Source organism: Oncorhynchus masou, chromosome 8 (assembly GCF_036934945.1).
Source record: "Oncorhynchus masou masou isolate Uvic2021 chromosome 8, UVic_Omas_1.1, whole genome shotgun sequence".
Taxonomy (NCBI): domain Eukaryota; kingdom Metazoa; phylum Chordata; class Actinopteri; order Salmoniformes; family Salmonidae; genus Oncorhynchus; species Oncorhynchus masou.
In genome coordinates this window covers 19,479,902-19,551,990 of record NC_088219.1, presented here as the reverse complement: position 1 = coordinate 19,551,990, position 72,089 = coordinate 19,479,902, and the positions used below count along the sequence as shown (strand labels likewise).

The 72,089-nt window shown below is 42.5% G+C and overlaps 3 protein-coding genes across 3 annotated transcripts; 1 reads left to right on the top strand and 2 right to left on the bottom strand.

The window, feature by feature from the left end:
- Positions 1–12,445: 12,445 nt before the first annotated feature.
- On the top strand, positions 12,446–16,159 carry gpr34l (G protein-coupled receptor 34 like). The gene is made up of 2 exons (XM_064971860.1): positions 12,446–12,490; positions 12,742–16,159. The coding sequence occupies exon 2, from the start codon at positions 12,829–12,831 to the stop codon at positions 13,825–13,827; it is 999 nt and encodes a 332-aa protein (XP_064827932.1). The 5' UTR covers positions 12,446–12,490; positions 12,742–12,828; the 3' UTR covers positions 13,828–16,159.
- Positions 16,160–17,303: 1,144 nt separating this feature from the next.
- On the bottom strand, positions 17,304–21,003 carry LOC135543774 (V-set and immunoglobulin domain-containing protein 1-like). Its single transcript, XM_064971122.1, has 6 exons — positions 20,854–21,003; positions 19,412–19,619; positions 18,320–18,478; positions 18,111–18,227; positions 17,870–18,005; positions 17,304–17,768 (listed from the first exon to the last, which is right to left on the bottom strand). Exons 1-6 carry the CDS (start codon positions 21,001–21,003, stop codon positions 17,618–17,620), a joined length of 921 nt encoding a protein of 306 aa, XP_064827194.1. The 3' UTR covers positions 17,304–17,617.
- Positions 21,004–33,954: 12,951 nt separating this feature from the next.
- Positions 33,955–56,714, bottom strand: LOC135544332 (gamma-aminobutyric acid receptor subunit beta-4). The gene is made up of 7 exons (XM_064971861.1): positions 56,652–56,714; positions 52,210–52,430; positions 45,811–45,893; positions 39,327–39,464; positions 37,924–38,076; positions 37,264–37,520; positions 33,955–36,180 (listed from the first exon to the last, which is right to left on the bottom strand). Exons 1-7 carry the CDS (start codon positions 56,697–56,699, stop codon positions 35,827–35,829), a joined length of 1,254 nt encoding a protein of 417 aa, XP_064827933.1. The 5' UTR covers positions 56,700–56,714; the 3' UTR covers positions 33,955–35,826.
- Between the last annotated feature and the right edge of the window lie 15,375 nt (positions 56,715–72,089).

Sequence of the window (72,089 nt, the reverse complement as noted above, 5' to 3'; positions counted from 1 at the left end):
TGGAGGTAGGGGACGATTATGGCCAAGAAGGTGCGTGTGCATGGATGTCGGCGGATCTGGCTGAGGAGATCGCAAGGGTGTCGGAGCCCAGAGGCCGTTTGAGGGAGGACGTTAGAGTGATGGCGGCTGAAGAGGGCATGAGTCCTTCGTCGACTGTGCTTTGCGCGGATTCTGGTGGGCGGACCGAAGGGATGACGTCGACGCTGCGGGACGAGGAATCTGGGGCTCAGGATGTAAACAAGCATGGCGGCACCCAGTTCCCGGCTGCGTCCGTATCAGTTAAAACCCCGAAGTATTCCGGTAAGGCGGAATGGGAAGCTTTTCATGCCCAGTTTGAACTGTTAGCTCATTTTCGTGGGTGGTCGGAAGAAGAAAGGGCACTGCAGTTGGCTTTATGCTTTGATGCTCTGGCCTGTTTGATATTGATTAGCCCCGAGGACAGACATGATTATTGTGCTTTAGTGGGAGCACTGAGGAGGCGCTATGGACAGTGTGTACATCCCGGGCTGCTGCACTCCGAACTGAGTAATCGACACAGGCAGCCTGGAGAGCCTCTACGGGTACTAGCTAATGACATTGAGAGTCTGTCTCGGTGGGCATATGCTCACATGCCCCCCTCCGTGCAGAGCGAGCTAGCACGGGACCAGTTCATACAGGCGCCCTCTCCTACGGAGCTGCGCATACAGATCCAGCTGGCTCATCCTGAGTCATCGCAGATAGACTTGGAGATTGCTTTGGATAGGGAGCTGGTGTGGGCTGGGGCTTCAGCTGGTGCTTTGGTGGGGGTGCAGGGAGACAGAACCTCTGTGCAGGCTGTGGGGCAGAGCAGCCCACAGCTGGAAAAGCCTGCATGGGTGGCTGAAATGACAGAACTCATTCGTGCTGTGTCACTACAGACGACACTAAACACACACCCTGGTCCCAGAGTCTGCTGGGGTTGTAGCCAGCCAGGCCATCTGCGCCGGGTTTGCCCCATGTTCCCTAGAGCTCAGGGAAACGGCTCGGGGTCCGCATAGACCAGGTAGTGCGGACCCCTGACTTTCTTTCCCAACCACCATCATCTTCAGGGGGAGCCCACCGGCACAGATGGGTAAGCAAGGCTCCACTTCGCCTAGAAGCAGACGAGGGCAAGCGGCTGGAGCCTGTTGTTGTGGTGGGCCGGACCTGTGTTGGGGACTGTCACTGTGGAGGGGGTGCCCTGCTCTGTCCTGGTGGACACTGGGTCCACAGTAGCTCTGGTGAGGCCGGATATTGTGCCAGGTTGGACTCAGTGTGAGCCCACAACTGTGCAGCTCCGCACAGTCACAGGTGAGCTAGCACCCAAGAAAGGGAAAGGAATAATGACTCTGACAGTAAGGGGCAGGACTGTGCGTCATCCTGTGTGGGTGGCGGCTGTGCAGAACCCTTGTATCCTGCGGTTGGATGTTCTTAGGAGCACAGGCTGCCAGTTAGACCTAAATGGGGGCACACTGAGCTTCCAGGGAGGGACAGCAGTCACCATGGCCCCCCCTAATGTCACATTCACTCAACCCAACAAACCCTACTCCAACAGTTAAAGCAGCAGAGACTCATGGCTGCCTCCCCCTCCCCCACATCTGTGTGACTTTTCCACAGACCCCCTGTCACCTACGGCTGTGTGTTACATTCCCCCAGCTACCTCCACGACACATCTCTCCATGAGTCCGGGCCACGCCCCCCCAGCCCAGCTACCCCAGATGGGAGAGGAGAGGACACTGTCTGCAGGGAGGGAGATATGGGGGAGGAATTGTGTTGGTCTTGACCCCGAGCAGCAGGAACGGTTGTGGCCCTGGCCGTTGCTGTTTGAGTTCAGAGACAGCTTTGCGCTGAGTGATGAAGAGGTGGGTCAGACTCATCTGGTGCAGCCTGAGATCGACACAGGTGATGCTCGACCCATAGAGATGCGTCCCCGCCGTATCCCGCTGGCACGCCAGGAGACTGCAGACAAGGCTTTGTTGGAGATGCAGCGGGCAGACTTCATTGAGCCCTCAGACAGCCCCTGGGCGGCGCCAGTCGTCATGGTTCCTAAGAAGGGGGGCAAGCTGAGGTTCTGTGCTCCGCAGTGGCTACTGGCAGGTGCCCCTCTCCACAGAGGCCAGAGCCAAAACTGCGTTCTCCACTAACAGAGGACACTGGCAGTTCAAGGTCCTGTGCTTCTTTCTGCCTGTGCCAATGCTCCAGCTACTTTTTAGCGTTTGTTGGACAGGGTGCTGGATGGCATCCCCCGACAGCAGTGTCTGGTATACCTTGATGACATCCTGGCCCATGACTGCTTCTTCCAGTCAGCCCTCATGGCATTTCGGCGTGTGCTGGAGCGGGTGGAGGCCACAGGTCTCAAGCTCCACCCCGAGAAGTGCCACTTCATGAGGAGAGAGGCCCACCCCCACCGACCACCGTTACACTATTATAGGATGTTATGTGTGCCGAATTTGCATGTGCAAGCCAAGCGCTACCACTACTATCAGTAGCACTGTCAAAGTTGTACAAAAAACCCTGTCTGCAAGCACACACCGGCCACGATCATTGGAAATACGACATTATTTGTTCGACCGCAACTTCTGGGGTAGCTAGCTAGCTTTAGCTTGGTACCTAGCTAGCGCCAATACTACCAGCCTGAAAACAATGACCATTAGAAACTGCAGTCATTTTCATTATTCTTAGCAATGATTTAGGAATCCTTGTGCGTAGTATTGGCTAGGTAGCCACTTGTTGTTCGCTTATTGACATTGAACTTCAGCTAGCAATCAACTTAACCCTGTTGCCAAAAGCTAACGTTATAAGCAGCCAGCTAGCTTCATCTGGCTAGTGAGGCACGACCGGACTGGGTAATGTGTTGTGAAGCTAGCCACAATAAGGATTAGGCACAATAGTGGAATTTGAGGTTTGCCTTCAAAATAAAAGGAATTCTTTGAAAGTGATGCAGAAGGTTAGAATTGGTGGAATCATGTCATATTTAGACTAGATAATGTTAAACAAGGTTGGAATGTGAAGCAATGAAATGGGGTATCAGTCTACTAGGTGACACCCACAGAACACAACTGTGAAGAGTTTACGCAAATATCACCTCCCCAGTCAGCCTATTGTGTGTATTGACATTCATATTGCACTGTACAGCTTTACCTAAGGATTGGGGATCAATGAAATGGGGTATCAGTCCACTCAATACCAAATATATTTTTTCTCATCGTCCTTCTCAAGAGTTATCAGACTCCAAAACATGCACTCAGTATTGTTTTTTCTCTTGAATAGTGTTCAATACACATAGTAGGTTGACAATATATGTGGCTCAATTCACAGTTGATTCAGAGTCCCGCAATAAGAGCTACAATGCTAATGTTCTCTGGGTGTCACTGAGTAGACTGATACCCCATGTCATTGATCCTTAATTCATAGGTAAGGCTGTACAGTGAAATTAGTATGCCCCCAATGCAATTCTAAAGTCAAATACATCCAGTGTGATTTCAACAGATTTTTGACAAATTAACAAATGATTGTCTTTTGTTGATTTTATATAACAACATTTCAACCTCGTTTAGCATGATCTATTCAATTATGGCATTGTCAGAGTCTAGGTGATGTGGGTAAGGCAGAGTCAGGCGCAGGACACAGAGATGAGTAATAATAGTAAATTTACTCAAAAACAATCTTCCAACAAAGAGAACGAAATTAAACGAGACAACTGACAACAATAAACACGCACAAAACCATGATGGCTCCAGAGGGTTAAATAGTGAAATAATTCATAAGTAATGGGAACTAGGTGTGTACAATACAGACAAAACAAATGGAAAAAGAAATGTAGATCGGTGGAGGCTAGAAAGCCGGAGAAGTCGACCGCTGAACGCCACCCGAACAAGGAGAGGCACCAACTTTGGTGGAAGTTGTGACAGTACCCCCCCCCCCCCCTCCCTTGACACACGGCTCCAGCAGCATGCTGACACCGGCCTCAGGGACGACCCGAAGGATGAGGCGCAGGACGATGCGGGTGGAGATGGTGAAATTCCTGCAGTAAGGAAGGGTCCAGGATGTCCTCCACCGGCACCCAGCATCTCTCCTCCAGACCGTACCTCTCCCACTCCACGAGGTACTGAAGGCCCCAGGCCCGACTCCTTGAGTCCATAATGGCTTGCACAGTGTACGCCGGGGCCCCCTCGTTGTCCACCTCCCGCACCTCAGACTGCTGGAGCGGACAAGCCTGAGGCACATGGAACGAGGGGTTAATACGGTAATCAGGAGGGAGCTGTAACCTATAACAAACCTTGTTCAGTCTCCTCAGGACTGTAAATGGCCCCACAAACCGCAGACCCAGCTTCCGGCAGACGAGTGCATACACTGGGGCCTCACTGCGGTGGCGGTCGGGGCTAGCCTTCTGCCACCTGATGGCCCATTGCAGGCGCACATGGGTACCGTCCCATTTTCTTCCGAGCGCCGAAAACATTCGTCCACTGCAGGTGCTTCAATCTGGCTCTGATGGAACGGTAACCTAGTACACATTGAAAAGGAGTGGTGGAGGGAGTTTTAGGCCATCTCTGCCCAGGGGATGAAAGCCGCCCACTCCCCCAGCTGGTCCTGGCAGAAGGACCGCAGAAACTCTCTCCACCTGGGGTAAAAAACCTGAGGTGAGGCTGACCGAGACCCCCAGGCGTTCCATAAACGCCCTCCAGACCCTAGACGTGAACTGGGGACCCCGATCAGAAACTATATCCTCAGGCACCCCGTAGTGCCAGAAGACGTGTGTAAACAGGGCCTCTGCAGTTTGTAGGGCCGTAGGGAGACCGGGCAGAGGGAGGAGATGACAGAACTTAGAGAAACAATCCACAACAACCAAGATCTTGGTGTTACCCTGTGAGGGAGGAAGATCCGTTAGAAAATAAACCGACAGGTTGTGAACAAGGCCGTTGTGGAACGGGTAAGGGATGTAGCTTAACTCTGGCCAGGTGTCTAGGAGCCTTACACTGGGCGCACAGCGAGCAGGAGGAAACATATACCCTCACGTCTCGAGCCAAGTTGGGCCACCAGTACTTCTCAGACAGACAGCGCACCGTCCGACCGATCCCCGGATGATCAGAGGAGGGTGATGTGTGGGCCCAATAGATCAACTGGTCACGGACAGCAGACGGAACTTACTGAAGTCCGACGGGACACTGGAGTGGAGCGGGTTCAGTACGCAATGCCCGCTCAACGCCTGCGTCCAGCTCCCACACGACCGGTGCTACCAGGCAGGAGGCTACCAGACTGATCCATGGGCCGCTCCTCTGTGTCATACAGCCGGGACAATGCGTCTGCCTAAACATTCTGGGAACCTGGTCTGTAGGACAGGGTAACACACAAAACGGGTAAAGAACATGGCCCAACAAACTTGACAAGGATTCAGTCTCCTAGCTACCCGGACGTACTCCAGGTTGTGGTGGTCAGTCCAGATGAGGAAAGGGTGTTTAGCCCCCTCAAGCCAATGTCTCCACGCCTTCAAAGCCTTAACCACAGCTAACAGATCCCGGTCCCCCACATCATAGTTCCGCTCCGCCGGGCTGAGCTTCTTCGAGAAAAAGGACAGGGGCGGAGCTTCGGTGGCGTGCCCGAGCGCTGAAAGAGCACGGCTTCGATCCCTGCCTCTGACGCGTCCACCTCCAATACGAATGCCAAAGAGGGATCCGGATGGGCCAGCACAAGAGCCGAGGTAAACAAACCCTAAACATCGCTGCACCTCCTTTACCGTGGTGGGAGTCGGCCAATTACGCACGGCTGCTATGCGGTCACTCTCAATCTCCACCCCTGATATGGAAATGCGATACCCTAGGAAGGAGACGGACTGCTGGAAGAACAGGCATTGATCAGCCTTGACATACAGGTCATGCTCCAACAGTCGTCCAAGTACCTTGCGCACCAAGGATACATGCTCGGTGCGTGTAGCGGAGTATATCAGAATGTCATCGATATACACCACTACACCCTGCCCATGCAGGTCCCTGAAACCTTTGTCTACAAAGGATTGGAAGACTGATAGAGCATTCATCAACCCGTACGGCATGGCAAGGTACTCATAATGCCCTGAGGTGGTACTAAACGCCGTCTTCCACTCGTCTCCCTGTTGGATACGCACCAGATTGTATGCACTCCTGAAATCCAATTTAGTGACGAAGTGCGCCCCGTGCATTGAATCAATCGTAACTGTACCTCACCGTGATTTGATTGAGACCTCTATAATCAATGCACGGGCGCAGACCTCCAACCTTCTTCTTCACAAAAAAGAAACTTGAGGAAGCAGGTGCAATGGCGGACCGAATGTACCCCTGATGCAGTGATTCGGAGACATGCGTCTCCAAAGCCACCGTCTCCACTTGCGACAGGGGATACACTTGTCTCCTGGAATGTGCAGCGTCTACCAGGAGATTTATCGCACAATCCCCATGGCGATGGGGTGGTAATTGAGTCGCCTTCTTCTTACAGAAGGCGAGAGCCAAATCAGCATTTTCTGGGGGAATGCGCACAGTGGAGACCTGGTCTGGACTTTCCACTGTGGTAGCACACCTCCCTGAGCACTCTCGCGACCACCCCTTGAGAGCCCTCTGTTGCCAGGAAATGGTGGGGTTATGACGAGCCAACCAGGGAAGGCCTAGTATCACGGGAAATGCAGGAGAGTCAATGAGAAAGAGACTGATTCTCTCATCGTGAACCCCCTGCGTCTCCATGGCCAGGGAGATGATGGCCTCTCCGATTAGCCCGGACACCAAAGGGTCGACTATCCAGAACTCAGGTAAACAAACATGTGGACAACAGAGGACTCTGGATGAGAGTGGTGCATACTCACCTAGTGTGACGTCAGAGTGCCCTGCCTGCTGCCTCGATTCCCAGAGGGACCAACCCGGCACCGACTGGCAGTGTGCCCTCTGCGGCCACAGATGGTGCATGTGAAGGCCCCTCCTCCAGCCTCTCTACTTGCAGCCCCTCCCAACTCCATGGGCTTCGGAGCAGGAGTGCTTGGAGATGGAACCGACAGAGCCCCCTCAGGACGTCCATGGATGACTAGCAGGTTATCCAACCGGATTGACATATCCACCAGTTGGTCAAAGGTGGTGGCATCCCTGCAGGCCAACTCCCGTCGGACATCCTCACGTAAGCTGCATCGATAGTGGTCGATGAGGGCCATGTCGTTCCATCATGCACCGGTGGCCAAGGTCCGGAACTCCAGCGCGAAATCCTGCCCCATCCCCTGCCTCAAATGGAAGAGACGTTCACCCGCCGCTCGACCTTCGGGCGGATGGTCAAAGACAGGTAAACTCCTCGAAGTGGTCCAACGCCACGTCTTCCTCTCCCTACACGGCGTTTGCCCACTCCAGAGCTCTCCCCGAGAGGCATAAGACGAGGGCGGATACTCTCTCCCTTCCTGAGGGAGCTGGGTGAACAGTGGCCAGGTATAGGTCCAGTTGGAACTGTGCGGCCGTCCCATCATACTCCCTGGGAAGGGAGAGACGTATTCCACTTGAGCTGGTCGAGGCGCTGGAGAGACTTCCTGTCTCTCCCAGCGGTCCATGGTCTGGACAACGCGATCCATCATGGCACCGAGATGATGTAGCATAGCCTGTTTCGTCGACTCCTCTGACCGGGGTACTTCCTGCTGACTCCATGGTTAGGTGTAGGATCCTGTTAGGAGTGTGTATCGGAGACGAAGTCAGGTGCAGGAGAGCAGAGTCTAGTGAACAGGCGCACTTTTTATTCCGGTCATTACGACAGCACAAAATAACGTAAAAATGTGCCCAAAACACGGAACATAGACAAAAAGTAACACGCGTAACAATATCCACAAAATCAAAATACACGTAACACAAACAATCACAAAAACATGATGGGGAACAGAGGAATAAATACATATGAATTGATTGGGGAATGAACCAGGTGTGCAGGGAACAAGACAAAACAAATGGATACATGAAAAATGGAGCTGCGATGGCTAGAAAGCCGCGGACCGGACCGCCGAACACCGAACGAACAAGGAAAGGAGCCGACTTCAGTGGATGTCATGACAATACTAAATGAGCCAGGGCAATTTATATGCATGCGAAGGTGTCTGAGTGTAATTATGTTGGCCATATTGTATTTACACCAAAACAGTCTATAAGGGCATGAGTGTTGTACACAATTCATCAATAAAATTCATATTTACATGTTATTTGACTTCCATCAAATGATATCATGGCAGCCATATTGCATTTTAGATGCCATATTGGATTTGAGGCAGGGTGGCCCCAAAGATAATCTGTGCTGTTCCCCTGACTAAATTACAGGAGTAGCGGCTAAAGATAGAAAACCCTTCAAGGAACCTTGGAGCCCCAAAAAGGTAATTCCGATGTCTGAGCCCACTTGTTTTCCTTAGACCCGATTACAATAGCCACAACATCAAAATACAGTGTATTTTTGTCAGGCAGGACCAAACAGCACTGAAAGATAGCAAATCTGACCTGCCTATTAATTAGCCACCAAAAAGTAAAGCTTACATTCATCATAAATATTAATGGTTGAAATTTCTGCCTATTGTATCTCTGTGTCTACAGGACTGTAATTCCAAGATGCATTAAGATATCCTGATGTTGTTTGTTTGTGTATGTAGTGCAGACAACTGACTACTTGAATTCCACATTTTATCAAGATCAGAGCTTGCAATATGGGGTTACACTTCTTTATGTGGCCCATCCCCCCTCCAGCCAGGCATTATTCTGTTTGTTTGTTTTTTAGTTTAGGGGGTGTGTCATAATATCTCTCAATTTAACCACTTTGCAGTAAAATATTTTTTACACAACCATTTATTTCATACATAGGAGACATTAGAGATGTGAAAAAACATGGTTGTGTTTTGTTTGACTTCGGGTAGGTGTATCTTAAAAAGATTAGTGGCCACTAGACTACAGTTCCCACAGAGTGACACAGGGGAGACCGGTAATAATAGTAGACAGTGTATTTATTTGGTACCACTCAAACAGTCCCAATGCCATCCTCTGTGGGTGTGTCAGTGCAGACCAAGGTGTAAACAGGTTGAATCACCAGTCACAGTCGTAGGTCTGGAGCCAGGGTCTGACTTTTAGTGAGGTATTTTTGCTTTGCATAACTTTTTTTGTTGCAGTTTTACAGCAAATTCCTTGCAATTCTACACATTTTGCCATCACTTATGTCTTGTTAATATGATATTTGAGTGAGAGTGACTAACAAAATCAATGGGGGTCCGCTGGGCACCTGCCCTGCGTGCCTAATCGGTAATTCGACCATGATTACTACAAGTTTAGATAGTTGGCTAGACTAACTAGGCTAATTTATCAATCTAAAAATGTTTCAATGTAGACTCAGAGAAATGACATTGCAACGAGCAGGACCGCAGATATTGAGATGAGTGAGATGCAAGTCGTCACTCTCACACTGTCACACACAGTATCTGTGTATGAGCAGGGGTTTGCTTCATGCTGTTCACAGCTTGGTTGCCACGGGACCAAAACAGTGGAGAAGTTGAGCCTCACGCTTTACCCACTATGTTTTGTAATTTCTGCATCTACGTAATATCGCTGAGTCTACCTTTAACTGATGGACTAATTGAGTGACTATCAGTGGCTGTTATATAACGAGGAAAACTGCTGATGCGCAACCAACCAAGTTTAGAAATTGCATTTTGTGTATTATACTATTCTAGCTTTCAACAGTTGTTGAGTTGCCGACTGAGGCCCCCCCACCGAATTGAGATACTTCCCTGACCACAGTCCATTCTATCAGAGGACAAATGATAAATGCTTCCAGATGCCTAAAGTATGCTTCCGGAATTCCAGAAGACCACTGAGAAGAGAACCTGCTGGAAACATACTGGTGTATGAAGTAGTTTCACCTCTTGGAAATACACTGAGAAGGAAAGTTGCAAGGCACCATAGATAACATAGACTTATCTGATGACTGAATTTGGCGTTCGGTGACTCGGGGAGTTTTAGCATGTGGGTGGTGAGGGTGTGTTGAAACCAGACTTAAAGATAACAAAAAGTGGGCTGTTGTTAATGTTTCGTTTTTTGTGTGCTTTTGCAGACTGCTAGGGCATGTACTTTCCTGTTTAACATGTTTGTTTTTCAATATGTGGTTTGCTAATCCAGTATAAGGTTCAAGCTGCTATACCACAAATGAAAAACCCCTGAAAACTTCCATTTAACATCCTCTTGAACAGGAAATCATCTCTGTCATGACCCGGCATGTAAAGTGATGCACCGTCAGCAGAATCAAACCCACCACAAAGGTTGTTGGCCTTCTGCCTGTATTTTTTATTTGTTTAACTAGGCAAGTCAGTTAAGAACAAATTATTTTTTACAATGATGGCCTACCCCAGCCAAACACGGCCAATTGTGCACCACCCTATGGTATTTCCAAGCACAGTCAGATGTGATACAGCCTGGATTCAAACCAGGGACTCTAGTGACACCTCTTAGCAGAGATGCAATGCCTTAGACTGCTGCACCACTCAGGTCAGTAGCCACTCTGGAGGAAGTCTGACTAATCAGCTGAAGGACAAACTGCACAGACGAGCGGTAGAGTCATTTTAAATGTCATTTTATTCAACATTTTGGCTTTTAAGGAACATTTACATGATTCTGGAGGTATTCGTTTCAGGCTGTATAAACCAATTAATTGTGTATTACAGCTGGATTGATCAGACTACACTGGAGGGATGGCAGCATGTGGACATCACCTTGGATCTTATAAGACAGTATGTTCCAACTCCAGTTCTCCAGTACCCCCAACAGCACACATTTTTGTTGTAGCCCCGGACAACAGCACCTGATTCAACATGTCAAGGGCTTGATGATTAGTTGTCAACAGGTAGAATAAGGTGTGCTTGTTCGGGGCCACAACAAAACATTTACTGTTGGGGGTAGTCATGGATCGGAGTTGGGAAACACTGCTGTAGAAATTTGAACTTTTGTCAGATTTAACATTTCGTAACAGATTAGGAGAATTTACTCAGCAGGTTAGGAAAATGAACATAGCAGGTTAGGATAATTATGTTAAGGTTAGGAAAAGTGTTTGGGTTATGGTTAGCTAAAATGCAAAAAAAAATCAGCTTTTGACGTTAATCTGACGAAAGCTGTATCCCTTCTAGCCGGATATATTTTTTATTTAACCTTTACTTAACTAGGCAACATAGGATGGTCACTGCAGGTCCTGCTATATCTTCTATCAGGTTAGTGTGGTGAAGGGTCTGAGGTTTTGTCTTGATGGGAAGTGAGACTCTATATCTAGAAAACAACATGCTGCTACATCCTGTAACAAGACACTGAAGATTCATAGTTTAGTCTCTCATGATATCTTGATGAAATGTTCATGATGTAGGAAGTCACTTGAAGCATCCAAATATTCACACAAATCTCCAACTTCCCCTTACATGATCAGATTTACTATTGAGACTGTTTTAGTATTTAATAAGCATAGGAAGTAATATTCTTGTTCCTCCTATTCATAAATAGTTGTGTGCCATTGGTCATTCATTGTTAGTGATGCTTGATAGGACATACTATTGTCTGAATAAGGCAGATATCAAGTCATCATGTCACGGTCTTTGAAAAAGCTGACACAATCTTTGAATTGTGAGGCCCAACTCAAAATCAGTCAAATAAAATTGTCCTAAATAAAGCCTTTTTTACATCAGATACCCAGCATAAAATCCCAGAGCAAGCAATGCAGATGTGGAAGCAGAGTGTCTAGGAAAAACTCCCTAGAAGGCATGAACCTAGGAAGAAACTTAGAGAAGAACCAGGCTCTGAGGGGTGGCCAGTCCTGTGGAGATTTAAATATGACATATGATAGTCCAATCATTTCTTGAGCAGAAGTTAGAACTTCCAGTATGCTCTTCTTGTGTTCCTCAACAACATACAAAATCACTGTTCTTTATGAACAAGTTACATAAGAAGAGGTAGTTGTGCTGATGGAATATGAACCATAGTGTTCTCAGCAGAGGTAAATTGATTATGGTAAATCATTGTACCTTGTCATACTTCTGTAAATGTTGTATTTCCCTTGGTGAAACATAACCTCTATTCCAATAATGTGTAATATTATTTAATAATCATATTCACATATGACAAGCAAAGGAATCTGCTGCAAAATGATTGTACTCCATAGACCCAGAAGCAGAATATCATAACCCTTTATTGTCCCCAAAACAACGATGTCAAGACAATGTTGTTTTTTCTTCAAGTATTACTCCTCCACATCTAATTGTCAAAGTCAAGACAGGGCACTCAGAGACATTTGTGTCATTTTCCCTTTGGTGACAGCTGTGCGATAGAGGAAGTCACAGAAGCTACCACGACAGGGGATATTTGATGGTTGACTCATTTCAGTATTTCCTTGATAGGACTTAGTTTTGTCGAAAGCACTGCTCATGGACAGGAAGTCATTCATTTCAGTCTGAGACTGAGAGTGGAGCGGAGCGGAGGGCAGAGCAGCTACCCAGGTAAGTTCTCACTTAAATTTCCTGTTGTAATAACATGGCTCGATAATAGTTTATTTCAGACTTCAATCAGCACAGCATATATTTGACAAATATTGCAACTTTCATCACTTTTAACATTTGATTTGATTTGATCAAATGATTTGATCAACATTTGTTTCCTTCCATTGAAAGAAAATCCACGTATGCATGGTGTTTATAAAATGCTGTCCTTGAAATGCATGGGTTTTAATTACACCTTTGCCTTTCTTTAGGTGATTGATCAGAGTGCGTCGTCCTTGTGATTCAGCTTGTGTCTCGGCCAGTGGGACTAGATTGAATACCACCCTGTTAGTGGGACGATGATGCACCTAGGAGACAACTCCAGTGGGCTTGATGTGAACGGCACCATCTGTGAGGTCCATGACAGCATCCTCTCTCCTGCCTTACCAATTCTCTACTCAATAATCTGCTTCTTCGGCCTGGTCAGCAACATCATGACCATATTTGTGTTCTTCCTGAGGAAACACTCTGACTCGTCCATGGCTGTGTACATGAACCACCTGGCCATGGCTGACTTCCTGCTGGTGATGTGTCTTCCCCTGCGGGTCTACTACCACAACAGCCCAGGCCCCTTTTACCTCTGCAAGGTACTGGGCATATTCTTCTACGTCAACATGTATGCCAGCATCCTGTTCCTCAGCCTGATCAGTCTGGATCGCTACCTGAAGATCATCAAGCCTGTGTGGGTCCTGAGAATCCACAAGGTGCGGTGGAGCCACCGGGCGTCCTTCTCCGTGTGGGCAGGTCTTGTCCTGGCCATGTCTCTTTTTTCCCTAAGGAAAGACAAGGAGCGCCCCTGTGATAGGATCTGCTTCCACTTCCACCACAAAGGACTCCTGGGGGGCATGGCCAACCTCACCGTGGTGGCCTTCTTTTATGCTATCTTCCTCCTCTTTATCAGCTTCTATGCTCGGATAACCACCAAGCTGAGAAACATGTCTTTAGGCAACCGGGACCCCAAGGCCCAGCAGAGGAAGAGAAGGGTGATCCTGAAGACCTTTGTGGTGCCGGTAATCTTCACACTCTGCTTCCTGCCATACCACCTGGTGAGAGTGCCCTACGTGCTGGCCCAAATGGACGTGATCCAGGCCCTGGGCAGTAAGCAGATTCTCCACATCCTCAACGAGCTCACTCTGCTCCTGTCTGCCCTCAACAGCTGTCTGGACCCCATCATCTACTACTTAATGTCCTGTACCTACAGGAGGACCATCCTCTTTGCCCTGCAGGGGCAGTTCAAGACCATGTACGCTGTTAACCGCAGACGCATCAGTATTAACCAATCTATTACAGAGATATAGAGCTACAGTATCTAAGGCAGGGAGTTTTAACATTTTGCACAAATTAATTTGGATAATGGCCAAGTTGGATTAATGGAAAAAGATCATGTATAATAGGCGTTAATACTGTTAATACTATTGACTCTATAAAATAAGAATAGAAGGATATTATTGAATGTACATTATGAAATATATATAAATATGAACTCTTGTTATCAAGCTCTTACTGGACTTTGTATAATTTTTGGTCCAGTAAGAATGTTTTTTTTTTAAATGAGAATTTGTGCAATCTTTTTTGTTTGAGTATGTTACTCACACTTATGGAGGGTGACCTTATGTTCTCATGGTTAAAAGGTCAATATACAACATGACCTTTTAAATGTCTTACGCACAAGGATTCCCCAAGATGAGTATGCTGTTTCATTTCGTGTAAATGACCTACATTCTCACCCTATGATTTTCCGACCCTATGCTGTCGGAAAATGTATTCATTAAATGAAGTACACTGACAAAGGCTTGTGTCAGTCTTGTGCGCTTTTAAAAATTATGTTTTTTTTTCTGACATGGGATCCGTACATTTATATTTTCACACGATAGAGAGCCGTGAAGGTATTTGTCTTTTACAATTGCATTAGTGAAGTTCACCAACATTGCTTTCATTTGAAGAGTTTCTTTCCAAAACTCTATATCCACCAATTTCTCACGTTTGTGTTTTTCATCAGAGGGATTGCTTAGGTGTACCTTCATGTCTGTGTAAAATATTATCCTTCTCAAATGTATTTTTGTATGTATGAAAACTTTCTTTTTCTTCTTCTCCCAAAACAATATAAATCCATTGTTTAGCTGTAATGGAATGTCTGAATCATGTATATTTGATTGTGATATGTGGTTGTCTCATCTAGCTATCTTAAGATGAATGCATTCATTGTAAGTCGCTCTGGATAAGGGCATCTACTAAATGACTAACATGTCATTTACATTCTAGTAATTTAGCAGATGCTCTTCTCCAAAGCGACTTACAATGAATGCATTTATCTTAAGACAGCTAGGTGAGACAACAACACATCACATTCGTATCAAGTACATTTTCCCTCAACAAATATTTATCATCAAAGTCAGTGCTAGTGGGAAAAGAGAAGGAAAAATAAACGTTTTACATACAGATCTCATAGTATTGTATTTAATCATTTTAATGTTGATGGCACAAACATATAATTTGTATATTTCTTTAAAAAAAGTTAATATTTGTTACTGTGTCAAACCTAGCAGTACTACTTATTTCTCTGACAGTGAGGTGGACATATAGCATTTTTCTATTATGATTAGTTGTCTCACTGAAATGGAACCATCAAGTGACAGATTTAAAACAAAAACATATCTGTCATTGAACAACCCCATGTCATGACTGTATAGGGAAAAAACACACGAATCTCTTTCAGAATGTCTTTAAACAATAAAGCTAATTTACCAACAGTCCTGAAAATGGCTATATACAGTGGGGAGAACAAGTATTTGATACACTGCTGATTTTGCAGATTAAAATGCAAATTAATTACTTAAAAATCATACAATGTTATTTTCTGGATTTTTGTTATAGATTCCATATCTCACAGTTGAAGTGTACCTATGATAAAAATTACAGACCTCTACATGCTTTGTAAGTAGGAAAACCTGCAAAATCAGCAGTGTATCAAATACTTGTTCTCCCCACTGTAGTGTTTTGGAATTAAACTTAATTTGATGTTCATGATGGATTATCTCCTCAGAAAACACTTTGAGATTCTGTAATTATTATGGAATCATTGTTCTCTTGCTTTCAAAACATTTATATTAAAGTACATTGATATTAAATGATAAGAGAGTACTGATCAATTTAAGTAAGTATGTGAGTAGTCTGTATAGTAGAGGCCATACATTATCTACGTTTTAAGTCGTTTTATCCAATCACTGTTAGGATTCACTCTGTTATTCACTGATTTATCAAGTCAATTATGGCTTGAATTAGTTTGTTTTATTACCTACTGCTCAAAAAGCTTGGCTTCGACTGACAGCATAGATTGATCACAGAGACTTACCAGTTGAAATGGAGGAGCAGAGGAAAGAGTGATATACCCGCTGTTCAAAGCCAGACATTCACATGGATGATTTCTCTGCCAGATGATCAGCAGCTTTTCATTACAGAGAACAAAGACATTTCAAATCTTGGATAAATACTGATTGGTGCATATTTAGGATATTTGCATTTCGGATGAGTTGACAATGGAGTACAATCTTATTTTCTGTCATTTGTATATAATATAACCGATGAATTAAAACCCATTCTTATCTTCTGTTAAATCAGTCACAGCACTAATCTTGGTTGTTTCTTGTGTTTTTGTTAACAGTAACACCAGTTCTGGACTTTCAGCTCCCCCTACTGGTCATTCATACGGTCTTTGAATCAGCATGTGGCATAATATTTTACCATCATTTTTTTCATTACTGTTCAGACCAATTCTCTGGAGTATTAATCTGTCCACACCAGAGACATAGGTCCACTAACCTTCTCTGTTTTCATGCTCATCTGAATCGTTCTTTGGGATCAGATGGACTCTGCACTCACACAGCTCTCTCCATCTCTCTAAAATAAAAAAAAAGGGTTAACCCAACATTAACAAAGAGCACTATTCTAGTCTTATATTCCATTCTATTTCTTAGAAATGTATTTATTGGAGACAGCAGCGATGCGTTAAGGTCAAATGGCGGAGTCCACCTCTGATTGCACAACTCAGGGTGCCTGGAAGGGAGTCATCACAGTCCTTACAGCCCAAACATACAGTATAGAGCTCTCCTCAGGGTGCCTGGAAGAGAGTCATCACAGTCCTTACAGCCCAAACATACAGTATAGAGCTCTGCTCAGGGTGCCTGGAAGGGAGTCATCACAGTCCTTACAGCCCAAACATACAGTATAGAGCTCTCCTCAGGGTGCCTGGAAGGGAGTCATCACAGTCCTTACAGCCCAAACATACAGTATAGAGCTCTCCTCAGGGTGCCTGGAAGGGAGTCATCACAGTCCTTACAGCCCAAACATACAGTATAGAGCTCTGCTCAGGGTGCCTGGAAGGGTGCCTTGGGAGTCATCACAGTCCTTACAGCCCAAACATACAGTATAGAGCTCTCCTCAGGGTGCCTGGAAGAGAGTCATCACAGTCCTTACAGCCCAAACATACAGTATAGAGCTCTCCTCAGGGTGCCTGGAAGGAGTCATCACAGTCCTTACAGCCCAAACATACAGTATAGAGCTCTCCTCAGGGTGCCTGGAAGGGAGTCATCACAGTCCTTACAGCCCAAACATACAGTATAGAGCTCTCCTCAGGGTCAGGATTTACCCCAAGTCATTCCAAAAAAGCATGTGAATATCCACATTAGTAATGAAACAGTTTATGCAAAATTCTTTATTGTTTAGAATGTCACAATGAATATGCAATTGTCATTAGATCATGAAATCTAGTCAGGGAATGGATGGATTACCACATATTAGAATTAATCAGGCTGTAGAGTGATTAGTATTTTTTGCGTGTGAAAGAAAGATATTCGGAATACAATAACTTTAACTTTCTTAAAATGACAAAACAAATACAAAGCATTATTTAAATGTGTCAATAAAACACACATTATACAAAAACACAAACTCAGAAACAAACTAAAAAATGCTATGGAATCACTCTCCAAACACACAGGCATTGGTAACCTTCAGTGCAGCAGTGTTTTTCAGATCAGTGATGTCACCCCAGACAGTGATGTCACCCCAGACGTGTGTGTCAGGCTTCTCCTAAGCCTCGGCCTCTTCTCCATCAGCGTCAGCATGGGCATGGCTATGTGTTGCCATGGGAACCCCCTCGGAGGTTACAAAGGCCTGGTGGCTACTCCCCATGGTAGGGACGCCTTCATACGCCACCGTGGTCGAACTCTTAGGTTTGGCCCTGGAGGGGGAGAGGAATTATAGGTGAAACACTGCACCACACATTTGTATTATTATTATTGTCAATGAGTTTATAGTGCAGCCCAAATCATAACCACTCACTGCATCTCTGTTTCCTTGATATCCTTGTATTTCTGCTTCTTCATGGAGTGGGTCATGTACAAGACAATAAGGATGATTAGGAGAGCTCCAAGAAGTGCTCCAATGACTGCACCAGCAATGGCCCCATCACCTAGCTCTGTTAAAAGGCGGGTTATTGGTAAGATTAGTTACACCAGTGTGTCTACAGCAGTGTGCAGATCATATAAACAAGGAAAAACAACATCACATATGTTACCCGTACCATGATTGAGCTCCACAGTGCAAGTGGCAGATCCCACATCATTAGAGGCACTGCACTGGTACTCTCCAAACTCAAACTGGGATATGTTTCTAATATACAAGGATCCTAATTTCGGATCTGAAAAGAAAAAGAAAGAATAAAAAGTTGAGCAAAAATGAATCAGAGCGCAAAGGAGTGATGGAGAACGGAGGAACAGTATGACAACCCACCGGTGTACCCCAGCACAGGTTTATTGGTCTTGTTCTGGTCCAGTCTTGTCCAGGTATAGGAGGGGGTGGGGCTTCCCTGCTCACTGTGGCAGGTGAGGGTAACCAGGTGACCAGACTCCACATCACCATGGACAGCACAGAACGGCACAGAGGGCATCTCTTACAGACCATGTGATAGAGAGAGAGCATGTGTTAACTTTATGTAATATGCTGCAATCTGGACCCAGTTGATCCAACTACCGGTAATCAGAGAAAGTTTCCAAAGAGTACAGCCAAGTTAGACATAAAAAAATCAACACTTGCCCTGGACCAGTAGCTAGCTATTTGGTCTAGTAGTAGGTATGTTTGACGTTGAAATGCAGAACACTGAATGCCAGTGCTTGATACCAGTCATTACAGTGATATATTCAATCAAACATGAGCAGTCGAGCAAAGATAATGTCATCCCTCTGAGTGTCTCTAATGCTTTGCTATGGTTACAATGGTGATGTTGTACATCATGGTACTTGCAGTGTTTACGGTGACTAAAATGACACATTTATACAACAGACATGACCAATTGTAGGCAAGTATATTATTTGTAAGATGAGCAGCCATTGTGGATTGGTACAATTAAATGTATAAACAATAAAAAATAAAAGACCATGTCCATGTTAGGACAGAATACAGTGTACTGCCTTCCTCATAATGCTTCACTACAACCCATCTGCTTTATCAAACTGGGAATCATTAATTAAATCGAAAATAGAGTCATGTGTTTCTCCATTCTATTCCTGAGGAGTACGAGACATGTCGGAAGGTGGTCTTGTACTCCGGTGTTTCTGTTCTAATTTCTGACACTGAAGATACTAGTCTGCTCCAGTTCCCATGGAAACTACTGTGGATACTGAGGCCAGCAAGGTTGTCCTGGTAACTCTGTGAATGAATGGAATCACAGACGGCATGTAATTCAATGATCACAAAACTCAGATCAGGAAAAACAGGATCACTGCTTCATAGGTCTGGTTGTGTGTTGTGTTTACACTAACATAGGAAGAAGGATATACGTTACTATTTCATTATTATATGTGACTTACCTAAAACAGAACTTACCAAGAATGCTGACAGTGATAGTTGCCTCAGTCTTCCCACTGACATCAGGGAAGTTGTGGACTTCGCAGGTGTAGACCCCTGCATCGGACACTTTCATGTTGCTTATTGTTATTGAGGCATTGTTGGTAGAAGCTGGAGAGCTGGATGGCTTCAACCTGCCTTCATATGGTTTGGAAATCACACCCTCTCCTGACTGAGAGTAATACACCTAAAAGGTAACAGCAGAATGTCTTAGAGCCTACATAAATCCACTGGAAAACCACTTCTTACCAAAAACACAATTTGTACACGGATTAACAGATTTCGTGTTGATATTTCAGAGACGGCTTCTGCACACAAAAAAAAGAGGTTTCCTCAAGGGTTCTTTGGGAAGGGTGATGGTTCTATGTGGAACCATACTGACCATACTTTGAGCCCTTCAATGGTTCTTTGCAGTTCAAAAAAGGGCTCTTTCCTCTTTATGTGATAATTAAAATGTAGGGCTGTGGCTCATTAGAATATTTTGGGGCGTGGTTTGAGCACAGCTCTTTTTGTGCAACCAGTTCATCTAATCTGCTGTGTTACGCTGCTTGTGACTATGGTCAGTAACAGTGTCTATTAAAAGACTCATGTATGGTCATGTGGGAATTGAGAATGGTAGATTAAGTCAGTAGTTCTACATTTTCTACTCAGGGATCTCCAGCTGTTCCAGAGCTCGCACACCTGATTCAATTAGTTAATGAACACAATAATAAAACCTATTTAACAATATAATATGGCTTTTTAACCACAACTAAAACCCCTGTATGGTTCTACAAAGAACATTTGAGATTGAGAAAAGTTCTTTATAGAACAATTCTCCGTAAAGGTTCTATAAAGAACCTTAAAAAAGGGTTCTATATAGCCTCAAAAATGGTTGTAACCATAGCAGAAGCCTTTTTTGGGGATATATAGAACTTTGTAAAGGTTCTTTGTAAAACCTTAGGAAATAGTTATTTATAGCACCATACATGTTCCATTTAAAAACTTATAAGCATGGTTCTTTATAGAACCTTCCAAAAAATATTCCATATACCACCAAAAATGGTTCTGCTATGGTTACAAGCCAAAGAACCCTTATTTGACATCATATCGAATAATTCACTTGTAGTGTGTGTTTGGAGGGCAGGGAGCCACTGGTGCTCTGGTGACTGGACTCTTTGTTGTCTTAACAGGGTGTTTCATAAAATGGGAACTCAAGAGCTGCCGTCATATTGAACTAGTAGCCTACCTGCCTTTTATTAAAATACCGAAGCACCAATTCTTCCCTCTTAGAAAAAAAGGTTATATCTATAATCTTAAAGGTTTCTTTGGCTGTCCCCATAGGAAAACACTTTGAAGAACCCACACTCCCCAGGTAGTGTGACAATGTGGCAACATAATACAGAGCGAAGAAAACTACAAAGTAACATCAGTCTACGTACCTGCTGTGGCACCATGGAGGTTTTGGAAACAAAATTCCACTGGATGATGAGGTCACTGGTTTTCTGCTCAGTGGTAACAAAGTTGCACTGGAGAAGAGCACTTTCACCCTTTGTCACGTTCTCAAACTTCTGGGGAACCGTGACTGTCATTAAATGCCCACAACCTAAAAAAGGGTTAATAAATATATTTCTGTACTTTTATTCGGTTTGAATGTTATTCTTTAATATCAGATTACTGAAACATCATTATTATTATTTATTTCATAATACATGAACATGCAACTCACCCATCATGCCGAGCAGCAGGACCATTTTCAGTGTGGAGTACATTTGAAAGGAAATGTTGGTGCGTATTTCTGTAAGCCAGTCAGGAGTGGTATTGCTCACACTACCTCAAAATCCCTCACCTTTTCAAGTTCTTACCTATCAACTAAGTTGTAACGCCTAGGTAGCGCGTACTGTACAAGCTTGTGGGGACTCTGTGTACAGGCTAATTTTGTGCCTGTAGAAATCATGGGGGTGTTCAAGGTGTGTGCACAACCTTGTTTGCCGTGTCATCTAGACTGGGCGGGAATATTCTCCGACTTTTATTTTTCAAAATGTGCATTTGCATTTCCAAATTAGCGCCATTTGTTCCTACTTCAATCTCTAGACTTACAGGGAGGCCATGATGTCTGTGCTAAAGAATATAGGACACAATTAAGTGTATATTTGTGCACTTTACACTATCAGTTGTACTCTACACAGTACAGTACAGTATATATTTGTTCTGTTTTCTCTTTTTAGTCTGTTAACCTTATTGCAGTGGCCCACTAGTTATTGACAGTGACATTGACAATTATTCAGTACTTGGGCTGATGCTCATCTCTCCCTCTTATATGCTCTAAATGTACCTTGTAAGTCATTCTGGGTCAGGGCTTCTGACAAAGGAATTAATGTAATGTAATCTCCACCTGGCCTTTATCTCCTGCCCTGAGAGGGAGTGAGCCAGAGCACTACAATACGCTGCTTATCTCTGGGGAGTTTACTCCCCGCCGTTGGCACTGAGTTATTAATGCCAGTTTCGCCCGTCACTCTGCTCATGCTAAGAGCTCGACATGGCTCTTACACTCTTAGAAAAAAAGGTGCTATCTAAAACCTAAAAGGGTTATTCAGCTGTCCCCATATGAGAACCCTTTTTGGTTCTAGGTAGAACCCTTTTGGGATCCATAAAGAACCCTTCATACAGAGGGTTCTACATGGAACCCCAAAAGGGTTAATTGTGAATAATTCTAATAAAGTGACATAAGAAATGAACGATGTGGAAAATGTTGATCAGCAGTGAAAAAGGGTAAGGGGGATGCAGAGGGTGATGTGAATAATGGATGTGGATGTAGAGGGAGTGGGAGGGAATCAGCTCATTAGGCACAGAGCTCATATACGTCTGCCAAGGTGTCATACCATGACCATCATCAGGATGTATGAAAATGACCATCATAAACAGCACCAGAAATGTTAGAGCAAAGTGTGTCCATGTTACAGTTACCATGTTACTATGTTACTATGTTACAGTTACCATGTTACTATGTCACAGTTACCATGTTACCCTGTTACAGTTACCATTTTACTATGTTACCAGGTTACTATGTTACAGTTACCATGTCACTATGTTACAGTTACCATGTTACTATGTTACAGTTACCATGTTACTATGTTACAGTTACCATGTTACTATGTTACAGTTACCATATTACCATGTTACTATGTTACAGTTACCATGTTACTATGTTACAGTTACCATGTTACTATGTTACAGTTACCATATTACCATGTTACTATGTTACAGTTACCATGTCACTATGTTACAGTTACCATGTTACTATGTTGCAGTTACCATATTACCATGTTACTATGTTACAGTTACCATGTTACTATGTTACAGTTACTATGTTACTATGTTACAGTTACCATATTACCATGTTACTATGTTACAGTTACCATGTTACTGTGTTACAGTTACCACGTAACTATGTTACAGTTACCATGTTACTATGTTACAGTTACCATATTACCATGTTACTATGTTACAGTTACCATGTCACTATGTTACAGTTACCATGTTACTATGTTACAGTTACCATATTACCATGTTACTATGTTACAGTTACCATATTACCATGTTACTATGTTACAGTTACCATGTTATTATGTTACAGTTTAATCTAGAAGAAAAAGAAACGCACACCTATTAAGACGAGGTGCTGGCTAGCGGAGTAGAAACTTGAAAATAAAAGAGAGCCGCACACTCTAGGAGCTCAGATGCAAAAATGTAATACCAACGTTTCGACAGCCAAGCTGTCTTCATCAGGGTATAATCACAAACACTGCAGGATGACTCGTTTATATAGTGTCAAAGGACACAGGTGTCTGTAATCATGGCCAGGAGTGGCCTAATATCATTGGTTAATAATCAAATATTAAAATGTCATACAAAGAACAGCATACAAACAAATGAATAGCATACGATCATAGATTCATTTGACTATACAAGTTTACAAACAATTACAATGGCAAAGTCACAATAATCACAAGAATGGCTTCAGATCAAAGTCTACGTTGAGACCGAAGGGCGCAAGGGTCTTTAAATTAAAGATCCAGGCAGCCTCTCGTTTTAACAATAAATTATCAAGGTCACCCCCTCTCCTAGGGAGGGTGACATGTTCGATACCAATATAACGCAGAGACGAAATCGAGTGGCCTGCCTCCAAGAAGTGGGCCGCAACTGGATAAGTAAAGTTTTTACACCTAATGGTGCTACGATGCTCTGAGATACGTACTTTTAATTCGCGCTTTGTTTTACCTACATAATTTTTACCACAAGGACAGGTTATAAGATAAATAACTACCTTAGTGGAGCACGTAATAACACCTTTGATTGGGATCGATTTCCCTATTTGTGGGTGTTTGAAGGATCTACATTTATAAGTGCCATTGCATTGAGCACAGCCATTACATTTGTAATTTCCATCCAGTGAGGGAGCAAATAGACGTTGTTCAGGAATATCTTGGGGTGGTAAATCAGAGTTTACCAATTGGTCTCTGAGATTTCTGCCCCGCGAGAATACGACCAAGGGAAGGTCCGAAAACACATTACCGAGACTTTCTCAATGGCAATATTAATCTGATCATTCTTGTAGCCCCTCTCCTTGAACTTTCTTTGCATCTCAGCCATATTTCTGTTGAAAATGTATTTTCAACTATGTTACAGTTACCATGTTACTGTGTTACAGTTACCATGTTACCATGTTACTATGTTACAGTTACCATGTCACTATGTTACAGTTACCATATTACCATGTTACTATGTTACAGTTACCATGTTACTATGTTACAGTCACCATGTTACTGTGTTACAGTTACCACGTTACTATGTTACAGTTACCATGTTACTATGTTACAGTTACCATGTTACTATGTCACAGTTACCATGTTACTGTGTTACAGTTACCAAGTTACTATGTTACAGTTACCATGTTACTATGTCACAGTTACCATGTTACTGTGTTACAGTTACCACGTTACTATGTTACAGTTACCATGTTACTATGTCACAGTTAACATGTTACTATGTCACAGTTACCATGTTACTGTGTTACAGTTACCAAGTTACTATGTTACAGTTACCATGTTCCCATGTTACTATGTTACAGTTACCATGTTACTATGTTACCATGTGACAGTTCTGCTGGGTTGTATGAAAATGGATTCTGACCATCGTGAATTAAACCTTATCAAACGGCATGACTAAACACACAGTAGGTACGCCGAACGAAAACCAAACAGAAAGGTTAGTCATTGACATCTCAAGGGTCTTACTGGTGTGGCCCTGCTAGCTCCTCCTCTCGTCTATGACAACTGAAACTCAGGAGTATGCATACACAGTGCTTTGCACTAAATGTGCCATACAGTATGATTACCTGCAAAGGCACGGAGAGAGTGAGGAATTGTTGTTGGTTTTCAATGTTCTTGTTGGAGGTAACTTTTTAATGCCCAACAAAGACTGGATCCCTGTTATAATTACAATAACTGTTTGTCAACAATAAAATCAAAGAACTCAGAGCTGCATCCTTCAAAAATGTTTTGCCCCATCTGTTGTCTGACTTCTCTATTCTTATCATCTTTCTTTTTCTTTTCAGACCATGGTCAGTGTAATCCAATGTAATCTGAGAGAATCCCAAATTCTCAAATGCAAGGAATTTGGATACTCTGAGTTGGTATTCACAATTTCCCCACAGAGGTTGCAGGGCCTTACCAGCTAGAGACTGCAGGCCCCTCTCAGCTAGAAACTTCTGGGGCCTCCCAGACAGAGACTACTGGGCCCAGTTACCATGTTACCTGCAGGGCCCTCCCAGCCCTTCCAGGGAATCAAGAACCTCTCCTATGCATTTGTGCCTGGGTATAAGGTGATTGACAGGTCATCAATCAAAAGACGCCACGGTTAGTATGATAATGAAGAGGAAACATTCCAAAGATAACAGCCTCACATGAAAACTACTCACAGATACTTAGTTGAGCCTTACATCTGACAGAGCTTAATGTAAATGACATGGGCATTCATACCAAATAGGGTATAGCAGATCAAACTAGCTATGTGTTTCAGTCAACTAATCCTGAAGAGAGCCCGGGGCCTTGCCCAATCAGTGATGGAAGCGGAGAAAGACTGTGGTAAAATTTACGACTTGGTGACCAGTCTGAGTGGTTACAGTGGCAGTCCTACGGTCATGCCGAGCCTGGCTGTGAAGATGTCCTTACCAGTGGTACCAGCCAATGTGGATCCAGAGGAAGACCCCTGCACACTGATCCTACACCCCAAGAAATGCTGGGAGAGGCCCTGTTTGGCTAGTTCAATAAAGCTATCTATTAAAACTCTGCTTGTGACCTCTCCTAACTCTCTCTGTCCATTAATCACGCCATAAAAAGAGGCCCTTAACTCTTTCAGGAGTCGTGACGGTGTCTTAAATTCCAACGTGGCCCTTGTTCATATTTGAAACTGCTCTCTTGCACTCATTGATTTTTATGGTCTCTTAAAATGATCCCAATCAACTAAGTGTCAATGTTTAGTGATATGATAAACTATGCTGGCTCCCTGAAATGCAGAGAGCAGAAGTGCCTGACTCTTACTGTGCTTTGATGAGAATAGTAGCCTGGAGGACACAGTGTGCAGGTCTGCCCGTAATTACTTATAATCATCTCATATTAGATTTGATTAGGTAACAAAGACGTTGATTTTGGCTGCTGTTGTTGTTCATCCAGAGCGGCTGGTAAGAGATTTGATTTAGCGGCGTTGTAGTTAGATAATCTACCAGCAGAGAGCAGTGTTAGCTGCTGAATGATGAGTGAGAGGGAAGGCCATTTGGGAGATGGAGGTGCGGGGAGCTTGAAGCGAGCGATGACAACAGAGACAAGAGTGCCTCTCTGTCCTCAACATGGCTCACTCCTTGCCCCTCCTCCCATCTTCCCAGCAGCCTGGGGAAAACAGGCCAGACATTTAGCATGACTTCACACTGTCCCTACAGCCACTAAAAATACCATCTACACAAAATACAGACAGGACACATTGCAAATTCACATTTGTGACAACACACAACTACACACAACCATGTACAAACTCTCACTAGATTGTTAAAAATAAACCTTCAGGATCCCCCCCCCCCACTGAAAGCCAAATGCAATGCCACGGAAATATCGTCCTGCATTGCTGTCAACTGCAGGGTGCAATACTGTTCTACTGGGATTGTTGTAGTTATTTAGTTTGAAGCAAGATAAAATAAGAGGAACATAAACAGAGACAGAGTCAGCCTTTCTTGTCTTTTTCCCATCTCTGCTATTCCAAGTGTATTTGTTGAGGTCTCTTTATATATGCTGAATAAATAAGGAAGAGAGCATGAGAAAAGGAGAGAGATATAGAGAAATAGAGAGAGAGGAAGAGAGAGAGAGAGCTAGGGAAATGGGAAGAGAAACACATAGATCCAACAGTGCAGCGATGGTCACATTGTATTGGATAAAAGAGCTGTGTCTTAATATTTTATTTGACACATTCCGTCTCCACACCCCCTCCTTTCTCCACTCTCTCTGCTCAACCCCAAAACAGGAACTCCAAAGGCAAAATATTTCAAAATGAATGGACATCCCTGAGTGGAGTGACCTCTCCCTCTGAGAGACAAGATACACCACGGCCAGAATCAGAACATTGATTCTCTAAAGGAAAAAGCAACAAGGACATGTATTCATAAAGTAACAAGTTAGAAAATAGGTTTTTACTGAGAACATTTTGATCTCTAATTTGATACGAAGGTTATTTGAAAAACCATAGTTACCAACGTGTGTTATCAATAATTGGGAGTTGGGGATACGACTGTAGATATGAAGTCGTCATTTTCTCTCCCACTACTATAGCACATTCCAGAGAAGCATGATGAGTCCTTTGGAAGTCTTGAATATTTCTGGCCTCTAACAAGATATGTCTTCCCTGGAGCAGTTTTCCAAGTCTATTTATAAGTCAAAGGACAGCAAAGATCTGTCTCCATGAGATATTTGAATAGATGATGCTCGGTGGCTATTTCAAGCAAATTGTGATTTGTGCTTTACAACAATGCAGGTGTGCTTTACATCAGGGGTAGACTGGGACCAAAACTCGGCCCTGGCATTTCTAACACACCGGACCATTTTTTTGTTGAAGCCTCGACACCTCAACACTCCTCAAATCCCACATCATCAGCCAGATAATTATAATTTTGCGGGGAAGAAAATGACATTTGACAGGCCCACTGGGCTAAACACAGACCAGCCCATTTGGCATTGTCCAAAATGCCAGATGCCCAGTCTGCCCGAGCTTTACATTTTAAGCAAACAGCTCCATTCATCACATATGATCGCATGATAGTGTCAGGCCAATGATGAGCACAGTTTCTAATTCAATGTCATGATACTGTCATCATGTATACAAACATACACTGAGTATACCAAACATTAGGAACATCGTCGAGTTGCATTCGTCAGGGCGTGGACTCGATAAGGTGTTGAAAGCATTCCACAGGGATGCTGGTCCATGTCAATTCCAATGCTACCAACAGTAGTGTCAAGTTGGCTGGATGTCCTTTGGGTGGTGGACCATTCTTTATACACATGAGAAACTGTTGAGCGTGAAAACCCCAGCAGCGTTGCACTTCTTGACACAAACCGGTGCGCCTGGCACCTACTACCATACCCCATTCAAATGCACTTACATTTTTTGTCTTGCCCATTTACCCTCTGAATGGCACACATACACAATCCATGTCACAATTGTCTCAAGGCTTAAAAATCTGTCTTTAACCCATTCATCTACATTGATTGAAGTGGATTTAACAAGTGACATCAACAAGGGATCATACATTTTCACCTGGATTCACCTGGTCAGTCTGTGTCATGGAAAGAACTGGTGTTCTTAATGTTTTGTCTGCTCTGTGTATGTGTGTCCACCAATGGTAGAACAATAGTTTTTTGCATATAATTTTGTAGAAATTGGATATTACCACTCAACCCCAGACCGTGCAGGGTTATGGTTAGCTTTGGTTATGACACAATAGATCAAAATGCATCACTGCAGTAGAAAGTGTAAGACATGAAGATAAAGCATCCTAAGCTTTCTGACCCTTTTCTGCGTTGTTTCCCTCAGTGGAGCAGCCATCAATTTCTGGCCCATGTTAATGCACCCTTTCAATATTTGATGTTTTTATATGGAGTGCTGACAATAGAACACGGAAATGGAGGGCACATTTTGCCGATCTAGTTCAATGGCTCTGCATCCATATTCTTAACAGAGCAATGCACTCCAATCCTCTGAGTGCTGCTCCTCTACTGGGGCCATTTTCAATGTTTAGAGGCTCTGTGGGTTTGTGAATGAGAATCTTTGTCTCATGTAAGTATCAATGTGCTAGCTTCACAAGACACTGGCCACATGCTCTTTGTCCTCAACAATCTCTCCAAATAGCTTCACCACTCCAGATACACCAACACAGGGAACAGGACTTTGCTGCTGTTTAATTACTTGTAACTTTTATTTTATATTACATATTTTTTATACTTTCCTTCTTAACTTCTTAAAGCATTGTTGGTTAAGGCCTTTGTAAGGAAGCATTTCACTGTTGTCTTCAGCGCATGTGACGAATAAAACTTGATTTGGAAAATGAACCAGAGAACACAAAATGAGAGAGTTAGTGCTCGGTGTCTACCTTAAAGTCTCCATCTCTCTTCACACAGAGTTTGATGTTTGGCCAACATTGGGTATGAGGGTTAAGCAGTGCTATGGCTTGAGTTGAATAAGGGGCAAACATCACACTTCTCAGTGGGAGTCACTTTATTCAGGAAATAGGCCATGAATGGAGGTATCCTCTCATTAATGTGTCATGGTTGTAATCTAATTAAAAATCTTTCTTGTCTTTTCTTTTACTTGTCCTCAAGTCTGTCTTCATATCCCAACAGCCCTTATGAGAAAGCAACACACCAACAAACAGGTGAAACCTCCCATGACAGCTTGGAAATGCAACGGTAAACTTATTACATTTTTCAATCAATTTTTTTTTGCAACTGAGTATTTTATTTACCTTTTGGGGACTAACACAATAAAATAAATTCATCAAAATGTAAATTAAACAACAGATATTAGTCCTCAAAGGGCAAACGAAAAGACATTGTCATTCTTTACTGTATAAGCCTTTATTAGTCAAAAGTCAGTTGTTTGAATGATAACCATTTTTATACCACATACTTTTAACACCTTGTATTTTGCTCAAACACCTAAAAAAGCTGATTGACACTATAACATTAATTGGCATCGACAAAAAAGGAAATACGACTTCATAGTATAGAAATGTTAGAAAAATACCCCAAATGAAATAAAACACCTCATTAGATAACTGACCAAAATAAAGAGCTCAATGAAAACAAAACAATTACAGTACAAAAACTAAATGCATTTTACTTCCAGGTCAGGTTGCAAGTAGAAATACATTTCCTTTTTATGAGAAAACCACAACTACAGTAATAATAACAATCCAAAATGCAACAAAATTACAGCCAATTACAAAAAAAAGATATAAAAAAAGAACAATAATAACACGGATTAAAACCTTTAAAATAGATAAGGGTCGTTGGCCTTTAAATTTGTTTAGACAATTTTTTCCAGAATTTTCCCCCTAGCTATCTGTTTGGCAAGTATGTTTTCCCTGGTAAAGTCTCCTTGAAAGAGGGAGGTATACTGATGTATAATTGGGACTCAGCACAACCTCCTGCAAGTATCATCATAATCAGCAGCAGACCAGAACCCCCCAGTCCAGAGGCAACTCATTTAAGAGAAACGGCTGGGAATACCCACTCGGCATGCAATCCCATGGCTTAAACTCAGATGCTACTGGTGAGCTTCCTTTACATCCTTTGTAGCTGGAGGGTGATTGATGTTAGTGCTAAAGCTAAACTTGATAAAACTACAGTTTGTACTTGGTGTATCGATTCCAAATTGTATGTGCTACACATTAAGTAAAAATGATAGATAGGTACATATTATTCATGTTGACCATGAATCATATAATGTACATTCTATTTTGTAGTTTTTCTCCAGTTTTATTGAATGTATAGTTTGCTTTACAGTGTTTTGTCAAAGCTGGCTGTGAAATAAGTGCAACTAGAGCATGTAAACACCGGGTCTTTCCTTTCCTGGCTGTGAGAATGAAACTGATGAACAGTGTGGAATAGAAAAATATGAAAATAAACCTTTCCAAACTTAGGTCATGCAAAACAAAACCTTTATATTCTCTTCTTAAAATGTACTTTTTTTAGGTTTTGTTTGCAGAAATATGCCAATGCTATAGAAGCTGTCCATGCCATTAGCAGTGAAGCTAGCTGCTTTTATGAACGTCCCTGTTTTTTTTGTTCATGCATTAAGAAATATTAAGCGAAAGATAACATATTTACAGTACAATTCACATGTAATTACACATATACACAAGAGGCAAGAACATTCCCATTGGAATGAGTTCAACAGTTTCTTTTTACCTCCACTACTCCTTGTACATTAATGTGTCAACAAAATAGTTGTGGCATAAGCAAAATATATCATCACATGGAAAATGTGTTTCCTCCAAGCTTTCAAACAACATGCACATGGTTTACAGATAGTAGGTGTGAGTTCAATGTAATGAGGATATTTACGGCAAGCATGCAAGGGTTTCCATACGGACCAATCATTAGTTATTTTCTGTCAAATTCAAACATGTTTTACTGTATGTTACAGGAAAGAATACCTGTCGTTATGTGTGAAAAAAAGAGAAATGCATGAGCGTTCTAGTGCATTTAAGTGAAATTCAGATCAAATGGACTATTTGGATTATTTCCAATCAAAAGGGCAAAATCTTCTACCTTGACTTGATATGTTCACTATGCCGTTTAAAAGCAAATGCTAAGCTGGTACATCTTCCCCTAAATTGTTTGTTGAGTTGGATAGCTTTATGTATTTTCTTCTTATTTTTCAAAGCTTTGTATAGTATGCTTTTGTAAGACTTGTTTGGCACTTTAAACAATTGAATTCATTGTATTGCCATTGAACATTTTCCCAAAATGACTTGGCCAATTGGGGGTGGGGAGGTTTATCTACACTGAACAAACATATAAACGTAACATGTGAAGTGTTTGTCCCATGTTTCATGAGCTGAAATAACACATTTCATGAACTGAAATAAAAGATCCCAGAAATGTTCCATACGCACAAAAAATGTATTTCCCTCAAATGTTGTGCACAAATTTGCTTACATCCCTTTTAGTGAGCATTTATTTTTTGCCAAGATAATCCATCAACCTGACAGGTGTAGCATTTCAAGAAGCTGATTTAACAGCATGATCATTACACAGGTGCACCTTGTGCTGGGGACAATAAAAGGCCAATGTGCAGTTTTGTTACACAACACAATGCCATAGATGCCTCAAGTTTTGAGGGAGCATGCAATTGGCATGCTGCCTGCAGGAATGTCCACCAGAGCTGTTGCCAGAGAATTTAATGTTAATTCCTCTACCATAAGCCGCCTCCAACGTTGTTTTAGAGAATTTGGCAGTAGGTCCAACTGGCCTCACAAATGCAGACCACGTGTATGGCGTTGTTTGGGCGAGCGGTTTGCTGATGTTAACATTGTGAACAGAGTGCCCCATAGTGGCGGTGGGGTTATAGTATGGGCAGGCATAAGCTATGGACAATGAACATAATTGCATTTTACAGATGGCAGTTTGAATGCACAGAGATACTGTGACGAGATCCTTTTTTTAAGGTATCTGTGTCTAACAGATGTATATCTGTATTTCCAGTAGATAGAATAGGGCTTAATGCATTTATTTCAATTGACTGATATCCTTATATGAATGTAACTCCGTAATGTTGGGTCTATATTTGTGTCCAGTATAGCATGACGTTTGATATCCAGTGGGCTCCATCCATCCAGCCCTTAACACACAATAGGTGGGAAAAATGTGTAGTGCTCGTATTGACCACTGAGAGATGAAAATCAATAGAGCTCAACATTTTATCTACAGGCTGTGGACAATAACAAAATAACAAAAACTGCAAGATGGTGCAAGATCTCGATGCTTCCTGTCTAAGATCTGTTTGGACATCTGGCTACTCTGACGATATGATCAGATCTTTCGATGTCTCCAATGAGAAATTAAGGACAAAGTGAACAATATCTTACAGTAAATGCAACATGGCACTGGGTTCATTCTGAATTCTGAAGGCTAAAGCCTATACAATGCCATCTTAACCATGACACAATCCATGTTAAAACCATTCATGGGAATCCTAACGACACTATCAAACATACATACTTATATGTGACACCACAGGGGTCGTTTGTCAAAAGGAGATGTAAGGTTACAACAACAGTTATGTCATGTTTATGAAGTATTATGTAGACTAATCTGACATAGATCAATAGGGTGCAGAAGCTCCTTCAAATCTGACGCCAGGTTCCTGAGTAACGGCGAGTGACGTCCTACAGATTAGTATCATCCACTGATTCTGCTTTAGATTAAACAGAAACTCCCCTTTTTAACCTTTAGTCCCTGTACTGCTTCATTTTCTGCTGTAGTATAATCTGGCACTGCAGGTTAGATTTAGTGCAAACTCTGGTTACTTTCTCTCAAATGTGTTGCAGAGGCTAATCGTCATCGGTGGCACGACTACCACTGTGACAGGTAGAATATTGGAGTGGCATCCAACCATATAGATCCTTTAACATTTTTTTAAATTCCTAATTCTATGCATCCAATTTACTGGGGTGAAAAGTGTCAAGATCCAAGATCTTGTATCTGCTCCATACTACAGATGTAGGATCTTAATTTGATCACTTTGTTGCATGAGAACTTTCCTGCGGTGTGTGTAGTGTATTTGAGGTTTAAAAAGACTCCTGAAGTTTGTCATTTCAATTTAGAAATTTCAGACTTGATTTTCCCTTCTGAAAAATGTATCAACCCCTACAAAAATCTCCATTAATTATAATCCACATTATAATTCACATTTCCTATTGCTGCAGGATTTTTTTCCTGCTGTAGCAAACAGACTCAAATGAAGATCCAACATCTGTACGCTCTCTCTTTTTCTGTATTTTCTGCATCTCTCACTCTCTCTCGGCCCCGTGGTGCATCCTGTCCTGTGCTAGCCTTCCATGGGGCTTGGCGCTCCCAATTAGAGGTCCGTATCCTGCCTGTCTGGTGCCAGCCCGGCCAGGGGATGGAGACGTTGGAGAGAGAAGCTCTTGGAACGTAGGGGAGCCCATCAGTGAGCTCTGAGGAGATTAGTCACTGCAATGTGCAAGGCACTAACTGTGATGCTCTCAACATTTTCTCCTCTTCTATCCTCTGGAATGTCCAAAGGACCCCCATCTCTTTTTATTGGCTACCTCTGTATCTGATCTGTGACTTCGCTTCCCTCGGTCATCTAGTGCCATTTGACTATCATGCAAACCCAGTAGGTTCTGATTCAATAATGCTCTAGATGTTTCAGTCATAACCACATTTACAATACAACTTTAATGTCCATAGTTACAGCCAACAACGGAAATGTGTCTTCTGCTCTCTTCATTTAAATCTTGGAGGAATCTTAAAGGAATTTGTCATTCCCTAGCATGAATATCAAATGCACTGCACTTCATTGCATTGTTGAATCAAGGCGATACTAGTTTGAACATGGAGATAGTCTGTAAATGCCCGTTTTAATGTATGAATGCATTTGCTCTCCGCTTCACTCCAGACATAACCAAATAATGAAAAAAAAGGTATTGTTTTTCTCCTGTAAAGTTACAGTTTGGATCAACATGGCATCAACCCTGCAGTGGACATATCATTGGTTAGTGGATCTGAGCCGATGGAAATGAGTGACTTTAAGAGCAAAATCAAAAAATTGAATGGGGATTATAGGCCTTTTTGGTTGTCTCTTTAGTTCATGGCTATTTATCACACATCTTGTCTTGCCTCTAGAAACTTAAAACACTTTCTTCAGATTCTAATGATGTTTCTGATCTTCTGGGTTTGACCCTCCGTGACATTTGAAGGGTGGGTGGGTCTGCAGTGTTACCGAGTGTGAGAGGTTGAGTTTTTTTGCTAATCCCGCCCCCCTGCTACAACTCTTAAATAAATAGAGTCAATTTGAATTTAAGACAAGCATGTTTCATAGGAACTATAATATCAGTACCCGAGATTCTAAGGGTGATTTCTTTTTTTTCCTTTTCTTTTTTTACCGAGTAGTTCAACAGGTCCCACAATGCAATGAAATGTTGATTTCAATATCAAACAAATAAACAATGGCGATATCTCTTTTTAATGCACAGTATTTTTCTCACATCTTTATAGTGGAATAACTTTAAATAATTCACTATAGTTGTCTTTCTTTCCTTCCTTACAGAACACAAATCTGGATATGAGGCAATGAATACTGTATCTACAGATGAATCAAGCACAGGAAGTTAAAGAAAGAGTACAATTATATTTTCCAACTATGTCCTTGAGGATACTGGATGACAAAATGTACTGTATATGTCTATTTCTCAAACAAAATGATTAATTCATACCTGTGAGTCTTTTTATAATAATGCGCTAACTCTAGAACAAGTGACAAAAAATTACAATAATCATCATATTTGTAACCATAATGAAAACACCCCAAAGAACTGCTCTAAAAACAAACATGAGAAGAGAAATGAAGAGAAGTTTGCACTGACTCTGGAAAGGAACACAGTGATCTAACATCCCATCCTGATGGGCCCCAATGTAGACCAGCATTGTACCAGAGCTGATGTCCCATAAAGAGAACAATGTCACTCGAAAGAATCCAAGGAACGACACATAATCCAAACAAGGTTGCTGTACAGAGTAGAAGTGGAGAATTCCTGCATGTTATCCATGGGAGATGGGGGGGGGGGGGGGTAAAGCTGGATATAAGGGACTCTGCCGGTGCCTGAACACACAATCCACCTCTGATTTGATGAGCTGCAGTAGAGGACGCTGATTACAGAGTATCAATAAAAAGCCAATGAGACTCTGAGACATCTCTTCTCTCAAGAGCTTTCGCTTTCTTTTTAGCAAAAATATCATGCAGTCTTTAGTTCCAAAATCCCCCAAAGGGATTTGATGGTTGTTAGTTAGTTAGTTAGTTCGTTTGTTTCAGGAGACATTTCAAAGGCTTGTAATGTTTCTCTTGCAATTATTCTTAAACATTCAAGTCATTGTAATAATGCTTTATACAGGAGAAAAGTCCTTCAGATTTACACACACACACGTGTATATAGAAATATAATATATAGAAATATGCATATACATATGTATCAACTTGTACATGTGTATACATATTTTCAACTGTATCAAAGCCAATTTAATGTGCTCTCAAAATATGGCCCATGATTCCTAGTGGGATGCACATCAATTCACATAGTACAACCAGTAGATTAGGTTGAAAAATCCAAACATGATGGGGAAAAGGACCCGGGACCATTTGTCAATGGTGCTGACATCTGCCAGATTAGGGATTTTCAGCTTGAGCTTGGAGGAGCGCCGTCGTAGCCGACAGTTGGCCCTGCTGCGCATGGCGCTGCGGTCCAGTGAGTGGTGGCTGAAGCCATCGCGGGGAGCCATGGGCTTCCTGAATTGGACCCCGGAGCTGTCGAATGACATCACTGAATTCCGGGAGTCACTGACACTACTTCCCACATCTGACGGCATCACCTCATTATTCATCTCCAATGTGGTGAGCAGGATGTTCCCATAAGCATCCACCTTGGAGGACAGAGGAGGGGAGAGGGAGAATGTCAAGGAGAAGCAGAACACGGTGACATTACCCCAAACTGCCCTAATAATAATAATCTACATGCACCCACCCATTTCATTTTCATTTCCAATTTTCAAGCTAAAGCAAATGTAATGATGATGTGGAAGGAAATGTAATCTTTTCATGCCTCTTTAAAGAATTCTGAATTTATGCACTTTTCCCATTTTCTCCCTTATAGCAGATGCCTTACGGTGCTTTTTTCACTGAGAGTAAATTGACACAAATTAATTGCCATCGCTCTATCAACCATTTTATCAGACCTCTATTAGGCTGCAGTCCCACAGCTCATATGATTTCTAAATGCATGTACCCCAACTTTTCTTTGCTCCTCGAGGTACAGATTTCTTCTCTGTGTATATGACCTGAGGGTGTTGGTTTGAAACGGCGTGGCAATGGAGTCCTTGCAATGGAAAAAAAAAAATATTCAACATTAAACGCCTATAAAACACTGACAATTAAGCACATCTTAAAAATACAGGATGCATAAACATAAGGATAACAAGAACAACTTTGCATAAGCATGGCATGTCATATTTCAGACACAGAGACAAGGGGCTTCATTCAGTCGGACCGTTTTAGCATTTTCCCCTGAATACTAATGTTTCTGCCTGCATACACATTCAAATTTGGCAAAAGTAGGTGAATGTTGGTAAAAATGGAACTCCAAGGACGGCACAGACTGAATCAAGTCCACAGCCAAAACAAAGACAACAACCTGAGAGGGGAATAGGAATGGAGTTAAATGAACAACTACAGTATATCTCAAAACCAAAAAAACAATGTTCATTAAAATCAAAGAGTCAGTGCTGGAGAAAAAGCAATGGAGGATGGCTGTTGTATATGTATCTGCTGGAGCTGCTGCTCAGCTTTGTGAAAGTACTGTCTTACGTCAAACCAACATAAAGGAATGCGTATTTTGCAGTCTTGTGATAGGAATGTGCTAGGGATTCTCCAAAAAACAAACAATGATTGTTTTACGCTAGGATTCTGAATCTGATACAGAGAGAAAGAAGGAAGCTGAAGATGCAAACCTGTTCCCTCAGGCGCTTCTCTTCATATCGCGGACGTTCGTTGTTGGTTTTGTTCAGCCGCTCGTGGATTTTCTTCTGTTGCTGGGGGCCCCGGCCAAAGAACACGTAGTTGACGAAGGCATATTCGAGCAGGGCCAGGAACACAAACACAAAACAGCCCATGAGGTAGACGTCGATGGCTTTCACGTACGGGATCTTTGGGAGGGTCTCCCGAAGGTGGGTGTTAATGGTTGTCATGGTGAGCACCGTTGTAACACCTGGAAATTGCAAACACAAACATAAATACATTATTATTAGATATAAATCAGTAGTCCTCACCATTAAAGTAAAATATTTGGTCCAAAGTGCAAGGTAATGATTTTGAGTGGGAAGTTTGTGCGCCTCTAAACATTGTTTGACAAGTTGCTCCTGCTGGCTAGATTTATAGCTTTCTGTTTTCAATGGAAAGTGAAAATTATGAGTGGTAGTAATGGCTACTTTTTGTAAGTGGGAGATGGTCACTAATCTGTTTATGGCGATTCAAAATTGTGCTTTGCGTAGCATTTTGTACGGCAACATGTTAGAGCAAACCTGTGAGAAACGTTGAGGACAACCTTGCCCTCTGTGTTCACTGAGAATACATTGTGTTGCTGAAACACTGCAATGGAGATGGAGTCTTACCCAGGGCCACCCGAGCTGCAGAGGCATCGTAGTTGATCCAGAAGGAGACCCAGGAGAGGATGGTGATCAGGATGGAGGGCATGTATGTCTGCAGGATGAAGTAGCCTATGTTCCTTTTAATCCTGAAACTTAACGACAGCCTGGGATAGGAACCTTTCCCAGAGAACAAGAGAGAAGGAGAGAGGATGGAGTGATGGAGTGATTGAGAGGGGCAGAGGAAACACATCAGTGCAGAAAAGGATGAACCACTGGCACAATTTATGAGTTCCAAAGTCTGCACTTTGACAATGCGCGGGGTAGTCATTTCTCCATTTGTTCAGACTGAGCACTTCATTTCCCCAAAGCAATGGATTCCTTTCCAGGGACAAGTTCGATTCCAATTAAACATGGCAGAAAGTCGCAAGCACAGCAGATTTTTCTGCAAGCCCCCCCATCTCAGCAGGCAGCTCCAGCATCCCTCTGAGAATTGTCATGGAGAGCTGCTGTGTTTTTCTCTGTTTAGCACTTTCTCTGTCCTCTAAATATCACCAAAAGGGGATTTAAAAAGGCCCATAATTGGAGAGCATGTCTTCTCACTACTTAAGTGAGGAGGAGGAACCCACATGAGACTGATGTAGCTAGTGGGGTGAACCTATGGCGCTTAACATTAATGCATGTTGCAGAGAAAAATGTCAGCTCGTTATGATGAGACATTAATTGGTTGCATCGAATCTATTGATTATTCAAACAAGCTCAACAACAAGTTGTTAATGAGAAAGATAGATTCCCCTGTGGCTTTGACTTTCCCCTACTTCAGCGAGAGAGAAATGTTTACCGCTATGAATGCATAACTAATTCCCTCAAGGGAGTTTGTATGACCACTTTATCAAAATGAGAGAAAGGGCCTAAGATAGTCATGATGGTTTTAATTTAAAAGGCAATCGACTGTGTGCTACACACAATGAAAAATGACCCTTTCATCTCCCTGGTCTGGTAAATCTTTTAATGAATCAATATCCGGGCATACATATTTTATTCCTTTCTGCTATACCTCGTGAATATAAATAAACAAAGTGCACACACAAGGGCAAGACTACTTAAAGACTAGACTACTAAATTAACTCAAGTTAACTGTCACATGGAGATTACTTTAAATATTCTGCAGGAAATGTTCTCTAAAGTGTTAAGCAGCTAGTTGGAAGTGCTACCCATTGGAATAACATTAATAACACAAACCAGTGAGTGGGACTGGACTGACAGTTTAACTAATCCTACAAGCAAGCCTACATTCTATCATTGTTAAGTTGAAAAATAACTAACATGTACATACAGGACCATTCAAATGTATTTTTGCATATTTCTTAGAATGTATTGTTATGGTATTACTACCCCTTCAGCACAGATATGAGGTGTGGAGGCCTTACCTGTGGTAAACCTGACCTCCCTGGACACCAGGCGAAGGGCTACGATGGAGAACTGAGGAAGCTCCAGCTTATCCACCCCCGTCACCGCAGTGTCACCTCCGTGCCAGTAGAAAACAATGTCGTCTGTGGTGTACCCATCTGTCTCAGGTTACAGAGAATGGGTGGAGGGGATTTGAGGAGAATGAACAGGTTCAGTACTGGTAGAATATCTCACCTTTGACATTAGGGAAGCAGAATGGACCAAAGCAGAGGAGAATAAGCCTTCAGTCCCTTGGTAACATGATCACCCACTTAGCTAAACTGTATGACAACAAATCAAAATGTATTTGTCACATGCGCCAAATAGAACAGGTATAGACTTTACTTTGAAAGGCTTACTTATGAGCCCGTTCCCAACAATGCAGAGTTGAAAAGCAAGAATAATTTGCTAAAAAGAAAAAATGAAATAGTACCACAATAAAATAACAAACACAGGGCTACATACAAGGAGCACAGGTACCGAGTCAATGTGCAGGGTTACAAGGTAGTTGAGGTAATTGAGATAATATGTACATGTAGGTAGAGGTAAAAGTGACTAGGTAATCAGGATAGATAATTTAAAAAAAAGTGTGTCTATGTGTGAGTGTGTGTGTGGCGTCAATGTGCATGTGTGTGTGTGTTTTGTGTGAGCGTATGTAGTGTATGTGTGTGTGTTGGAGTGTTAGTGTAATATGTTGTGAGTGTGTGGGTAGTCCTGTGATTGTGCATAGAGCTGGTGCAAGAGAGTCAGTGCAAATAAAAAGGGGGTCAATGCAAATAGTCAGGGTAGCCATGTGATTAACTGTTCAGCAGTCTCCGTTTCCTATATTCCACGATCAGCTCTTTCATCTCACTGACGTTGAGGAAGAGGTTGTTGTCCTGGCACCACACTCCCAGGTCTCTGACTTCCTCCCTGTAGGCGGTCTCATTGTTGTTGGTGATCAGGCCTACACACCGTCGTGTCGTCGGCACACTTAACAATGGTGATATATTCGTTTGCGGCCACACAGTCTTGGGTAAACAGGGTGTACAGGAGGGGACTAAGCACGGGCCTGCGTGTTGAGGGTTAGCGTGGCACATGTGTTGTTGCCCACCCTCACTACTTGCCTTTCAAAGCATTTTATGGCTACAGATGTGAGTGCTACGGGGCAATAGTAATTTAGACAGGTTACCTTGGCATTCTTGGGCACAGGGACTATGATGGTCTGCTTGAATCATGTAGGTATTAGAGATTGGGTCAGGGAGAGGTTGAAAATGCCTGTGAAGACACTTGCCAGCTGGTCAGCGCATGCTCAGAGTATGCGTCCTGGTAATTTGTCTGGCACTGCAGCCTTGTGAATGCTAAACCTAAAGGTCTAACTCACATTGGCTACTGAGAGCGTGATCACACAGTCATCTGGAACAGCTGGTGCTCTCATGCATGGTTCAGAGTTGCTACCCTCGAAGCGAGCATAGAAGGCATTTAGCTTGTCTGGTAACCTCATCACTGGGCAGCTTAATCCGGGTTTCCCTAATCCGTGATAGTTTGCAAACCCTGCCACATCCAATGGGCGTCAGAGCTGGCGTAGTAGGATTCAATCTTAGTCATGTATTGATGCTTTTCCTGTTTGTTGGAGGCCGTAGCGGGATTTCTTAAAATCGTCCGGATTAGTGTCCCACTCCTTGAAAGCGTCAGCTCTTTAGCACAGTGCGGATGTTGCTTGTAATCCATGGCTTCTGGTTTGGATGTGTATGTACGGTCACTGTGGGGACAACATCGTCGAAGCACATATTCATGTGGTAAACTCCTCAATACCATCGGATGAATCACAGAATATATTCCAGTTTGTGCAAGCGAAACAATCCTGTAGCTAGGCATTTGCTATCACCGCTGTAGCTCTGCCACCTTCCACCGGAAATTTGAAAGGCCGACATTTGTGGATGTGGTGGATTGAGACGCAGCCCAAAACAGATATCTCTAGCTTAAAGAGACAGACTTTGACGTGGATTTATTTGAATTATTATGCCTCGAACGGAGCATGGGGGGGGGCCTGAAGCGGAGAAGTACTTTTAACATTTTATATATACACTGCTCAAAAAACGAAAGGAACACTTAAACAACACAATGTAACTCCAAGTCAATCACTCTTCTGTGAAATCAAACTGTCCACTTAGGAAGCAACACTGATTGACAATAAATTTCACATGTGTTGTGCAAATGGAATAGACAACAGGTGGAAATTATAGGCAATTAGCAAGACACCCCCAATAAATGAGTGGTTCTGCAGGTGGTGACCACAGACCACTTCTCAGTTCCTATGCTTCCTGGCTGATGTTTTGGTCACTTTTGAATGCTAGCGGTTCTTTCACTCTAGTGGTAGCATGAGACGGAGTCGACAACCCACACAAGTGGCTCAGGTAGTGCAGCTCATCCAGGATGGCACATCATTGCGAGCTGTGGCAAGAAGGTTTGCGGTGTCTGTCAGCGTAGTGTCCAGAGCATGATGGCGCTACCAGGAGACAGGCCAGTACACCAGGAGATGTGGAGGAGGCCGTATTAGGGCAACAACCCAGCAGCAGGACCGCTACCTCCGCCTTTGTGCAAGGAGGAGCAGGAGGAGCACTGCCAGAGCCCTGCAAAATTACCTCCAGCAGGCCACAAATGTGCATGTGTCTGCTCAAATGGTCAGAAACAGACTCCATGAGGGTGGTATGAGGGCCCGACATCCACAGGTGGGGGTTGTGCTTACAGCCCAACACCGTGCAGGACGTTTGCATTTGCCAGAGAACACCAAGATTGGCAAATTCGCCACTGGCGCCCTGTGCTCTTCACAGATGAAAGCAGGTTCACACTGAGCACATGTGACAGACTTGACAGAGTCTGGAGACGCCGTGGAGAACGTTCTGCTGCCTGCAACATCCTCCAGCATATCCGGTTTGGCGGTGGTTCAGTCATGGTGTGGGGTAGCATTTCTTTGGGGAGCCGCACAGCCCTCCATGTGCTCGCCAGAGGTAGCCTGACTGCCATTAGGTACCGAAGATGAGATCCTCAGACCCCTTGTGAGACCATATGCTGGTGCGGTTGGCCCTGGGTTCCTCCTAATGCAAGACAATGCTAGACCTCATGTGGCTGGAGTGTGTCAGCAGTTCCTGCAAGAGGAAGGCATTGATGCTATGGACCGCCCGTTCCCCAGACCTGAATCCAATCGTGCACATTTGGGACATTATGTCTCGCTCCATCCACCACAGACTGTCCAGGAGTTGGCGGATGCTTTAGTCCAGGTCTGGGAGGAGATCCCTCAGGAGACCATCCGCCACCTCATCAGGAGCATGCCCAAGCTTTGTAGGGAGGTCATACAGGCACGTGGAGGCCACACACACTACTGAGCCTCCTTTTGACTTGTTTTAAGAACATTCCATCAAAGTTGGATCAGCCTGTAGTGTGGTTTTCCACTTTAATTTTGAGTGTGACTCCAAATCCAGACCTCCATGGGTTGATAAATTTGATTTCCATTGATAATTTGTGTGATTTTGTTGTCAGCACATTCAACTATGTAAAGAAAAAAGTATTTAATAAGAATATTTCATTCATTCAGATCTAGGATGTGTTATTTTAGTGTTCCCTTTATTTTTTGAGCAGTATATATATATACACACAGTATCATCAATATACACAGAATCATCAAGGGGCCCCATTAGGCCCCTTGATGATGTGAGGCTTGAGGCAATTGGCTCTACTGCCTATGGGGAGTCCACCAGTGTCTCCAGGGCTCCATCACAATGCCAGTGGAATCAAAGTGAGAAGTATGAGATTTACAGTGCATTCGGAAGTATTCAGACCCCTCAACTTTTTCCACATTTTGTTTTGTTATTCTAAAATTGATTAAATAGTTTTTTTCCACTCAATCTACACACAATACTACATAATGGAAAAGCAAAAATAGGGTTTTAGAAATGTTTGCACATTTATTACCAATAAAAAAACGGAAATACCACATTTAAATAAGAATTCAGACCCTTTACTCAGTACTTTGCTCAAGCACCTTAGGCAGCGATTACAGTATCGGGTCTTCTTGGGTATGACGCTACAAGCTTTGCACACCTGTATTTGGGGAGTTTCTCCCATTCTTCTCTGCACATCGTGTCAAGCTCTGTCAGGTTGGATGGGGAGCGTTGCTGCACAGCTATTCTCAGGTCTCTCCAGAGATGTTCGATCGGGTTCAAGTTGGGCCACTCAAGGACATTCAGAGACTTGTCCTTAAGCCACTCCTGCGTTGTCTTGGCTGTGCGCTTAGGGTCATTGTTCTGTTGGAAGGTGAACCTTCGCCCCAGTATGAGGTCCTGAGCACTCTGGAGCAGGTTTTCATCAAGGATATATCTGTACTTTTCTCCTTTCATCTTTGCCTCTATCCTGACTAGTCTCCCAGTCCCTGCCACTGAAATTTCATCCCCACAGCATGATGCTTCACCATAGGGATGGTGCCAGGTTTCCTCCAGACGTGATGCTTCAGAGAATCTTGTTTCTCATGGTCTGAGAGTCTTCGGGTGCCTTTTGACAAACTCCAAGTGGGCTGTCATGTGCCTTTTACTGAGGAGTGGCTTCTGTCTGGCCACTCTACAATAACGGTCTGATTGGTGGAGAGCTGCAGAGATGGTTGTCCTTCTGGAAGTTTATCCCATCTTCACAGAGGAACTCTAAAGCTCTGCCAGAGTGATCATCGGATTTTTGGTCACCTCCCTGTCCAAGGCCATTCTCCCCCGATTGCTCGGGCAGCCAGCTCTAGGAAGAGTCTTGGAGGATAATGTGTTCTTGGGGACCTTCAATGCTGCAGACATTTTTTGGTACCATTCCCCAGATCTATCCCTCGACACAATCCTGTCTCTGAGCTCTACGGACAATTCCTTCAACCTCGTGGCTTGGTTTTTGCTCTGACATGCACTGTCAAATGTGGTACTTTATATAAACAGGTGTGTGCCTTTCCAAATCATGTCCAATCAATTGAATGTACCACATATTTAGAAGCATACTCAAAATCATATCAACATGGCATTTATTGTGGACCCTTTACCACAGTGTAGTAAGCTATTAACAGCTGTAACGTTATCCTGAATTTTAATTGTATGCCCTCATAATTTGCGTGGATGAAATTTGGAGACCCAAGCTACAGGCCTCTGTACAATTTGTATCATATTTAATATCAGCCACTATCGGGAGTCACCGTAAGTAATACCCACATACATTTATAACTGTCACTTTAGTGTTAGTTTCCTTCAATGTTGCCAACATTTTGTATCATTCCATTCCGTTTACCTTTCTTTCCTCTGGCATGTCTGTGTTGTTGTTCCTGAGGGTCGCTAGCATTAGTAGATCATATTAGGTGTATTCTAGTGAGTTTGTTGACAAAATTCTAATTAAAAGGTACTCCGTATTTAAAGGGATGGCTTAAGATAATTGTACTGAAAACCCTATTGAATGAAAACTACACAAGAAAAGCTACATCAGAATCACCCGGGAGTCTAAGCTACATCAGAATCACCCGGGAGTCAAAGCTACATCAGAATCACCAGGGAGTCAAAGCTACATCAGAATCACCAGGGAGTCAAAGCTGCATCAGAATCACCATGGAGTCAAAGCTGCATCAGAATCACCAGGGAGTCTGAGCTACATCATAATCACCAGGGAGTCTGAGGTACATCATAATCACCAGGGAGTCTAAGCTACATCAGAATCACCAGGGAGTCTAAGCTACATCAGAATCACCAGGGAGTCTAAGCTGCATCAGAATCACCAGGGAGTCTAAGCTGCATCAGAATCACCAGGGAGTCAAAGCTGCATCAGAATCACCAGGGAGTCTAAGCTACATCAGAATCACCAGGGAGTCTAAGCTACATCAGAATCACCAGGGAGTCTAAGCTACATCAGAATCACCAGGGAGTCTGAGCTACATCATAATCACCAGGGAGTCTAAGCTAGAGGGTGAAGTTAGACTGTATGGAGAATTCTGGTCAAATTACTTGGGTTTTATCTCTCAGTAACACCTCAAGCCTGCAGGCATAACACATTATAATGCAGTTAAAATGCATTGTAAGACTTCTCGTTTCAGAAAACATGTGAATTACACATCTGCAACCTATACAGCAAAATGTTAAATTGCAAATATGTTTTGTAAATATTGACAGAAACAACATGAAGTAAACAACATGAAATTCAATAGGCTACTAGAGACATACAGTACCGTATGACAGGTCTAAAGGTTGGCTTTTATTTTAAATGTATAGAGAGACTTGAGATAAAAGAAAATGTAAACACTAACTGTCTGGGATCATGGGCTGTCCCTAGCTGTGTTATCCAGTGAAAGTGGCAGGGTGACATTCCTGCTGAGATCCCTGAGAAGCCCAGGCAGACAGTTGTGAGAGGGGGAGGGGGTGTTACTTAGCCAGAGTGGGGAGGAATGGGGGAGAAGACGTTTGTATTAAGTCCACCTACAGCTTTCGATTTCCAGGGTGCAGTTCTGTTCGTCGAGCGGGTACCTCCTCAAGTCCATCATGCAAGCTGCTGTGGTGGTTATTCTGGAAAAAAAGGAGAGCAGAGACAGAGTGTGAGAGAAAAGGGGGGTAGAGAGAACCGCTGTTACCTTGGTAACCTTTAAGAAATTGTAGCTTAGCCTTGACTGCACGATGTGAATCTTTAAATGAGTAATGTTAGGCAGTTGTCTCGTATTGAAAAAAGGAAAAAAGGAAATGCAATCATTGGCAGTCTAGTGTTGCATACAGACCTGTCCAAGGTCTATTTCTTAGGAGCGAGGGATGAGAAAAGAAGGGGGAAGGAGAGAAAGATACGTGTGGGTTCGTTTCTCATAATCTGGCCAACTGTTTGAGACCTTCCATAATAGCCGTGGTCAGCTCTTTATGAATTTTAAATGAATGAAATAGCAGAAGGCGAGGTTGTTGGGAATGTGTTCTGACTGAGGCAAGTGGATTCCAAATAGAGAGAAGTTGTAATACAAAATGAATGTGTCTCAGTGAGTAGCATTTTTGTGCTCACATAGGTCTTATGACAGCCCTAATCTATGTTGTGACAGCAACCTCATGCACTGGAGATATTAGCTTCATATATACACTTCAACCCATAGAAGAAACACCATGAATGAATTCAAACTGTTAAACCACTAACTTCAAACAAAACCATAGGTACATCCTAAGCGTTTCATGTAAACATCAAATGCATTCAAGCCCCAAAGCCAACAACCAAATGCAGAAAGTCAAATATAGCAAGCTTGTTTTATTCCCCTGGGATACATTGAATCAGCTGAGCATTTTTTTGTCAAATGTTAGCACCTGTGCATTGAGTGCTTTAATCTCACACTAAATTGTGATTGACTGCTATATATAAATATATTCATTAAATTCAATTCCAATAAATCCAGAAGCCTAGGAAAATCCCACGGGTTACAGATGATTTGTGTGTGATATATTTACCAGTGCAGCACATTTTAATAATTACATCTGCTCTGTTAAATCATACGAGCTTTCACCTGTTTTCAGGCTTCTAGTTTAAATGAAATACGGAGCTCACTGTTTTGCCTGAATGGAACTCATCACCCCTGTGTGTTAGATGGACTGCCCATTCACAGAGAGAGTTTGATAGGTACACAGTTTGTGTGTTTGTGTGTTTTAGGAGGCGAGGGAGAGTGGTGCCTATTTTACATTTGGGATCCATAATTTAAGATGCCTAAATCCATGCCGTCTTCTAGGTTGCTGGACAATTCAGCATATAGCAAGAGGTTTGTAGTGTGCAGGCTAATACAAGCCACTACAACTACTGTCAAACACAAGTGTATAGAGTGCAAAAGAACAACAATGGAGTGTTTTCTGCAGGGGCTATACAACCATGATGAAAACAGAACACAGTTCCATACAGTAAGTCACCTTTTATGATGACATACTTTTTGACTATCTTCACTTTGTTGTGTTAAGGCATGATGCCGTAGCAAAGGTATTCTGACTCTCCCCAAGGCCCAACACACCATAACCTCATCATCACTCCCCTCCGGCTATATCATAGACGAAGGGCATTTCACTCTGCACTGCATATTGTTTTCTATCTCACAGCTTTACTGTACATGACTCCTGTAAAGCAAAGTTGCAACATGTTGGGTGAAGAAACAAAGCCTGTGGCCCCTGGGGCTCTGGCGGCTGTGTTGCTTTGAAAGGGCCCCAAGATGCTCCTCTCCCCCCAGCAGCCCCCCAGTCATCTGGGTGGGTCCCTGTGAGAACCTCACTGCAGACTCACTGTCTGGGCTGGTTCATTGATGAAACTGGGACATTGTGGTGATGAGGGATTATAAGGTTTTTTGTTGCCTTTTTCTGGGGCACAGAATTCTGGATGGGAAGTGCGCCACCACCTCCTCCTCCTATCCCAGCAAAACAAAATAGCCAGGAATAAGTGGTGTGCTGTATTTGTTTGTCTCGTGCAGTACAATAGTGACTACTACATTCGTTCTGTTGCACAATAAAAACATTGTTGTGTCCCTGTGTCATGCCTGCTGAAAACAGCCCAGGCTTATACTGTAAAAGAAGCTCACAGGTCAATCAATCAAATTAACAAGAAAGTATGTTTTTTTACATCTTCCTGTGAAAGGTAAAGGGGTCATGGTCTTTACGATAAATCATAGAGGCTCACCTCACCCCAAATTTAATTCATTACATGTTCATCTCGCTTATCAAAATTAAGAGAACCAATAAATACATTTCCTCAATAACATTTTATTTTTCAAATTATCTTTCTCAAAAAGTTTGTATATTGTCCCATAAAATAATCTGTACTCTTAATACCTCCCCACCCCACCCCATTTATTTTGTTGATTTGAATTTAAAATTTGGCAATCCCCATGACCCCAGCTTTGAACAGCACTGCCCTATAGTCCCTCTGTACTCTACACAGGATTCTGTCCTCACTTTATGATTATTTCCTCAATTCATTCCTCCACCTTTTCACCAACTCCCTCTGGGCAGCAGGAGAAGCTGCTACCACTTCCACCCCTTCATCCCTCGCTCCCCTGCACCCACAGCTGATTCCACCAAGAGACATATTAAGTAAGCATTTACCAGCCCATTAGTTCCCCCTCTCACTTCCAAACATCATCAAACTCTCTCATTAATACGAAAGTCCCCACATTAAAAAAATACAGTTTTATATATATAGAATACAAACAGTACTTACTATAGAATTATGTAGTAAACTGTAGAATACTATAGTAAACACTACAGACCACAAAAACAGTACAGTAAATACTACAGAAATGTCTGCAAAATCGCTATACTCCGCAAAAACACGACAGTAAATACTACACAGATTCAACCACAAAGACCAGAGAGGTTTTCCAATGCCTTGCAAAGAACCTTTTGGTGGATGGGTAAAAAAAGCAGACATTGAATATGGTGAAGTCATTAATTCAACTTTGGATGGTGTATTCATACAATCAATACACCCAGTCACTACAAAGATACATGCGTCCTTCCTAACTTCCCGGAGAAGAATGAAACCACTCAGGGATTTCCAATGGTGACTTTAAATCAGTTACAGACTTTAATGGCTGTAATCGGAGATAACTGATGATGGATCAACAACACTGTAGTTACTCCACAATACTAGCCTGAATGACAGATTGAAAATAAGGACATATTCCACAACATGCATCCTGCTTGCAATAAGGCACTAAAGTAAAACTGCAAAAAGATATGGCAAAGAAATTAACTTTATGTCCTGAAAAGTTGATGTTCTGATTACAACACATTATGTTTGGGGCAAATCCAACACAATACATCGCTGAGCACCACTCGTCATATTTTTAAGAATGGTTATGGCTGCATCATGTTATGGGTATGCTTGTCATCGGCAAGGACTAGGGAGTTTCTGGGGGGCTAAAAAGAAACAGAATAGAGCTAAGCACAGGCACAATCCTAGAGGAAATGCCTGGTTCACTCTGCTTTCCTACAGACAAATTCAACTTTTAGCAGGACAATACCCTAAAACACAAGGCTAAATATACACTGGAGTTTCTTACCAAAATGTCATTGAATGTTCCTGAGTGGCCTAGTTGCAGTTTGACTTAAATTGGCTTGAAAATCTATGGCAGACATGAAAATGGCTGTCTAGCAATGATCAACAAATAACTTGACAGAGCATGAAGAATTTTAAAAAGAATAATGTTCCAAATATTGTACAATCCAGCGGCGTAAAGCTCTTAGAGACCTACCCAGAAATACTCACAGCTGTAATCGCTGCCAAAGGTGATTCTAACATGTATTAACTCAGGGGGTGAATACTTATGTAATCAAGATATATTAGTGTTTTTATTTAAATTTTATGTTAGAATTCTTCTTCCACTTTGGCAGTACAGAGTATTTTGTGTAGATCAGTGACAGAGAATTACTATTAAATACATTTTCATCCCACCTTGTAACACACATTTTTTGGGAATAAATCAAGGGGGTGAATACTTTCTGAAGACACTGTATATAGTACAGTATTTCATTTGAAATATCGCCCGCCCATCCCACTCCCCAAAATACCAATTTGTGCCACACATAAGTGAGAATCCTACATGCCAAGTATAGATTGTGTTTGTTACAGGTTATAGAAAAGAGCAGAAGCTCTGAACTATCCGTTCAGACCCCAGTCCTACCTACCTTCCTACCTACAGGTTATGGAAAATGAGCTCTTTTAGTATTTCTTCAGTAAGTTTCCTCAAGGAGAAAGCCTCCACTTCTATGTCAAAGATAATGTGACTAAAACACTATAGCAAATACTATAGTGATGTCTGCCAAAAGACTATACAGTAAATCCAATATTATACCTCAGTTCGCAGAAACACTACAGTAAATACTATAGTACATTCTGCATAAACACTACATTAATTACTACAATATATACTACAGTTCTTTTACTACAGTATTTATACAATAGTTTACTGTAAATACTAAACTATACTACAGTAAATACTACAGTATCCATTCGAGTGTTTTTGCTGACTTCAGTAAAGTCTGCAAAAACAAAAAGTGAATACTAGAGTATGTATACCATTGTATGCTATACTATTTGTTCATTTGGGAATGGAGACAACTGCCATATCTTACAGACACTGATCATGCTATTATTATATTTCATATCAATGGGCATGTGCAAAGTCCCCCATTCTTGAAAATAACAACATCTTTTTCCAGAGGCTTATCTAAGATATATTTAATATTCTAGACAATAAGGAAAGCACATGACAAGAGCTAAAAGCCATGTCCACTGATTGTGGAGTGGAATGAGGTAATAGCAGTGGCAAAACATAGTCATGTTGCCATTTCAGCAGCATCTGCGCATTTAGCTGTAAGCTTCCTATAATTAACATTTGCAGCTGAATTTGATTTTAGCTTTGAAACATTTCAAAATGGGACTGCCCTGTGGAACAAATCAACAAACATCAGCATTACATAACCCAAAGAGCACGGACTCTCTGTCTTATCCTCCAAGGCCTCCATTCACCAGAGACAAATGATGCACCAGAAATAGAGTTAATGGAAATTCATTGATTTAAAAACCCAAACATGTGCACCATATGTACAGCCAGGTCCATAATTATTAACACCCTTGATAAAGATGTGCCAAAAAAATACTGTAAAAAATAAAGTATACAATACTGAGCTATATTGTATGCTCAAAAAGGGGGATATTATATTATTTATACTAATACAATTGCTCAGAGAACGGGATTGTGTTTAACAAGTAATACAAAAATATCTAATAAAAGAGGAGGGGGAAAATGATTGCTACCCGTTTACAGTACTCTAGCGTTCTTCCCTTGCGAGGATAACGACACTGAGCCTTTTTCTAAAATGTGTTAGGAGATTGGAGAACACGTTGGGAGGGATCTTAGACCATTCTGCCGTACAGAATCCTTAATATCCTCCGTCTGTGCTTATGAACTGCCCTCTTCAATTCTAACCACAGGTTTTCAATGGGGTTCATGTCAGGAGAATAATATGGCCATTGAAAAATGTTGATTTTGTGTTCAATTAAACCATTTTGATTACAGCTTGGTGTTATTGTCTTGCTGGAAGATCCGCTTGCAGCCAAGTGTCTCAGGCTCCTTGCAGAGTCAACCAGGTTTTAGGCTAAAATGCCCTGGTATTTGGCAAAGTTAATGATGCCATTGACCTTAACAAGGGATCCAGCACTAGTAGAAAAAAAAACATAACATCAAAGATCCACCACCATATTTTACCGCAGGTATGAGATACTTCTGCCTATGCTTCTGTTTTCAACACCTAACCCACCACTGGTGTGTGTGGCCAAAGAGCTACATTTACATTTCGTCTGACCATTGAGCCGCTAGAGTACTGTAAACAGGTAGCAATCATTTGCCCCCTTATCTTTTTTTAGATTTTGTTATATTACTTGTTAAACACAATCCCTTTCTCTGAGCAATTGTATTAGTATAAAACAATATCCCAATTCTTTGAGCATACAATATCACTCAGTATTTGTATAATTTATTTTATACAGTATTTTTTGCTCATCTTTATGGACCAGACTGTATACAGTATGTCAGGTATTAGCATGTCATGTCATTGTCAAGGCAGGCTATAACTACTTACAATTGAATTCAGCAATAATAATTCAAGTTAGTTGTGTTTTCATCAGTGATTCTCTAGACTGTTTATTTCTCGGAAGGAAGGGAGAAAGGTTAAAAGGCAGGAGGGTCGTGGTACTATTTAAACAGAGATCTATTTCCTCCCATGCCTCACTGTTCCCAAGGTCTCTTCCAGTCCTGTCTTACAGGCCAGACTTTAACCACTTTAGGTACAGTAGAATTCCAATGAAAGTTAGCTTTACCTGAGTCCATATAACACGGTGCCATCAGGATGCAGTCGAATCATACGGTTCTTTACTGTCACACCATGCAGAAAGGACTTCTTGTCGTTAAGGAAGTAGGTGTCTGGGAGCCACAGCTGGTCCGCCACGCGGTTATCCAGAGTCAGGTTGAGGGGCAGCTCAGCGTATGCCAAACGCTTGTCTCGCCAACTTTGCTGGAAATACATTGTGATGGTATAATCCTGTGAAAAAGAAGAACTAGTTGTTATGCATGAACAAAAGCTCCAACTATGGGAAGTACAAGTTACCTCTACTGTACTTGCCCTATCCAACTCCAAGCTCCAACTATGGGAAGTACAAGTTACCTCTACTGTACTTGCCCTATCCAACTCCAAGCTCCAACTATGGGAAGTACAAGTTACCTCTACTGAACTTGCCCTATCCAACTCCAAGCTCCAACTATGGGAAGTACAAGTTACCTCTACTGTACTTGCCCTATCCAACTCCAAGCTCCAACTATGGGAAGTACAAGTTACCTCTACTGTACTTGCCCTATCCAACTCCAAGCTCCAACTATGGGAAGTACAAGTTACCTCTACTGAACTTGCCCTATCCAACTCCAACTCCAAGCTCCAACTATGGGAAGTACAAGTTACCTCTACTGTACTTGCCCTATCCAACTCAAGCTCCAACTATGGGAAGTACAAGTTACCTCTACTGAACTTGCTATCCCTATCCAACTCCAAGCTCCAACTATGGGAAGTACAAGTTACCTCTACTGTACTTGCCCTATCCAACTCCAAGCTCCAACTATGGGAAGTACAAGTTACCTCTACTGTACTTGCCCTATCCAACTCCAAGCTCCAACTATGGGAAGTACAAGTTACCTCTACTGTACTTGCCCTATCCAACTCCAAGCTCCAACTATGGGAAGTACAAGTTACCTCTACTGTACTTGCCCTATCCAACTCCAAGCTCCAACTATGGGAAGTACAAGTTACCTCTACTGTACTTGCCCTATCCAACTCCAAGCTCCAACTATGGGAAGTACAAGTTACCTCTACTGTACTTGCCCTATCCGACACCAAGCTCCAACTATGGGAAGTACAAGTTACCTCTACTGTACTTGCCCTATCCAACTCCAAGCTCCAACTATGGGAAGTACAAGTTACCTCTACTGTACTTGCCCTATCCAACTCCAAGCTCCAACTATGGGAAGTACAAGTTACCTCTATTGTACTTGCCCTATCCAACTCCAAGCTCCAACTATGGGAAGTACAAGTTACCTATACTGTACTTGCCCTATCCAACTCCAAGCTCCAACTATGGGAAGTACAAGTTACCTCTACTGTACTTGCCCTATCCGACACCAGACACATAGTACCATTACATGTATTATCATAATCATTATGTGCACAGAATATCAGAAAGCACTATCAGTGATTTTCTAGGATACAATTGAACCATAATGAAAGGAAAGACTTACAGGGAAGTGATTTAAAGGCCAAGTTAAGATGACTACGTTCTCCGATGACAGTACAGTCCTTCTGAATTTTGCATGATAAATGCTGCCAATTATTCTGGGAACCTCAGTGTCCCGAAATCTCAATATAATTGTCTTAAAATACAAGTGAACCATAATGTACGTCACATATTATAAGCGGACTGAGAGCTAATCTGAGTGGTTATTCAGCTGGACATGACCTACATTCTCTCAGTCTTACCCTAAGAAAAGGCTAGTCTATATTTTCCATAAAAATATATATATATTTGCAGCATCCTGAAAAAATATAATTAAATGAAATGTTTTTTTTTTCATGAAATATTTGTTTTTACATGTCTGATTGCAATTTTTGGGGGTGGAATTTGTTATTCTTTTGCTGTGACTATGTTGGCTTGCTGACAAAGTACACAAATGAACAGCTAAAATAGACAAGTTATGGTGTTAGACATAACACACACATTGAGATAATCAAGAGTTTTCCAAGTTGACAAATGTTTTTGATCTGTCTTTGTTCACCAGAAGTTTGTTCAACCTTTTCAGCTTTGCACTTGATGCTGCCTTCTCAAATGTCCAGGGAAACCAAAATAACATACAGCATAAGCTAAAACTCGCCGTGTCCTTCAAAACACAGGAGTACAACATGAATCTCTACAATAACATCAAGATGAATAAATCAAAGGGCCTCACTTGCATGTGCTTAAAAATAAAGAAAACAGCTAGATACATTAGCGACCACCTCTAACAAATTACAGATGATATCTGCTGTCGAAACTGGATGAAAATTCTCTAGTGACCCCAGGGGCGGCAGGGTAGCCTAGTGGTTAGAGCGTTGGACTAGTAACCGAAAGGTTGCAAGTTCAAATCCCCGAGCTGACAAGGTACAAATCTGTCGTTCTGCTGCTGAACAGGCAGTTGACACACTGTTCCTAGGCCGTCATCGAAAATAAGAATTTGTTCTTAACTGACTTGCCTAGTAAAATTAAGAAAAAAGAAAATGGCAATGTTGTAGGGATAACAAATCCACCAGAAAAGCCCTTGTGGATGGAGTGAACTTTGAGTGTGACTGTGCCACACTAAATACAACTATAATTTTTAAAAAATACAATGGAGAGGAGAGCGACAGAATGCTGTCATTGCTGAGACACCAGCCATATTGTCTTCTTTAAGGATGCACAAGACTATGCCTGATTTCTCACCGCTCTCTAATGAACACAAGTTAACGCGTAATATAATCAAGGAAAACAGATGCACAACATGTCTATGGTTATCTAATGTTGGCAAGGGCAAATATGACTGATTGAAATGGTATTGCGTTGCAAACACTCAAAGACCCTTGAACCCTTTATTGATATTACTGTAACTCGACTATAGTCTCTTGCACATTGTTAGATCATCTTTATGTGGTCAGATTATATTATTATATTATTTTGTGAACAATCAAGAAATCAAGAAAGGGTCCAAGGTTCATTAAATTAATTCAATTTGAGTGTTTGCAACTAAGTACCTGTAAGGTTCAGCTTTTCTTTTCTTAGTCAACCTTGTGTCCTGTTTCTTTGTGTTCTAGAACGTAGCCCTGTTTCTTTGTGTTCGAGAACATAGCCCTGTTTCTTTGTGTTCGAGAACGTAGCCCTGTTTCTTTGTGTTCGAGAACATATCCCTGTTTCTTTGTGTTCTAGAACATATCCCTGTTTCTTTGTGTTCTAGAACATATCCCTGTTTCTTTGTGTTCTAGAACATAGCCCTGTTTCTTTGTGTTCTAGAACATAGCCCTGTTTCTTTGTGTTCTAGAACATATCCCTGTTTCTTTGTGTTCGAGAACATAGCCCTGTTTCTTTGTGTTCAAGAACATAGCCCTGTTTCTTTGTGTTCGAGAACATAGCCCTGTTTCTTTGTGTTCGAGAACATAGCCCTGTTTCTTTGTGTTCGAGAACATAGCCCTGTTTCTTTGTGTTCTTGACGTAGTCCTGTTTCTTTGTGTTCTTGACGTAGTCCTGTTTCTTTGTGTTCTAGAACGTAGCCCTGTTTCTTTGTGTTCGAGAACATAGCCCTGTTTCTTTGTGTTCGAGAACATAGCCCTGTTTCTTTGTGTTCGAGAACATATCCCTGTTTCTTTGTGTTCTAGAACATATCCTGTTTCTTTGTGTTCTAGAACATATCCCTGTTTCTTTGTGTTCTAGAACATAGCCCTGTTTCTTTGTGTTCTAGAACATATCCCTGTTTCTTTGTGTTCTAGAACATATCCCTGTTTCTTTGTGTTCGAGAACATAGCCCTGTTTCTTTGTGTTCTAGAACGTAGCCCTGTTTCTTTGTGTTCGAGAACATAGCCCTGTTTCTTTGTGTTCGAGAACATAGCCCTGTTTCTTTGTGTTCTTGACGTAGTCCTGTTTCTTTGTGTTCTTGACGTAGTCCTGTTTCTTTGTGTTCTAGAACATAGCCCTGTTTCTTTGTGTTCTTGACGTAGTCCTGTTTCTTTGTGTTCTAGAACATAGCCCTGTTTCTTTGTGTTCTTGACGTAGTCCTGTTTCTTTGTGTTCTAGAACATAGCCCTGTTTCTTTGTGTTCTAGAACATATCCCTGTTTCTTTGTGTTCTTGACGTAGTCCTGTTTCTTTGTGTTCTAGAACATAGCCCTCTCTTTCATTTTTGTTCATTGATTTCACCTGCGTTCGTTTCTCACCTGGTCTCATCAGCTCCCTATTTAGTTCAGTTCTTTCTGTTTATATGGTTGTGAGGTATTGTTTGTTTTTGACTGCCTACCTGTGTTTGACTATTGCCTGCCTGTGACCACGATTCCTGTCTTCTGCGAAGGCTTAATAAACATCTGCCACGCTCTGCGTGTGAATCTACACCTCTTTCTCCCAGAGTATTCATTACAGTACCCTTATAAATAAGAATTGATACATTGAGTGGATGTACTGTATAGACTTTGCTACTGTAAGAGAAGGGGTTTTGTAACTCACCATGTTCACTTCTGAGATGGAGTCAATGCTAGCGATGTTGATGCTCATTCCTACGATGACTGGGGCACCTGGGGGAACACAGGAGGCCGTGCAGTCACACACAAACTCACACAGATTATTTACACTGAGCCAGAAATACACTTTTGACCTCTGTTTTAAAAATAACGTAGGAAAACAAATTCTCTTCACATGGTGGGTTATCTCATTGAATTATCACGACATTACTGCATGAACCATGATATAACTCTTTTTTGGGGGGGGGGGGGGATGCATTATGCATGAAACTAGAACTGGACATTTCTGAATTGGGAGAGAGTATCACTGAATCAAACATTCTCTGAAAACTGTGGGAACAAGCCTCATATGAGCAGGAGTAGGCCATTGATTGTAGCGAGATAGACAAGAGGAGACACAGGAGGAAAGCATGAAGGAAACAGACCAGCATTACTTGAACCCATTTACCGTTCTCATACAGTATGTGCAAAGTGACCAAAAGGGCGGCAGAATAAAGAGGCACAAAAAGACTAAAATGCAGAAGAGGCAAATTAATTGTAACATCCAATTTTTGGGCGGAAAGAGTGTCTCTTTGGGTCACTGTGTTTAAACAGCCATATAAAATCGGACTAAATCTTTCTTTAATCTTCATAAAATTTGAATCTATATGACATTCAGGTACACCATGCTAATTTCACGCTCAATATTCTCGCCCCCCCCTCAAATCATGTAATCGTATTATCTCATCCTACTGCTTTCTCCTTACAAGAAACTGAAACATTAAAGTGAAAGGGATGTCAAAGTGTGTTGATATTCAGCAATGTCAAAGAGAATAATTCAAGGAAAATGTTCCTTCAGTTTTAGTTACATTCAGATATAACTGGCCTTCAGTATAAAGTGGCCTGGATTCTATAACGGACTGTAGATCTGTGTTGAGTCGGTTAAAATAACAACTTAAAACGGCATTATGTGCGTGCACCTGTTGGCCTAGTCATAGTAAATGGGAGGTCAAAAAACAAGGCTTACAATTATCCACATATACTGTATACTCAACTACTGTGTATGACTCATTTACTCAATTTGGCCTTTGTCTTAGTAGTGAGGAGTTAGTCAGCCCTGTACAGAGCCTTGCCCCGGGGAGTGCTTTAACCTTCGTTAAAAATCAAGGATATTAGAAGAAACAGGTTGAGAGACCTTTGCTCCCATAAGAAATAGCAGTTGTCATTGTGTATTCGTCAAAGCGAATGTTGAATCTTTGGTTTTAAGAAGTGCTGTGCTGAACATGTGACTGCAGGGCGCAAGACGAGTGTGCATCTTGTGTATAATCTTGTGTTCAATAAATAATTGATTTGAAAATGTGTGCATATTTAACAAATTCACCTGTCCATATACTGTTTTATGCACCATCTAAAAGGTTCATAGGTTGTGTCAAAGAGTGATGCTGAAATAGTGGCATGGTCAATGTACCACAGGTGGCAGATAGCCTAGCAGTTAAGAGCTTTGGGCCAAAAGGTCACTGGTTCAAATCCCAGAGCTGACTAGGTGAAAAGTCTGTCAATGTATGCTTAAGCAAGGCACTTAACCCTATTTCTCTGGATAAGTGAGTCTGCTAAATGACTAAATTGTACTTTAGGAGCTCTCTGTCGAGAAGATGAGGACATGTGCAGACAACTCTTCTGGAAAACTGCAGAAACATACTGACAGTACTGACACTAAAAATATATTCTGAATGTCACTTAACTTGTGACTATCTCTGGATAGGAGCATCTGCTTAATCAATGAACATACATGAGGATACAGTTTATCTGCATACAGTAGGTGTAAGTAGGTGTTAGAAAAATCATGTATCTAAATCTGTAACCTGATATTAAAATGGATAGGCCTACACATGTAAAAAAAATATAAATAAAAAAAGCATTTTAAACGTTCTAGAAGTTGGGCTATTTCATACTGTAGGTTTTTCACGTTCATGACAACTGCCGATAATTCATGCAGCGCCAACTTCGGAGCTCAAAGCAAGGACACCCCCCTCACCCCAAATGTTCCCTCCTTGATCTGTAAAAAATCCAAAATCTCTGCACAAGGGAAATGTGTCACCCTCAAAATGAATGAATTAGCCATTTCCCAATTAGCAGACCACGGAATCATGATGATCAGGTGAAGGAGAAATGAAGTGTAAGCACAAAAATAATGACCAGATGCACACAGAAAAAAACAGTAAAAAAAGGGAGTAACATCCAACCTTTTGTTGCGGGACTTCTCCAAAGCTTTCCCTTTTTTCTAGTAGTGGCCAGGGAAGAACCATCTCAACCACTGGGTTCAATGCAAGTTATTACAACAGTATGATTTAGGTAAACTACTATTTCCTTGAGCTAAGAGTGATGTAAGTAAAATAGGCCTACAGCTAGTGTGTGTAGCTATGTACATGTCATGTACGTTGCACTTACAAATAGGCAGATAAGCTGTTACAGTAAGGACCTAAACAATCAATTGAAGCATTTTTTTTTTTACTTCAACATCTGTTTCAATGATCTTCCTTATCGTTAGAGCTTCCAAAGTAGCCAATATGGTCCAGTAAATTCATTCTTTGATCAAATAAAACATCTGCACTAATGATTTTTTTCCCACAGACCATCGCTTGGGAGAGTTGCTTGAACAGTTACCTGGGCCTTGTCTACTTCATCAAGTGTGTTTTGCTCACAGAGTCACAGATTTGTTTATGAGAAACAAGCTCCCTGCGGGCTTTTGAAATGGCTGGCTTGCCACCAACAGCAATGTTTTTTTAGTTGCATTAATATTTCAGAGGGGGTTTACACACAACAGGACAAGTGCTGCAATGTTGGGCATTGAACAAAATAATCTCTCAAACTACACCAGGCAAAGGAGACCCATCCAGCAAAAGGTGTTCCATCTTCCCTCCAGAGAAACAACACCCAGACAAAGAAACAGAGAGGACTGTGGGAAAGTTGTGCCTAAGAATATTGCTACTGTAACTGCATCTCAGAATGCCATTCAATTCATTGCCTTTCAATTTGTGCTCATTTTTCAAGGGAGTGAAATGAATCTTGAAAATAGTGATTTTCAGAGTCTGTTAAAAATCCCTTATTGTTGTTTATGTGTACTCTATTTCCTTCCTTCAAATAATCTGCAGATGACTCCCAGTCCAGCCTACTCACGAACGATCTGACAATTACCATGTTTCTCAAAATACTGGCACTGAAATATTAACCAGCATAGCACTTGACTTGGAGTGCACATCTCTCCTCTTTTTTTGTAATCCTATTTTCTTTCCCCCTCTCCTCCAACTCCAGCTGCCATGACAAGGCAGTCCACATCTCTCTTCAATGCCCTGCAGCTTTGTCATATTCCCTGACCCATCTCTTTCTGAGAAGAAAAAAAAAAAAAAAAAGAAAATCAGAAAATGTGGGGCCATTTTCCATTGCGCTTTGTGAAGGCAACCAGTAACAATTTCCCCCAGAGATGTCAAAGTACATTCGTTTGCTGGTTGTAAACAGAAAGCACCAGGATCTCTCGCTCTCTCTTACTGCATATGTTGTACCCTGCTTCAATGAAACAGAGGGATCCACTTTGCCACCGTGGCTTTCTCAAAAGAAAAGCACTTACCTGCAGATGCACTTTTGCGAGCTGTAAGGAAATATCGCTTCAGCAACAGCAGCCTGAGAGGCTCAGATATGTCTGCTTTTATCAATTCACGTGTTCTCATTGGAACACATTTCAGAAAATGTGGTATCTGAAAATAGAACAAGCAGGATATTAAATCAGATAATTATGTGTTGGTGTGTGGGTGCGCGCATCCATTTGTGCATGCTTGTGTGTCTGTGTGTGCTAATGTGTGTGTGTGAGTGAGATGGGGATATAGCAATGTCCAGAGCCAAACCCAAACTACTATTAGCAATTATCCCATCAGAGTGTGTCAGCACTTTCCACTGCTTTCCCAATAAGCTGCATCTAAGCCACTGACTGCTGTGACCTGATGCTGCTCGCCAACATCAAACTCTGACCTGATCTCCCAGAGTAGGGACTACTTCCAGCTGAGTCTCATAACTTGCCGGGTATTGTCGTGGCACATTAAAGGAATGTGGAGTATAGAAAAGAGCCTTTAAATAAAGTCAGGCTTGAATCCAACTCCGCGTCCAGCATCCAGGCACTTTATCTCCTGATCTTTGATTGTCTGCCAGTCTCCTCTCTCCCCTCTGAACTCAGCACATTCCCCCTGCCAAGGAGGGCACAGCCCTCTGAGGAACCAAACAAATTCTACCACTTGGCCATAGTCTTAATTTAAATCTTGAACGGAAGAAGAATGGATATCCCTATGGCAAGAAGCATAATAAGTGCACAGCCTGTAACTCAGTTTAAATTCGTCACCCCTGAGGTTAGTATCGATGCGAAGGCAGACACAGACAACAACATTACAATATTTACCAATCCTGTCAGCAACATTGAAAAAAAGCATATTTCTATAACACATCTGCAGTTCACTAACATGCAAAGATAAAACAGGAAGAAAATATTAGCACTAAATTCCTGTATCTGCCACCGGACAGGAATCATCTATGGACAGCACCAGTGAATGAGAAAAACCTGTTTGTTTGTCAATGGAGCTGCTGCATTGTAGACCCCTCCAAGCCATAGCACACAGATTCTTCACACCTCTCTGCCTTTCTCTGTTTGACATTTTGCCTCCACTCTCTCTACTTATGTTGTGCTCTTGGGCTTCTCTGAGCAGATCCACTGCTTCCTCAAAACTTCAGTTATTTTCCTCAATTTTTACACTCAGCAGCCTGATGGCCCCATCATCTGTGTCCATATTTAAATGCCAAAGGTGAAGCAGGTGGCATCAATGGAGTGCCTGGGCTTTATTAACCCTTTACTCTCGTGGGAATTGACCTATATGGATAGGGCTAAATTAAAATGTTTCTTATGGAAGAAATGTGCAAAACATATGCATAACCACCGGTAGCAATTGAAAGGAAAGAGTTTGGAGATAATGGGAAAAGTATTAGACTAAAGGTGAGGACACAACAGTTCACCTGACGCAAGACTCAATCCAAACATTACACTGTTGATTTTATTTGCATTTTACATGTGGGATACATTTTGCCACATTTGTCGATAACAAAATATCAGAAGACTCTGGATACATTCGGTAACTTGATGAGACTATTCCTGGAAAATATGGGGTAGGTGCCGCATAAGACAAATCAAATGGATTGTGGCCACACAGTTTCTAAGTAATTGCAATGCACTTTTATGACTAAAAGAAGAGTCTTCAACTATAAAGTGTTTTGTTGAGCAACTGTGCTGTTGAGAAACTAGAGCAAGCACACTTATAGTTGTTTAATTTGGAACACAACCCTGCATCCCCACCATCACAAAATTACTGTTGTTGTTTACGCAATCCAAAAACGGTCCATTATAAATCGCAATCTGGGTCAGGTGGGCATGATTTGAAAGCTTGTTCTATTGCCAACATGAAGAGCTAAGTCACTTTAATAACTCTACCTACTGTCACGCCCTGACTTTAGTTATCTTTGTTTTCTTTATTATTTTGGTTAGGTCAGGGTGTGATGAGGGTGGTATGTGTTTTTTCGTTTGTCTAGGGTTTTTTCCATATCTATGGGGTTTTGGTATTGTCTAGGTAAATGTAGGTCTATGGTGGCCTGAATTGGTTCCCAATCAGAGACAGCTGTTTATCGTTGTCTCTGATTGGGGATCCTATTTTTTCCTTCTTTAAAAAAAAGTAAGCATTTCACTGTACAGTTGTGTTCGGCGCATGTAACTAACAAGATTTGATTTGAAGTTATAAAATATGATCTTACAGTGTTAGTCTTTCACAAGGCAATTCAGAGCAACAGATCATAGTTTTGGTTCCCATAGAAATGAATGCATTCAGGTCCGTGTACAACGGAAAATTTGCTTCAGTCTCATTCTGTTCAGAACAACCTAGACTATGACGCCATGCCATCTTGTAACTAAACTGTACATCAACAATAGTGATCAATAATAGTTGACTCTGTATATGACATGAGTTTCATGATTTGGAAATGTGAAGTGCACATTTGGACTCACGGGAGGGATGGGGGCAACTTCTTGTCGTGCGCGGTGCTCAAGTTCAGAACAGCTGTCAGTCAAAACCAATACAGAGCTGTGAAGTGCAGAGCCAGACCTCTGACATCATGTATAGGATGATACTGTACAGCCACAACGTTCAAATTTAGGATATTATCAGTGGCCAAATCTAACATTTTCAACCTGCATATGGGTAGGAGTGTAAAGGGTTAAACAGAGGGCCCCGTCCCTGGAATACCTCAGGTGGATGGAGCCGTTTAGACTGGCTCCCTCTTCAGGGCCAACAATCCCTTCTCAGTATGTTTTTATCCCTGATGTGGCAGTGTTTTCTGTCATACAGGTAAAGGCGATAATAATGATCTCAAATTGCTTAACAGTAGGAGGATGGGGACGGAGAAGGAATCACTTTCAATAGGTACAGTATATCTGCAGGCTAGAAAAAAAAGTGATGGTTTTGCAGTAGCTCAGATAAGATTTCTGATCCTAATTATCTAAGTAGGGCTGGGGCCAGTGGTGAAGCTGGAATGCATGTTGGTGCTAGGAAATTAGAACGTCAGGACCTAAGCGCGTCAGTACAAAGCCCACACCTCCCACTACGCCCTGAATACGCTCACACCGTTAATTTGCTTTGACTCCATTTGTAGGTCGATATGTGCATTTGCGGGGCACAACAAAAAAGAAACCAAGCCAAGCCAAGCGTCAAGCAGTACTGCTCCCTAAATTCCCTTTCTCCTCTGTGTCTCACTCACTCAATTGCATTCTGACCGCTCCCTCTACAACGAGTGCACACACAAGCTCCCATTAGGCCTACAGAAATAAATGGTGATATAAACATATCTGACTGATGGGATACACAAGCTCCCATTAGGCCTACAGAAATAAATGGTGATATAAACATATCTGACTGATGGGATACACAAGCTCCCATTAGGCCTACAGAAATAAATGGTGATATAAACATATCTGACTGATGGGATACACAAGCTCCCATTAGGCCTACAGAAATAAATGGTGATATAAACATATCTGACTGATGGGATACACAAGCTCCCATTAGGCCTACAGAAATAAATGGTGATATAAACATATCTGACTGATGGGATACACAAGCTCCCATTAGGCCTACAGAAATAAATGGTGATATAAACATATCTGACTGATGGGATACACAAGCTCCCATTAGGCCTACAGAAATAAATGCTTATATAAACATATCTGACTGATGGGATACACAAGCTCCCATTAGGCCTACAGAAATAAATGCTTATATAAACATATCTGACTGATGGGATACACAAGCTCCCATTAGGCCTACAGAAATAAATGCTTATATAAACATATCTGACTGATGGGATACACAAGCTCCCATTAGGCCTACAGAAATAAATGGTGATATAAACATATCTGACTGATGGGATACACAACTACATTCCTTGCCAAATGACGACAGTTCATGACAAATGCAAAATGGACTTGTTGATTGAAGTAATTATTATTGAAGGAATGATTGGATCCCGTCTATGTTCCGCTAAGGCTACTTTGCGAACTGCTAGTGCCATTTAGAATTGGTTAGCCTCGGGCTAGGCTATAACCCTCCTAAACATAGACACTAGCAGTTCGCAAAGTCCACTGAATATATGAAAAAACATTAGTTTGATAAAGACAAAGAGCTTATTTTCATCAGAATCATGAAGCCTCAGCCTAGTCACCAAACAGATGTGGTGGACCATAACTCATCATCATGCAGTGTCCAATGTGGAATTGTCCATTTAGACAATTCCAAGGAATAGGCAGAATAAACTAAATGAAACGTCTGTATATGGAAAATAACATTGAAAAAATGGTCTTTCAACTCGACAGATTGAGTCACGTTTCAAATGATCACTCTTTGGGAATAACTGTTCCAGCCTCGTGAGGTGTGCATCACTCGCCACTAGCAACGTTGAAATATTCTGTTATATTTTATTCTGTTATATTTACATCACATTTTTTAATAAAAAAATAGGAGTGTCTTGACTGCGATAGGGGCTCAGGAAATAAGAGTGTCTTGTCTGCAAAATGAACAATACAAGGCTCTGCCATTGCACAGACATAGGCTTTCAGCAAGATCCACTGCCTGTTTGAAGACTGTGTTCCATAATATCACCAGTTGATATTACAGTTTCAATCAATCTTAAATTACACTCATTTTTTATTGAGTGAATATACTGTATATGGGGCAATTTAGCTATTAGGATTTGTTATCTGTAATGGTTATGATAAATTAGGCATTGTTGCGCACTGTTGGCATATAGATAAATGTGCAACATAATTTCTGGCCTTGTGTGCAATAATGATTGTGACAAAACGATAAATATAAATTCCGTGTGAAGAAACAGTGTAGAATTGAAATAAATTGTTAAAAATATATAAATAAATACTGCATATATATACACTTTTTTTTTTGGCACCCCCACCTTCAGAGAGCCCATGGGTACATATACATACAGTACACATACAGTACAAACCATGAAGTGCCTTCTACTAGATTCTACCTTTCTACCATCTGTTTTGCTGTTGATCACCAGAAAAGGACTGTGTTGTATAATGCCTTACAAGGAATACAACTTTACATAGGGGATCACTTTGAAAGGTGTCATCTCACTGCTATATGTCAGGTGGTGTCTGCAGTAGTAGTCTTTCTAGATGATCAGGATGTTGATGTTGTTGCACTTTGGCTTTGTGCCCATTTCATGTTACTCTGGTGTAATTGCATTACTTGTGAGGTTTGTGTCGATCATGTTATTCCATGAATGCAGTCAATTGAACACTGAAAACACATTTGCTGGATAACGCCATTGCACAAAAAATACCACTCTGCCTCTGATATAAAAACGAATAATTGACTCATTGCTTAGCAACAGAGGGTTCCATGGCAACTGCGAAGCATTCTCACTATAACATTACAAGGGAAGCACGGTGCTTTACATACATTGTGTTGAATTTGCACTCACTTTTGTGTTCAATGGCCACTGCTGTCATAAAAGCTCCTTCTTGAGACAATAAACCAATAAACCTGCATGCTGTGTTGCCATGCAATGCTTTATATGCATCAAATGTATGACTTTATAGTTGTGTGCCAACATGCTTACCAGTGGAGGCTGCTGAGGGGAGGAATGGCTCATAATAATGGCTGGAATGGAGTCAATGGAAAGGTATCAACCACATGGAAACCACGTGTTTGATGAGTTTGATGCCATTCTATTCACTCCATTCCAGCCATTACTATTAGCCATCCTCCCCTCAGCAGCCTCCACTGATGCATACTCTTCCCGAGACATAGGCCAAGGGATTGAATATCCATCATACCTGATATTTGTCATCATCAATAGATTTCATTTCCAACATGTGTAGCTGGAAGCTATGAGTCATAATTAAGGGTTGGCTCGTTACGCTTTAATAGTCATCAGAAACAGCCACACTATCAAGAGCCCTGTGGAGACGAACAATGGGATCGAATATATAATTAGTCCACATCATCTTTTTTCATTGTGGTTATTATCAGGGTATATTGGTTAATATTATTAGTAGTAGCAGTAGTGACAGTTGATGCAGTAGTGAAAGCAGAGGTATATTGGTATTGACACTTGTGCTACATAAGTGGAGTTCTCAATGCATTCCTATTTACACACTGGAATACATGTCTTCAAATGACTCTCGCTCATACAATGTTCATTGCTTTCCTCTACCACTTATGGTAACAGAACCTCCATCACCAACACACCTGTCGTTGAGAAGCCCCTGATCTGCAAGCTACAGGTGTAGGATCTTAATTAGATGACCCTGTTGTTTTCGGGAAATGTTCTGCATGGCAGGAAATGCAAATTTGTAGTGCTTTCGAGGTTTCCAAAAGCTTACAAATTTCAGACTTGATTTGCCTAAAAACCAAAAATGTATCAACCTCTACAAAAATGTACATCAATAATAATCCACACAATAATTCACATTTCCTGTTGCTGCAGGATTATTTTCCGGCTGTGTGAAACAGGCCAAATTAAGATCCTGCATCTGTACTTTAATCTGGGTCTGGGAAAGCAGACCAATGACTGCATTAGTAAACCAAAATACTACATTGTCTCATCAGAGCCACAGAGATCAGACATACAATTAACATAACTAATGCTAATGAAATAGCCTTCTGAGTTGACATGATTGTGGATGGATGAAGGGAGATCATTCCACTAGTTATATAGTGACATCAGACATAGAGGGCACAGTGAAGACAGAGTACATGAGAAAGAGAAAGAGAGAGAGAGAGAGAGAGAGAGAGAGAGAGAGAGAGAGAGAGAGAGAGAGAGAGAGAGAGAGAGAAAGAGAGACAGAGCATGCAGGACACCGGCCCCATCCAACAAAACTATCCAATGACTCCAGAAATCTGAGTTTCAGTAATGAGATGGGCTTTTAAACATGCTTCCTGGCATTGGGACTGGTGGCATCAATCTCTGGGTGCCGTAAATGACATTTCTTTCCTTGTTTATCTATCTAAACAATTGGATAGCTGCATCCCACCCTTGGCTGGTCCCTCCCGGCCCGCTCAAGTACACATCTCCCATCAATCACTGGGGGCATGAAGAGGGGAGTCGAAAAGGGGAAAAATGCCCTGTGTGCAAGATGCCTTGACAGTGTGCGACTTTTGGTTTCTGTACTTCGCAGTCCGCTGGGATGCATTTGGGTGTAATTTCCATCAGCGCTTTTTTTCTTTCTCCAGTTGAAAGTTGCTGAATTTGAAGATGAGGCAACTCTCATCGCCTGCATGCCATCCCTCACACCCTGGCCCCATCCCTGCCCCCCACACCCTGCCCCCCATCCCTGCCCCCCACACCCTGGCCCCATCCCTGCCCCCCACACCCTGGCCCCATCCCTGCTCCCCATCCATGCACCTCACACCCTAGCCCCATCCCTGCCACCCACACCCTAGCCCCATCCCTGTTCCCCACCCATGCCCCCATCCCTGCCCCCCACACCCCTTTTCACCTTCTACTCCCTCTGCAATAAATCATTTGCTGTTCTCTCTTCAACAGGATAGATATCAATCCTGCACATACAAACGTCCATCCTGCTGTTCTGACAACTCACTCCTGTTTTGTGCTGAATGAGAATTCATTCTGCACTGTTACAGTTGGCCCATCATTTAACATGCGGGAGACACACCAAGAACAGATTGCCTCCAACATGCTAGAGGTGTTGGGTGAAATTTAGATCGGAGCATCATGGGAAAATCTGTATAAAACATGTAAGGGCTGTTGCCGATATATGAAGTTCGTACGGATGGGCTCGTATGCATTAAATACGAGTCATGTTTATAATGGACACACTGCAAAGCATGGGAATCACTCTCTGTACACACTATATGTAAAGAGTAAATGTTCTGTGTGAGCCATTCTGCTTTCATAAACAGACTTGAGGGGGAGTGTTTTATTGGATACTGTTACAGATAATATAGCAAAGAAGATGAACAGCAACTATTATGATAGCTAGGCCTCGCCTTCTCAGATGGAAGACACGATTGAATCTCATCAACAACTTTTGCATTAGGTCAGTAAGATGTACATAAATACTGTACTGTACTGAGCATCAATGTCACTGCAATGACTGTGCTGTTTCATTACTACATTTACTGCTCTGCCATTACAAATGAGATCAGGCTGCAGCTGGGACTCATTTGGGCTCAATGGGGAATGAGATCAGGCTACAGCTGGGACTCATTTGGGCTCAATGGGGAATGAGATCGGTAAAAAGAGGGTTGCGTGTGGAGGAGGGGGACTGACTGGTGGCCGTCTCTGATGCCATGGCCGAGGGGTGAACTGGCACTGAGAGTGTTAGAGTGTTGGAGTGTGTGCCTGGGTCACCCATAGTGGGAGCCCAGGTGCTTATAGTTCCGGCTGAATGATGTGTCTCAGACTCCATACCACATGGCTGGAGGCCCTCACTGCGCTCCACACTGTACAGGATCCTGGAGCTGGTCCTTGGACTGGAACCAATAACACTAATGTCCAGGAGCTTTACAGTAGACTGGGACCACCCCCCAGGACAGGAGCTTTACAGTAGACTGAGACCAACCCACAGGACAGGAGCTTTACAGTAGACTGAGACCAACCCCCAGGACAGGAGCTTTACAGTAGACTGAGACCAACCCCCAGGACAGGAGCTTTACAGTAGACTGGGACCACCCCCCAGGACAGGAGCTTTACAATGACTGGGACCAACCCACAATTCAGTAGCTTTACAGTAGACTGGGACCAACCCCCAGGACAGGAGATTTACAGTAGACTGGGACCAACCCCCAGGACAGGAGCTTTACAGTAGACTGAGACCAACCCCCAGGACAGGAGCTTTACAGTAGACTGAGACCAACCCACAGGACAGGAGCTTTACAGTAGACTGGGACCACCCCCCAGGACAGGAGCTTAACAGTAGACTGAGTCCAACCCCAAATTCAGGAGCTTTACAGTAGACAGAGACCAACCCCCAGGACAGGAGCTTTACAGTAGACTGGGACCAACCCCCAATTCAGGAGTTTTACAGTAGACTGGGACCACCCCCAGGACAGGAGCTTTACAGTAGACTGGGAACCCCCCAATTCAGGGGCTTTACAGTAGACTGAGACCAACCCCCAATTCAGGAGCTTTACAGTAGATTGGGACTACCCACCAGGACAGGAGCTTTACAGTAGAAGGGGACCACCCCCCAGGACAGGAGCTTTACAGTAGACTGGGAACCCCCCAGGACAGGGGCTTTACAGTAGACTTAGACCAACCCCCAGGACAGGAGCTTTACAGTAGACTGAGACCAACCCCCAGGACAGGAGCTTTACAGTATATTGAGACCAACCCCCAGGACAGGAGCTTTACAGTAGACTGGGACCAACACACAGGACAGGAGCTTTACAGTATATTGAGACCAACCCCCAGGACAGGAGCTTTACAGTAGACTGGGACCAACCCCCAGGACAGGAGCTTTACAGTAGACTGAGACCAACCCCCAGGACAGGAGCTTTACAGTAGACTGGGACCAACCCCCAGGACAGGAGCTTTACAGTAGACTGGGACCACCCCCCAGGACAGGAGCTTTACATAAGACTGAGACCAACCCCCAGGACAGGAGCTTTACAGTAGACTGAGACCAACCGACAGGACAGGAGCTTTACAGTATATTGAGACCAACCCCCAGGACAGGAGCTTTACAGTAGACTGAGACCAACCGCCAGGACAGGAACTTTACAGTAGACTTAGACCAACCCCCAGGACAGGAGCTTTACAGTAGACTGAGACCAACTCCCAGGAGAGGAGCTTTATAGTAGACTTAGACCAACCCCCAGGACAGGAGCTTTACAGTAGACAGAGACCAACTCCCAGGACAGGAGCTTTATAGTAGACTTAGACCAACCCCAGGACAGGAGCTTTACAGTAGACTGAGACCAACTCCCAGGACAGGAGCTTTATAGTAGACAGAGACCAACCCCCAGGACAGGAGCTTTACAGTAGACAGAGACCACCCCCAGGACAGGAGCTTTACAGTAGACTTAGTCAATCCCAGGAGAGTTACTTTATGTCAACTTAGAATCTGGCCCCCAGGACAGGAGCTTTACAGTAGACAGAGACCAACCCCCAGGACAGGAGCTTTCATAGACTTAGACAACCCCCCAGTTGTACATGCTAAGGATGGGAGTCATCAAAGAAGGTTTGAACTTCCACTAAATAGCAGAGTATTTCATGCCATATTGTCATTATTTGTCTAAAGACAATGCTACTCCATTTTATATAACCTTCATTCCAATGTCTGCTCTCATATATGAAGGCACACACACACACACGCACACACACACGCACGCACGCACACACACACACACACACACACACAGGGATGCCTAGCTCTGGGCCCAGGGGTGAGAGGGGCATGTTCACAGCACCAGTGATATGTCACCTCCATTTCAAGCTTTGTTAGCGGTGGAAGCCTAGACGAGCGGTGATGACAGCTAGATTTAAAGTACGTTCTCTTGGGGGGAGGGGTGTGGGACGAAGGGGACTGCGAAGCTGGGCACTGACTCGGCCGGGGCTTCGCTTTTTGTTTTGCAACTCTTGTGAGAGATCATTACACTGAATTCCCATCTGTAAGATCCAGAACACTGCACACCTACCAAAATCAATGACGGTAGGAGAGACAAGAGAGACACAGGCAGAGGCAAAGCCATGCTCCGGTCTCCCCGTCCCCCATCCACAGCCAAGCACCAACACGGCCCACAGACAGGAGAGAGCAGCAGCCAGGACATCCAACAGCATCATTACACAGCTGTAGAGAACAAACTAGCAGTCTAAACAGAGATTGGCAACAGAAAGAGATAACACAACATGAGAGAGAGAATTTATCTCAAAGCAACCCATAAATTCCATGTATGGCAGCATAACAGCATGGTCTTTAACAAAATCAAGTATTCACTGAGAGGTCAACTAGCATTTAGCAAAGTGATAAAGAAAATGTCTTCTTGGAAGTACAGTATTGGGAGAACAGGTATTGTGGTTTAGTCAACCCATGAAACAACAATCACGAGAGGATAGAGAACAATGTGTGATGCCCTCATACTATAAAACAGGTCTCACTGTAGCAGTCATCTCCCTGACTATGACAGCATTACACAATACCCTCCATTTTGTTACCTTTTATAATATAAATGCTATATAGGTTGCATTTGGCATGTATAATGCACAATAAATATGAATAAAATACGAATACATCCATGTGCTTTATAATGCCTAATAAATGACTCATGCTTTATAAAGGTGTCTCATCTGTGTTACAGATGCATGGTGGGAAGGGACCAGGAGGACCCAGAAGCCCTGGGTCAGTGTTGTTCTGTGGCCTGGCCGCCCCTGTCTGTGGCTAGGGCTGTTAAGTCACATCTCTAACGAGTTCCGCTCCCCTCAGGCTGCCATTTGTCTGAGACACGCAGGTCCATTCCACTTATATATAGGTCCTGCAATGGAAATTGACACGTAAAACAAATGCGTATGGCCCACCTTGTTTAAGTTCTTCATTCAACCTTGAGATAATAGTACACAGTTATCTACAGTATATGGAAGCATGAAGTATAGTACGACAACACATTTCTATAAACACACACATATTACTACAACAGACTATGCTGTTCAACAACCTCCAGCTCAACCCTGCAGCAGAATCAAGTTGACAAAGCATGCTACGGGAGAGAAATACCATATCCATTCCTACATACAGTTACACAGAAGGCTGTCTACATACATAATGATATTGAAGATGGACATGTAAACAGAGTGAGATACAAAAATGCCTATAAATGAC

Excerpts from the sequence above, each read along its gene's own strand:
- gpr34l (XM_064971860.1), top strand. The coding sequence starts at position 12,829 with ATGATGCACCTAGGAGACAACTCCAGTGGGCTTGATGTGAACGGCACC.
- LOC135543774 (XM_064971122.1), bottom strand. The coding sequence starts at position 21,003 with ATGACAGTCACGGTTCCCCAGAAGTTTGAGAACGTGACAAAGGGTGAA. Across the intron at positions 18,479-19,411 it reads TATCACTGTCAGCATTCTTG|AGATGCCCTCTGTGCCGTTC; the intron begins GTAAGTTCTGTT and ends ATGGTCTGTAAG. Across the intron at positions 17,769-17,869 it reads ATCAAGGAAACAGAGATGCA|GGCCAAACCTAAGAGTTCGA; the intron begins GTGAGTGGTTAT and ends CTCCCCCTCCAG.
- LOC135544332 (XM_064971861.1), bottom strand. The coding sequence starts at position 56,699 with ATGAGCATCAACATCGCTAGCATTGACTCCATCTCAGAAGTGAACATG. Across the intron at positions 45,894-52,209 it reads ACCGTGTTATATGGACTCAG|AATAACCACCACAGCAGCTT; the intron begins GTAAAGCTAACT and ends CTTTTTTTCCAG. Across the intron at positions 38,077-39,326 it reads GGAGGTCAGGTTTACCACAG|GTTCCTATCCCAGGCTGTCG; the intron begins GTAAGGCCTCCA and ends TCTCTGGGAAAG.